The sequence below is a fragment of the Gossypium arboreum genome, chromosome 10 (genome assembly GCF_025698485.1).
Source record: "Gossypium arboreum isolate Shixiya-1 chromosome 10, ASM2569848v2, whole genome shotgun sequence".
Classification (NCBI taxonomy): Eukaryota; Viridiplantae; Streptophyta; class Magnoliopsida; order Malvales; family Malvaceae; genus Gossypium; species Gossypium arboreum.
Genome location: NC_069079.1, coordinates 103,180,777 through 103,252,865, shown reverse-complemented (window position 1 = coordinate 103,252,865; position 72,089 = coordinate 103,180,777). Strand labels below are relative to the sequence as shown.

The 72,089-nt window shown below is 37.0% G+C and overlaps 1 protein-coding gene and 1 long non-coding RNA gene across 3 annotated transcripts; one reads left to right on the top strand and one right to left on the bottom strand.

Annotated features, from left to right (window-relative positions):
* The first annotated feature begins 26,228 nt into the window (after positions 1 to 26,228).
* On the top strand, positions 26,229 to 27,301 carry LOC128282410 (uncharacterized). 2 transcript variants are annotated; one of them, XR_008272680.1, is made up of 2 exons: positions 26,229 to 26,566; positions 26,749 to 27,301. It is a non-coding gene; the product is annotated as an uncharacterized LOC128282410 (long non-coding RNA). The 2 variants fall into 2 exon arrangements; XR_008272681.1 differs by having other exon boundaries at positions 26,229 to 26,655.
* An 18,548-nt stretch (positions 27,302 to 45,849) lies between these two features.
* On the bottom strand, positions 45,850 to 49,381 carry LOC108488546 (probable serine/threonine-protein kinase PBL2). The gene is made up of 8 exons (XM_053020622.1): positions 49,188 to 49,381; positions 48,075 to 48,522; positions 47,759 to 47,991; positions 47,286 to 47,412; positions 47,141 to 47,212; positions 46,874 to 47,057; positions 46,647 to 46,782; positions 45,850 to 46,334 (listed from the first exon to the last, which is right to left on the bottom strand). The coding sequence occupies exons 2-8, from the start codon at positions 48,220 to 48,222 to the stop codon at positions 46,083 to 46,085; spliced, it is 1,152 nt and encodes a 383-aa protein (XP_052876582.1). The 5' UTR covers positions 48,223 to 48,522; positions 49,188 to 49,381; the 3' UTR covers positions 45,850 to 46,082.
* Between the last annotated feature and the right edge of the window lie 22,708 nt (positions 49,382 to 72,089).

Genomic DNA, 72,089 nt, shown 5'->3' with positions numbered 1-72,089 from the left:
AGATGACAGCCAAACACCTTACCTCGGTTACTTAGCCCAACATATTCCTAAAAAAAATTATTTAATTCCTGTTAGCGGAGTTACCTAACACGTCACATAACCTTTTGATGCAAAATAGGGTGACAACCCAAGCACCCTACCCCAGTTACTTAGTCAGTCACGTTTTAAGCTGTACTCATAACCACAGAAGCATCACAATTTATTATAATGAAACAAAATTTTAATTTGGAGGACTAGGTAAAAACAATCAAGTGTCAAAAATAAGTTTCGGCAATTACCTAACAGTCATGAACAAAAATTTAGAATGCAATTTTCATTAAGTGTCCTCTTTACATTTAGACTTAATCAATTTTACTATAAGCAGGATAGAGTTAACTCTATTAATCATAATTATTTAGCCTAAAAGAAATAAAAAAGTGGAGATGAAATTAAACAAGCAAAATCATAACTAACTCAGTAGACAAGAATCATGCATGTAAGTCAAACAGTGGGCAAGTCCTGGTCAAATTCTTGGGCATGAAAAAAGACAGAATATTCTTAAAAATAAATATAAGTAGAAATGAGTGTAAGGCAGCAACAACAGTAACACAACAGTAAAAGCAGCAGATAAAACGCCCAGAATAATAAGGAATGCCTCCCCTACTTAAAACACATTGTCCTCGATGTGAAAGTAAAAGGAAAACAAATATGTGAAAGAAAAAATGTTTTAGGAAAACTCCCCATGTAGTCACTGTCGTTCATGCATAGCTAGAAGGAGGAGAAGGCTAGACGTTGCTTGGAGAAGAGGAAGGAGGGAAAGACGTTCCCGGCTAAGTTGACATGTTGGGGTGCCGAGAATCGACGTCTGCAGTTGTTGATGGTGAAGGGTGGTTCCACTGTGGGTCCATACCATGGTGCTTGAAAAATCAGTGATGGGTGGGGTGAGGAAGAAGGTGCGGCGGCTAGTAGGGGTTTTTGTGAAAAATGGGATAAATTGTTAGGGTTTGGAGGTGTATAGGAGGGATGTTTGGCTGAAGGGTTAGTTGTTTGGCTACAGGTTTTGGGTAGTCATGGGCAGGGATGCTATATTCCTGGTTGAAATAGGGATAGGATAAGGGCTGTTCCATACCAATTTTTTGTTCTTTTTCCCTTTTCTTCCTATTTTCGCCTCGGTTTACCTAGACAAAAAAAGAGAAATTTATTAATATCCAAATAAAATAAAGTAATAAATAAAAATAAATAATAAAATAAAAATAAAAAGAAGAAAAAAATAAAATAAAATAAAAATTGGGTTGCCTCCCAACAAGCGCTTGTTTAACGTCGTTAGCTTGATGCCCTAACTAGTATTAGGGCTATTTCAACTAAATTCTTTTGTTCGTATGGTCTTGAAAATTCTCCATTTTTATCATATCCACTATATTTAGGTTGAATCGTCCTTGCGCCTCTTTCTTTGGTTTCGTATTTTTCTCTAAGAAGATTTTATGTGTGTCTATCAGGGGGTTAATCCTTTTAAGTCGGTAGTGGTCTCATCATTCTCCAAAAATGCGTGCTTGAGATGCTCAAGAAGTGGTTTTAATTTCAGATCTGGTGCCTGCGCAATAGAAGGTAGAAGTTTAGTATCCATAGGAGTTAATAATTCATTAACAGATTCAAAATAATCAAGCATCATTTTAGATTATCTCCATAAGATGACTCAAAAGTTTCTTCTATTAATGAGTCAATTATGTCGACACGGTTTACGTCCAAGATTTCACTAGGATGACTAATAGCGCCATAAACGTTAAACTTCATAATTTCCCCTTCAAACTCTATTGTAAGGGTTCCGCTTCTTACGTTAATCTTAGTATTTGTGGTATTAAGGAAAGGTCGCGCTAACAAGATGTCTGAAGATCCACGAGTGCTATCCTCCTCTATTTTTATCACATAAAAATCTGCAGGAAAAACAAGTTCGCTAACTCCTTCGGGATGCACAATAGTCTTATCTGCTAATTGAATTATAACACCTATTTTCATCAAAAAACTCGCGTTAAGTGATTCATAAATAGAAAAAGGCATGACATTTATGGAGGCCCCTAAATCACATATAACTTTTTAATTCCTAAGTGACCTATTTTGCATGGTATTGCAAACATGCCCCTGTCTTTGCATTTTGCTGGCATCCTCCACTGTAACACTACAGACACATTCTCACCAACGCTTATGCTTTCATTACCAGTTAATTTTCACTTGTTGGTGTAGAGCTTTTTAAGAAACTTGGCATATTTCGGAATTTAGTTAATGGCATCCAACAGTGGTATGTTGATCTAGACATTTCTGAATGTTTCGAGGATCTCCTTGTCCTCTTTACCTTTACGACACTAGTATAACCTTCCTGGAAATGGAGGTTGAATTTTAGGCAATGGAGGTTTTGTTCGAAACTGTTCATCGTTCTCGGGCTTTTCTTGGGCAGAATTTTGGCCAAGATTTCTGTCAGGAATTGGTTCCAATACCTTTCCACTTTGAAATGTCACTGCATTTGTGTGTTGTCTTGGATTAGGTTCTGTTTGTGACGGCAGCTTCCCTTGAGAGTTCAATTTCACAATTGATGTGGTCAACTCTCTTATCGACGCCTCGATTTTCTGTTGAAAATCTTTTGTTTCCTTTTGGAAATCAAGAGTTTGTTGTAGTATTTGCTGTTGGAAATCAATAATTTCTTGTTGTATCTGCTATTGGAAATCAAACATATTAGCTGCTAATTTATTGACCATGGTTTCTAGAGAATTACCTGAATCTCGTGGTTGTTGTGGAACCTTATTTTGGTATGGTTGGTTATATCGTGGATTGGCGCCATAACTCAAGTTAGGGTGATCCTCCATCCTAGGTTGTAGGTATTAGCGTAAGGGTCGTATCGCCTTTGTGGTGGCCTAAGGAAATTTCCCACAATATCTAAATGAGCCATAGTATCATCATACAAACTGGGACATGCATCAGTTGTATGTTCAGGTGTAGCACATATTCCACATACTCGGGCTAGTTTTGCTTTTTTTACAACAAGAGAATTCACAATATTAGTAAGTCTATCAACTTTATCTTCTAAGGTTGAATTATTTAGCTGGTGAACTCTTTTAGGGGGTTCAGGATTGACTCGAAATTGCTGAGTATTTGTAGCCATCGTGGAGATCAAGTCTCTTGCTTGTTGGGGAGTCATGTTGACCAACGCTCCTCCACTAGCTGCGTCTACCATATTCATCTCCATAGGTTTTAGACCTTCATAAAAATATTGGAAAAGAGATTGTTCTATTATACCGTGTTGTGGGCAACTTGCACACAACTTCTTAAATTGCTCCCAATAGTCGTATAGAGACTCTATTTTTTCTGTCTTATTCTAATGATCTCTCTTCTTAACTCAACTGCACATGATGCTAGAAAAAACCTGTTAAGAAACAATCGAGAAAGATTAGCCCAAGTTCTAATAGATCCAGAAGGTAAATAAAATGGTCATTCCCTAGCTAAATCTGCTAAGAAAAAGGGAAAGCACGCAATTTAATTTGATCCTTAGTTACCCCTTGAGGTTTCCTATTAAGACAAACCATATGAAACTCTTTCAGATGTTTGTGGGGATTTTCGTTTTGTAACCCAAAAAAAGTTGCAGTAGCTGGATTAAACCTGGATTTAGTTCAAAATCAGTATCCATAGTAGGATATGCGATGCACAATGGCGGTTGTTCTACCGGAGCTTCGGCTAGTTGCTTAAGCACTTCTTCTGGGGTATCGACTTCTACTTTTTCACTGTAAAATATTTGAGTAGAGTTTTCGTTAACCCTAGACTCTACTTCGTCGTCGATTCGATTTCTGGTGGTGGGTTACTCTGAGTCCCAACCACTCCTGACTGCTTTTTTCGTAACTTTGTCTCCTTGCGATTAACTTTTACAGTCTTCTCTATTTTTGAATCAAATGCAAGAGTACCTAGAGCAAATCTGGTCATAAGAAACAAAGAACAAGATTAGAACGTTATCGATCCCCGGCCGACGCCAAAGTTTGATGCGGTCTTTGAGAGCACAAAAAATATCCTACCCCTATAAAATAATAAAAATAATAGTATAAGGGAAGTAGGGTCAAATCCTCAGGGACCAGATTTACACAATTTCTTGTTCTTCGAAATCCTGGACAAAATCGTACCCAATAAAACCTGCGTATCGAGAAAAGAAAAAACAAAAATAGAATTAAAAGTTTTGATAAAATAAAAATAGAATTAAAAGTTTTGATTGAAATTTTGAAAATTAAAATAATAGAGATAAATAGAGTTGAGGAAAAAATTCTTATAGAGAGATTCCAGCCTCCAGTTGTCTCAATTAGCCCTGGGTTCAATCCTCGGCTTTTAGGTGATTCTTCTCAAACAGAATAAGCCAGTTATAGTGGAAGAGGATGCCTATGACCACCACCTCCAAGAATTTAGACTTACGATTTAGCGGAACCTGACTCTAGCCAACAATCGCTTTGTGGGATAATCTTATGCTAGATCATCACTTCTCAATGGCGAATCCCACGCCATTTTGTCTTTTGGGCTTGCCAACCTCTGACGCAGTAAGCTAACGAACCGATAATGCAACCTTCCCAAAACATACAAAATGACCGTTCCTTACACACGTTGAAAAGATAACTTTTTAAGGGATATGGGCAGAAGCGTCAGCCCCGTAATGCGGAGAAACAATGAATACTCATTGCGAAGGCTAAGTACGGATTCTAAGCCTTATGAACCCTGTAACACCCCTAACCCGTAACTGACATCAGATTAGGGTTACGAAGCATTACCAGACAAACAGAACATTTCGGACCAATTCAGAATCACAGATGTCATATATTATTAAAACAGAAGCATTCATCCCCAATTTATTCATCAATTTGGTCTACGAGACCTAAAACATACATTTAAGAAAAGATCGAAACTAAACCAAACCTATTCAAAATTTTTAGAACTTAACCAATTCTTTCAAACTGTTAAAGTCACACACCCGTGAACCAGCCGTGCCAAAAATAGGTCCTATATTGACTTTTTCACATGGCCAATAGGCACGCCCGTGTACTATGGTCGTGTGATACTTAGCTAGCTACTGACTTTAGCCCACGGCCATATGACATGCCCGTGTGTCAAGACCGTATGATTCTTAGGAGAATACTGCTTTTCTTACACGACCACAAGGCACATCCATGTCCCCTGACCGTGTGGCACAAAGCAGACTTGGTTTAAGCCAACTTACCACCATTATATAGGTCTTTCCTACTAGCAATGTTAAACAACATTCATACCACAATTATCAACCAATTCCTTGCTCAAAACATGCTTCATTACAACTAAAGCATCATCAATCAATAACCATGTCAAAACTTAACACAATCATACCATTTGCTAGCCAACTTTCATGGCATAACATATATATATACAAACCAAAACTTAATACATAAACCTTCTAGCCTATACATGCCATACTTAGAAATATTTACACATTCAAAAGTACCAAAATGAGATCGATAGTGTGGTGATGATCCTCGACTATTCCCGAGCCTTCAGTAGCTATGATAACTGTAACACCCCTAACTCGTGACCGACGCCGGTGTCGGACACGAGGGGTTAACGGCCAAATCCTCTCAAGATACCAACCAATTTGACATTACCAGTTAGGCTAGAAAACTGCGTCACCGTTGCCTTAAAAATCATATCTCGAGTTTCAAAACTCGGAAACTGGTTTTGTAAATTTTCCCTGAATTTAGACTCACATACCCATCCATGGATTTATTTTTAGAATTTTTGGTCGGGCCAATTGGTACAGTTTATTAGTTAAAGTCACCCATGTTACAGGGATCGACTGCTCTGACCTTCGCGCATTACAACTTGAATATCTCTCTGTACAGGGCTTTAATACTGGTTCCATTTGTTTCTAATGAAACTAGACTCAAAATGGAATCTGTACATATAAGGCATGACTCCTAATTCTTTCTGGATAATTTATGGTAAATTTTCAAAGTCGCGACAGGGGACCCAGAAACTGTTCTGGCCCTGTCTCACGAGAACTTTAATATTTCTCAGTATACTGCTCATATGGTCGTTTCGTTTCGTCCATATAAAAATAGATTCATCAAGGTTCAATTCCATAATTTACTCACTATTTAATTCTACTTCTACTATTTTTAGTGATTTTTCAATCTCATCTTACTGCTGCTGTCCGCAACAGTTACTGCAGTAGACTATGCCAATTTCATGAATCTTTCCTTGGCCTTAATCATCCATCATACATGACACAAATTATGGCCACCTTATCAAAATTAGAGTTTCTAAGACTCGTGGCTATAGGTTCTAGCATCCCACTCGACGACCACATAGGCCATTTTCACATGGCTTAAAGTTTACAACCCACAATTCGACAAAATATAATAGCCTATACATGCCAAATGTTCTTCAACAACAAAAACAATACCACAAGATTTCAGCCGGTGTGATGACTTCAACGACGGTCCCGATCACGCAAACAATACGAGTCCGAGAGACCTAAAATGGGTGACAAGAAAACACCGAGTGAGTTTACAACTCAGTAAGTCATAAGCATTCATCAATCCAATCGATAAAGTTACTACAACATGTACAACAAACGAGGCTAGGTACTCATCCATATCGAATCTATACCATAATACCTCGGACCTTTCGGTCCAATCTCGCACCAAGTCATACATCCACATTTCATATTTTACTCAACAAGATAATCAAGCATTTTTACACATTAACTCATTTTCCAGCACAACCATACAATTTCAATCATCACATAGATTTAAGGCTTATCAAATTCAACCCCAAGCATGAACGTATTCTCTATTCGTCATGAGCTCGAGGTACTTACCCGATCCGCTGTCCATACTCAATTCAATGGAGACACACCTCCATATATATAGAGTACGCACACACAGTGCTTACTACTCGATTTCGCACACTTAGTGCCACGTAATTTAAGCCCGCACACACAAGGCCATACCCTCCGAGCTCGCACACCCAAAGGTCAGTATTTTTCCAAATTGCACACATAGTGTCATATTTTTCCAGCATGCACACTTAGTGCCTTATATTTCCAGCACGCACACTTAGTGCCATATATTTCTTGCACGCACACTTAGTGCCGATCTCGCACCGTACACACGTATTGCCCAAGACACTTAGTGCCGAAAGCAAACTTTCTACACATTTCACTATTTCTTTTACATTCAACAAATGTCATCACTCCATACACATACATTTTCATTTATATATATATATCATCCCATTAAACACAATTGCATAAATTTTACAATCATTTAAGCAATATCAAATACGTGCTTAATGACTTACCTTGTGTTCGTAATTAATTCCAAGTCGGCTACTCGATGATCTTCGATTTCCCCTTGTTGGACGCCTCTCCTTTAGGATCTTGAGCTTAAACAAATAAATTAGCTCATTCAACCGCTTTGGTACATATATTGGTATCCACATTTTAATGATCTTATGACATACGGAACGACATGGTAAAATTTTTATCTTACTACCTTACGTTTTAGCTATTCGGCTAATAGCCTTATGCAATTACCATACTATCAATAATCCAATCATATTCATTACTCAAGTATAGTATTTTCACATTCGGCAATAGTATTACATACAATAGCCGATTCTTCTTACTTTGTATTTATGCATCTATTTGATCATTAGTTTAGTTCAAACACCCATACACCAAGATTTATCAAGTTTAGCATGAAACATAACCTTAATCCTCAATGACCACTATGGCTGAAAATCCTAGTCAACCCAAAATCACAATTTCTAACACATAATTGTTCATAACACAATTAAAGCATCCTCTCCATTCCAACACTTCAAGACACATACATTTCCCACAAATCTCCAACTTTACATTCGGCCTTAGTGTACATACACAAGCCGATTTTTTTTTCTTCCTATCATCCAACCTAACTATATGAATATTTAACTAGCTTACACTTCACCCATCCACAATCACTCATTTAACACAAAGAAAATAATCAACTCCCTTCACTATCTACCATGGCGAATACTTCATGCACCACCCAAATCCAAAATTTTAACATGGGCTAGTTAAAGAACTTAGTAATCAACTTACATTAAGCTGAAATTTCAAAATCTAACATGAATTACTAACCTTGTTTTGAGCTTAAAGTTGACCGAAATCTCCTCCCCTTTCTTTCTTCAATTCGCTAAGAGAGAACCAAAGGAAATGAAGCTCTTTTTTTTTTTCTTTCTTTGCTCCATTCACGGCAAGGGGGGGCAACCACACACACACACATTTTTTTTTTGTTTCTCTTCCTACAACCTTAATATTTTATCAATTTTGACATCAACCATTAACAAAACATGTTTATGACATGTTTTCTTTTGCCCATCATCCTTGTCATGGCCGGCCACTAGGCTATCTTTAGGAAATTTGACATGCAAATCCTCATTTTCACAACATGCATTATTAGGCCACTTTGCATTTGCCTAGCACATTTCTAAATTTTCTCACACAAGTCCTTTCTAGTGAAATTCACCTTTATAACACTAAATCAAATCATCAAAATGTCACACACAATTTAACACATATCATAGGCATCACAATAAATTTTAAATTATTTTTATGCCTCGGTTTTGTGGTCCCAAAACCACATCCCGTCTAGGGTCAATTTTGGGCTGTCACAACTCTCCCCACTTAAGAAATTTTCGTCCCGAAAATCTTACCAAGAATAGGCTCGGTATCGCTCTTTCATAGAGTCCTCAAGTTCCCAAGTGGCTTCTTCAATTCCGTGTTTATGCCACAACACCTTCACTAACGGGATTTTCTTATTACGCAACTCTTTTACTTCACGCATCATAATGCGAACCGTTCCTCTTCATAGCTCAAATTAGGTGAATCTCAATCTCGGATGGAGCAATTACGTGTGATGGATCGACCTATATCGTCAAGCATCGAGACATGAAAAACATTGTGAATCTTTTCGAGCTCGAGAGGGCAAAATCAAACGATATGCGATCGACCGACTCGTTCGGATATCTCATATGGCCCGATGAACCTCGGCTCAATTTGCCCTTACGGCCAAATCTAAGCACTTTCTTCCGTGGTGAGACTTTGAGAAATACCTTGTCTCCAACCCGATATTCAATATCTTTTCTTTTCAAATCCGATACGACTTTTGGCGATCCGGCGACTTTCAAACTTTCACGAATTACTCGAACTTTTGCTCGGCATCCTTAACCAAATCAACCTCAAGATTTTTCCTTCACTAAGTTCACCAGAATAATAGGGTACGGCATTTACGATCGTATAAAGCCTCGTAAGGCGCCATCTTGATACTTGATTGAAAGCTATTGTTGTGTTTAATTCAACCAAAGGTAAATACCGCTCCCATGCACCACTAAACTCAAGGATGCAACATCTCAACATATCCTCGAGTATTTGAATTATCCGTTCGGATTGACCATCGGTTTGGGGGTGAAAAGTGCTAAAATGCAGCTTGGTACCCAAAGCCTCTTGCAATTTCTTCCAAAATCGCGATGTAAATCTTGGGTCTCTATCCGACACGATAGAAATTGGCACCCCATGCAATCGAATAATTTGGGAGACGATAATTCGCCAATTTATCAAGCGAAAAATCATGCGACAGAATAAAATGAGCGGACTTGGTCATCTATCAACAATGACCCAGATCGCATCCTTCTTACTCACGACAATGGCGGTCAGATACAAAGTCCATGGTGACTCGATCCCATTTCCACTCGGGTATCGTGATCGACTGAAGTAATCCCGATGGCACTTGATGTTCCGCTTTCACTTGTTGACATATCAGACACCTTGAAACAAATTTAGAAATGTCTCGTTTCATACCGGGCCACCAAAATTGGCGTTTCAAATCGTTGTACATCTTCGTACTCCCCGGGTGGATTGCCATTCGGCTACAATGGGCTTCATTTAGAATTATCGAAATAAGTTCCGAATTCTTTGGAACACACAGACGACTTCTGAACCTCAAACAATCGTCATCATCAATTTGAAACTCTGATTCCTTGTTCAGAACACACTCAAATTTCGCTTTTGCAAGCAACTCCCCATCAACTTTCTCGAGCTTCCCGAATTTGATGAGCCAACAATGGTTTGGCCTTTAATTCGCTACTAACACATTGTCGGGTAGAATAGACAAGTGTACATTCATCGCTCAGAAAGCAAACAAAGGATTTTCGACTTAAGGCATCCGCACCACATTAGCCTTTCCCGGTGATAATCAATGACGAGTTCATAATCTTTTAACAACTCGAGCCATCGTCTTTGTCGCAGATTTAAGTCTCTCTGAGTCATCAAATATTTGAGACTTTTGTGATCCGAATACACATGGCACTTCTCACCAAATAAGTAATGTCGCCATATCTTTAAGGCGAATACGATGGCGACCAATTCGAGATCATGGGTTGGATAATTTTTCTCATGTGGCTTTAATTGTCTCGACGATAGGCCACAACTCGACCTTCTTGCATCAATACGCAACCTAACCCAAGTAGGGAGGCATCACTATAGATGACAAACTCTTTGCCAAATTCGGCCGTACTAGAACCGAGCTTTCGTCAAATGGGTTTTCAATTGGTCGAAACTTTTCGACACTTTTCCGTCCATTCAAATTTGACATCTTTCAAGCGCTTTTGTCATGGGTGTGGCTATCATCGAGAATCCTTTTACAAACCGTCGGTAGTAACCGCAAGCCCAAAACCTCCTAACTTCGGTAACATTCCTTGGAGGTTTCCAATTGACTATGGTCGAAATTTTGTTCGGGTCCACCTCGACACCGATGCGGACACCACGTGCCCCAAAAGCTAACCTCTTTCAACCAAAATTCACATTTATCAACTTTATGTATAATCGCTTATCTCGTAAGATTTGCAACACTAGCCTTAGGTGTTCAACATGTTCGGCCATCTCTCGAATAGACCAAAATGTCATCGATAAATACAATTACGAACCGATCCAAGTATGGCTGAAAATTCTATTCATTAAATCCAGTAACAGTCTTGTTAACGGACTTACCCCAACATTCACCTAGGTGTCGTCTTCCACATTGGGGACATTCAGGTCTCTCTTGACGATTATTGCCCACACTAGCTACCGATGTAGCTCGGGAGTCCGTCAATGGTCGGGCTCTAATGGAAATTCCCGCATGCCTCGACTTCTTGGTGTCCTCCCTGAACCTCTTTACAGTCGAGAACGGAGCTTTACTCGTTGATCTTTTACGGTAATCTCTTGCTTCAAATTCAGCCTTCTTCTTCTCCTTCCCAAGTTCTTCCGCCTTGCAGGCTCGTTCGACTAGTGTCACGAACTCCTTTATCTCCAAAATTCCCACTAGTAACTTTAATCGCTCATTCAACCCTTCTTCAAATCTTTTGCACATAGCAACCTCATCACCACACACTCCGAGCATACCGACTAAGTCTTACGAACTCATGTTCAGATTCAGACATCTGATCATACGGCCTTGCTTGAGTTCTAGGAACTCCTTACGCTTCGATCGATGAACCGTTGACTAATATATTTCTTCCAAATTCGTTTGAAAGAAATCCCAAGTAACTTGTTCCTTTGGGACTATGGAAATCAAGGTCCTCCACCAATAGTAGGTGAGTCTCGCAACAAAGATATAGCACACTTAAGACATTCATCGGTGTGCATGATAGTTCATCAAACACTCTAATAGTGTTATCAAGCGAACTTCGGCCCTTTCGGCATCGCTTCGGTAACTATGGCCTTAAACTCCTCGCCCCACGCTTCCTAATCAAGTCCACGTGGTTTACTCAGCCTCACGGGATCAAGAATCGATGGCATCACGGGCTCTTGGGTGGATTATTTAAATTCGGAATGGTTGGACACCGGATTGGTTCGGGCATATTATGCGACCCACTCATTCATCATGGTGAAGAAGGCTTGTTTCGCCCCTTCATTTTGATTATTCGCGGATGACTGAGGCTCAACAGCGGTGTCCCTTGCGCAGGGCAGCCGCTACACTTTCAACGTCATCCGCCAAGGGTCTCTATCCCGGTTCCATCGCTAATCAAAACAAAAATTTCAACCGTCAAGTCATCACATTATTAAGCACTAACAATTTGGCATGTATAGCTAGACTCACACGCCTATGGTAGTCCTAGAACCGACTAAACCATAGCTCTAATACCAATAAAATTGTAACACCCCTAACTCGTGACCGACGCCGGTGTCGGACACGAGGGGTTAACGGCCAAATCCTCTCAAGATACCAACCAATTTGACATTACCAGTCAGGCAGGAAAACTGCATCACCGTCGCCTTAAAAATCATATCTCGAGTTTCAAAACTCGGAAACTGGTTTCGTAAATTTTCCATGAATTTAGACTCACATACCCATCCATGGATTTATTTTTAGAATTTTTGGTCAGGCCAATTGGTACAGTTTATTAGTTAAATTCACCCATGTTACAGGGATCGACTGCTCTGACCTTCGCGTGTTACAACTTGAATATCTCTCTGTACAGGGCTTTAATACTGGTGCCGTTTGTTTCTAATGAAACTAGACTCAAAATGGAATCTGTACATATAAGGTATGACTCCTAATTCTTTCTGGATAATTTATGGTAAATTTTAAAAGTCGCGACAGGGGACCCAGAAACCGTTCTGGCCCTGTCTCACGAGAACTTTAATATTTCTCAGTATACTGCTCATATGGTCGTTTCGTTTTGTCCATATAAAAATAGATTCATCAAGGTTCAATTCCATAATTTACTCACTATTTAATTCTACTTCTACTATTTTTAGTGATTTTTCAATCTCATCTCACTGCTGCTGTCCGCAACAGTTACTGCAGTAGACTATGCCAATTTCATGAATCTTTCCTTGGCCTTAATCATCCATCATACATGACACAAATTATGGCCACCTTATCAAAATTAGAGTTTCTAAGACTCGTGGCTATAGGTTCTAGCATCCCACTCGACGACCACATAGGCCATTTTCACATGGCTTAAAGTTTACAACCCACAATTCGACAAAATATAATAGCCTATACATGCCAAATGTTCTTCAACAACAAAAACAATACCACAAGATTTCAGCCGGTGTGATGACTTCAACGACGGTCCCGATCACGCAAACAATACGAGTCCGAGAGACCTAAAATGGGTGACAAGAAAACACCGAGTGAGTTTACAACTCAGTAAGTCATAAGCATTCATCAATCCACTGATAAAGTTACTACAACATGTACAACAAACGAGGCTAGGTACTCATCTATATCGAATCTATACCATAATACCTCGGACCTTTCGGTCCAATCTCGTACCAAGTCATACATCCACATTTCATATTTTACACAACAAGATAATCGAAGCATTTTTACACATTAACTCATTTTCCAGCACAACCATACAATTTCAATCATCACATAGATTTAAGGCTTATCAAATTCAACCCCAAGCATGAACGTATTCTCTATTCGTCATGAGCTCGAGGTACTTACCCGATCTGCTGTCCATACTCAATTCAATGGAGACACACCCTCCATATATATAGAGTACGCACACACAGTGCTTACTACTCGATTTCGCACACTTAGTGCCACGTAATTTAAGCCCGCACACATAGTGCCATACCCTCCGAGCTCGCACACCCAGTGCCATATTTTTCCAGCTTGCACACATAGTGTCATATTTTTCCAGCATGCACACTTAGTGCCTTATATTTCCAGCACGCACACTTAGTGCCATATATTTCCAGCACGCACACTTAGTGCCGATCTGCCACCATACACACGTATTGCCCAACACTTAGTGCCGAAAGCAAACTTTCTACACATTTCACTATTTCTTTTACATTCAACAAATGTCATCACTCCATACACATACATTTTCATTTATATATATATATCATCCCATTAAACACAATTGCATAAATTTTACAATCATTTAAGCAATATCAAATACGTGCTTAATGACTTACCTTGTGTTCGTAATTAATTCCAAGTCGGCTACTCGATGATCTTCGATTTCCCCTTGTTGGACGCCTCTCCTTTAGGATCTTGAGCTTAAACAAATAAATTAGCTCATTCAACCGCTTTGGTACATATATTGGTATCCACATTTTAATGATCTTATGACATACGGAACGACATGGTAAAATTTTTATCTTACTACCTTACGTTCTTAGCTATTCGCTAATAGCCTTACGCAATTACCATACTATCAATAATCCAATCATATTCATTACTCAAGTATAGTATTTTCACATTCGGCAATAGTATTACATACAATAGCCGATTCTTCTTACTTTGTATTTATGCATCTATTTGATCATTAGTTTAGTTCAAACACCCATACACCAAGATTTATCAAGTTTAGCATGAAACATAACCTTAATCCTCAATGACCACTATGGCGAAAATCCTAGTCAACCCAAAATCACAATTTCTAACACATAATTGTTCATAACACAATTAAAGCATCCTCTCCATTCCAACACTTCAAGACACATACATTTCCCACAAATCTCCAACTTTACATTCGCCTTAGTGTACATACACAAGCCGATTTTTTTTCTTCCTATCATCCAACCTAACTATATGAATATTTAACTAGCTCACACTTCACCCATCCACAATCACTCATTTAACACAAAGAAAATAATCAACTCCCTTCACTATCTACCATGGCGAATACTTCATGCACCACCCAAATCCAAAATTTTAACATGGGCTAGTTAAAGAACTTAGTAATCAACTTACATTAAGCTGAAATTTCAAAATCTAACATGAATTACTAACCTTGTTTTGAGCTTAAAGTTGACCAAATCTCCCTCCCCTTTCTTTCTCCAATTCGCTAAGAGAGAACCAAAGGAAATGAAGCTCTTTTTTTTTTTTCTTTCTTTGCTCCATTCACGGCAAGGGGGGCAACCACACACACACACATTTTTTTTTGTTTCTCTTCCTACAACCTTAATATTTTATCAATTTTGACATCAACCATTAACAAAACATGTTTATGACATGTTTTCTTTTGCCCATCATCCTTGTCATGGCCGGCCACTAGGCTATCTTTAGGGAAATTTGACATGCAAATCCCTCATTTTCACAACATGCATTATTAGGCCACTTTGCATTTGCCTAGCACATTTCTAAATTTTCTCACACAAGTCCTTTCTAGTGAAATTCACCTTTATAACACTAAATCAAATCATCAAAAATGTCACACACAATTTAACACATATCATAGGCATCACAATAAATTTTAAATTATTTTTATGCCTCGGTTTTATGGTCCCGAAACCACATCCCGTCTAGGGTCAATTTTGGGCTGTCACAATAACTGTAAAACAGACAGTAAACACACAGAGTAAGCTACAAAGAGCTTAGTAAGCCAAATACAATTGGTTTAACTACTAAAGCATATAAGTACAATTCAACCATATAAATTCATAACCATTTCATAGAATACTTCATAACTTAACCATGCTCATTTGTTTGCATATATGCCATGCTTTATTTCTATACATATTTCACAGAGACGGAGTTTTTCATATTCAAAAATTTAGTACGATACAAACATACCTGCATAAATTATACATTTCATATACCCAATCTCATATTTCATACGCCATCATCAGACGGGTCAGAAACGATTACAGATGCTCATAAACAAGTACAATGCCGACGTCCCGGACGTGGTCTTACATGTAATAAAATATCGATGCCTCTGTCTTAGACAGGGTTTTACACTTAATCAGATACGATCCGATGTCCCAGACATGGTCTTATACGTAAATCTCAATCGAAGCTTGTGTCCCAGACACGATCTTACACGATGTCTGAGACAGATGTCAACTTTGCTTAGGAACATACAAAGTTTTCAGATATTAACATATTATCATACTTTACTTCAAAGATATACATTAGGCACTCGAGGCCATCCAATACAAATTACAGTTTATATGTGCAGAATTTATTTTAATTAACACGTAATTGTAATTTGACTTACCTCGGACAGATTTCGGACAAAACGAGTCAACTATTCAACTATTTTGGACTTCCCTCAATCTAAGTCTGATTTTCTTTGTTCTTGTTCTATTCAATACAAATTCAACCATTCAATCATTCATTTCATTCAATTTAATCCATATACAAATATTTAGGGCACTTTACATTTTAGCCTTTATATTTTCACACTTTGACAATTTAGTCCATTTTTCACAAAATCACCAATATGCAAAATTCACCAAGACTATATCTTGGCCGAATATACATGGCTTCCATAAAAGCCCAAATAACATATTTAATTCACAATTTAGTCCTTCAAAACCTCATTTTCACAATTTAGCTCAATTAGCTCTATTTCATCAAAATTCAAAGATAAAGCTTAAAAATCTCACACATATGTTTCATAATCCATATAAAAACATCACAAAGCTCATATATTCAATGGCACATTTCATAATCTTCAACAAAAATAGAAATTCAGACATGGGTTTTGAAGAACACGAAGCAATGATCATAGAAACGTAGAAATTATCAAAAACCGATCAAAATAGACTAACCTATTCACTCATGCAATGGCCGAATACTTTGAAGCTTCAATGGTTTCTTCTTTCTCTTAATTTTCGGCTGAACAAGGTGATAATATGGCCACTTTCTTGTTTTCTTTTTATTATTATAACTTTAATAATCATTTTTCCTGTTTTTCCCTTTGTTATAAAATTATCCATTCACCTAACACATGTCCAACATTGTCCACTTACTATATCAATGGTATATTTGACATGCAAGGACCCTTATTTTAAAAGCCAAGCCAAATAGGTACTTTAACATCTAGCACTCAACTTTTACATTTTACGCGATTTAATCCTTTTTCATAATTAAGCACAGAAACAGACAAATTAAATCACAGAAATTTCACAGATGTAAATTCACATATCACAGACACAGAAAATAATATTAAAATATTTTTTAGATTTAGATTTGTGGTCCCAAAACCACTATTCCGACTAGGGTCAAATCGGACTGTTACAATTCTCCCCCCTTAGATATTTTCTTCCCCGAAAATCTTACCATTAAACAGATTCGGATATTGTTGTCTTATTGTATCCTCGGGCTCCCATGTAGCCTCTTCTACACCGTGACGATGCCACATCACTTTAACTAGAGGAATTTTCTTATTACGTAATTCTTTAATCTCACAGGATAAAATACGGATCGACTTTTCTTCATAAGTCAAATCAGACTGGATTTCAATTTCAAAAGGGGATATCACATGAGACGGATCAGATCTATACCGTCGAAGCATCGATATGTGAAATACATTATGTATCTTTTCTAACTTAGATGGTAGCCTCAATCTATAAGCAACCGGCCCAACTCGCTCGGTGATTTCATACGGTCCGATGAATCTCGGACTCAGTTTGCCTTTTCTACTAAATTGGAACAGTTTCTTCCACAAAGATACTTTCAGAAACAATTTATCACCGACCTCAAATTCAATATCTTTTCATTTTAAATCCACATAAGATTTCTGACGATCAGAGGCAGCTTTCAAACTATCTTGGATTACTTTCACTTTCCATTCTGCTTTTTTTATTAAATCAATACTGTAAATCTTATTCTCACAGAGCTCAGACCAGTATAACAGAGTTCTACACTTTCTACCGTATAAAGCTTCGTACGGTGCCATTTTGATGCTCGACTGAAAACTATTATTATAAGCAAATTCAATCAAGGGTAGATACTGTTCCCACGTACCTTCAAACTCGAGAATGAAACATCTCAACATATCCTCAAGTATCTAAATAATCCATTCAGATTGACCATCTGTTTACGGATGAAAAGCTGTGCTAAAATGCAATTTAGTTCCCAGAGCATCTTGTAATTTCTTCCAGAATCGCGATGTAAATCTCAGGTCTCTATCAAACATTATTGACAATGGCACACCATGCAATCTCACAATATTAGAAATATAAAACTCATCTAGCTTATCAAGCGAATAATCAAACTGGATTGGAATAAAATGAGCTAATTTAGTCAAACGATCAATTACGACCCAAATTGCGTCTTTTTTTTTCGGAGACAGAGGCAAACCCGAAACAAAATCCATGGTCATTCGATCTCATTTCCACTCCGGAATCATAATCGGTTGTAATAACCCAGATGGCACCTGATGCTCAGCTTTAACTTGTTGATAGATTAAACATCTCGAAACAAAGTCAGAAATATCTCTTTTCATTCCCGACCATCGATATAGTTGTTTTAAATCGTTATACATTTTCGTACTCCCCAGATGTACAGAAAATCTACTACTGTGAGCTTCACTTAAAATCATCCGAATCAACTCTGGATTTCTCAGAACACAAAGTCTATTTTTGAACCTTAGACAATCATCAACATATATCCAGAATTCAGAATCAGAATCAGAATTACACTGAGTTCGTTTAGCCATAATCTCATTATCAACCTTCTGAGCTTTGATAATCTGTTGTAAAAACAAGGGTTTTGCTTTCAATTCAGCACAAACCAATGTATCATCAGACAGTGCTAAATGAGCATTCATAGCATGCAACGCAGACAATGATTTCCTACTCAGAGCATCAGCAACAACATTAGCTTTTCCCAGATGATAATCAATCACAATTTCGTAGTCTTTTAGCAGTTCTAACCATCTTCTCTGTAGCAAATTCAAATCTTTTTGCGTCATTAAATAATTCAGACTTTTTTTTATCAGAAAACATATGACATTTCTCACCAAACAGATAGTGATGCCAGATTTTCAAGGCAAACACAATGGCAGCTAACTCAAGGTCGTGTGCCAGATAGTTCTTCTCATGTGGCTTCAACTGTCTCGAAGCATAAGCAAGAACTTTTCCTTCTTGCGTTAAAACACAACCGAGTCCATTCAACGAAGCATCGTTGTAAACAACGAATTCTTTACCTGACTCAGGTTGTACCAACACTGGAGCTTCAGTTAACAAAGCTTTTAACCGATCAAAACTTTTTTGACATTGCTCAGACCATTCAAATTTCACATCTTTTTGAAGCAATTTTGTCAACAGAGTTGCTATCATAGAGAAATCTTTTACAAATCGTCTGTAGTAACCGGCAAGTCCCAAAAAACTGCGGACTTCAGATACATTCCTCAGAGGCTTCCAATCCAGAATAGCTGAAATCTTACTCGGATCAACTCGGATACCAGAAGTTGATACAATATGACCTAGAAAACCAACTTCTCGCAACCAGAATTCACATTTACTAAACTTTGCATACAACTATTTATCTCGTAGAGTCTGTAGTACTATTCTTAAATGCTTGGCATGTTCAGTTTCATCTCGTGAATAAATCAATATGTCATCAATGAATACAACCACAAATTGATCTAAATACAGTCTAAAAATTCTATTCATCAAATCAATAAAAATAGCAGGTGCATTCGTTAAACCAAAAGGCATAACTAAAAATTCATAATGCCCGTACCTCGTTCTAAAAGCAGTTTTCAGAATATTAGAATCCTTTACTCGTAACTGGTAGTAACCCTATCTCAGGTCTATCTTAGAAAACACAGTAGCACCTTTCAACTGATTGAATAAATCATCAATTCTAGGCAGAGCGTATTTGTTCTTTACAGTCACTTTATTAAGTTGACGGTAATCAATACACATTCTTATTGTGCCATATTTCTTTTTCACAAACAGAACAGGAGCACCCCAAGGTGAGAAACTCGGTCTAGCAAACCCTCGATCGGTTAATCCTTGCAACTGAAATTTCAATTCCTTTAATTCGGTCGGAGCCATTCTATACGGAGCTATTGAAATCGGAGTAATACCAGGTACTAATTCAATGCCAAACTTGACTTCTCGAATCGGAGGCAAATCAGGTAGTTTTTCAAGAAACACATCAGAGAATTCACAAACAATAGGCACTGATTCAACTTTCTTATCATTCACTTTCAGATCTAACATATAAGCTAAGTAGGCTTCACAACCTTTCTTCATATATTTTCGTATTTTCATTGCAGATATCATAGCTGGTAGTCCATTCAGATCATTAGACTCAATTTGGACTATTTCATCATTCTCACACCTTAAATCAATGACTTTTCGTTTGCAATTCACAATAGCATCATGCAGAGTTAACCAATCCATTCCCAGAATTATGTCAAATTCATCGAAAGGTAAAAGCATCATATCAACAGGAAAACAGATATCTCGAATCATTAACGGGAAATTATTGCAGACTTTATCAACCAAGACACTTTTGCTTAAGGGGTTCGATACTCTAATTACTAATTCAGTAGACTCTACAGACAAAGTCTTACTATGCACTAAATTCATACATATATAAGAATGCATTGATCCATGGTCTGTCAATGCAATCACAGAAGTATCATAGAGAGTAAAACTACCAATAATCACGTCTGGAGACGAAGCTTCCTCACGAGCTTGGATAGTATAGGCTCTGGCAGGTGCTCTAGCCTCAGATCTAACAGCAGTATCCCTAGTAGCTCTTTGACAACCGCTAACATTTCCCGTATTTCTGGAGGGTCTACCTTTAGCTGAGGTGTTGTTGGGTTTCAGATTCTGTACATTCTCTTACTCAGCAGGTTTAGAACAATCTCTTACAAAATGGTCCAGAGATCCACTTCGGAAACATGATCGGTCATTCAATCTACAATTTCTCGGATGTCTTTTACCACAGTGTTTACATCAGGTCTCTCAGATCGGACATTCCTGACACTTGCAACAGAAGTTACAGGGACTCTGAAATTTAAATATGATCTAGCTCGATCTCGGTTTGAATGTCCCACATTAGCATTTGAACGGATTTGATCATCTCGAAATTTCTTTGGCACAGACTGAAATGATCCACTAGAAAATCTCTTTCTAACATCTCTGGCTTCAAAATCAGCTTTTCTTTTCTCTTTACTTAATTCTTCAGCTTTACAAGCTCGCTCAACGAGCACAACCATTTCTTTAATCTCCAAAATCCCAACTAACAGACGGATATCTTCGTTTAGTCTATCTTCAAACCTTTTATACATTATTGCATCATTCGATACACATTCACGGGCATACTGCTCAATCTAACAAATTCACATTCATATTCAGTAACAGACATACGACCTTGTTTAAGCTCAAGAAACTCTTTGCGTTTCTGATCAATGAATCTCTGACTGATATATTTCTTTCGGAATTTAGATTGGAAGAAATCTCAAGTAACCGGTTCACTCGGGACTACAGATATTAAAGTCTTCCACCAATGGTACGTCGTATCTCTCAGAAGTGAAACAACACATTTGGCACATTTCTCAGGATTCAGAGACATTTCATCAAACACTCGTATTGTATTCTCTAACCAGAATTCGGCTCTTTCAGCATCATCATTCGTTGTAGCTCAAAATTCTTCAACCCCATACTTTCTAATCTTATCAACCGGTAGTCTAATCAACTGAACCGGACTCACCGAGAGCATAACAGGAATTTGAGAAGGATTAACTAGGGGTGAAGGTTGTTGTACAGTCAGATTGGTTCTAATATAATGAGTGAACCAATCGTTCATCATCTGATAGAAGGCTTGCTTAGCCTCACTATCACGGCTACCATAATCAGTCATAAATCATCTTGCACTATCCCTTGCGCAAGAGCAGGCGCATTGCTTTCAACATCGTCAGCTACAGCTCTATCGGGATCCATTTGCTATATAAAAGCACATTTCAATGTCAGGAGTCATCACACTATCACAGATTCAGATATATGGCATGTATAGCTAGACTCACATACGCTATGGTAGACCTAGAACTGACTAAATTATAGCTCTGATACCAATAAAATGTAACACCCCTAACCCATAACCGACATCAGATTAGGGTTATGAGGTATTACCAGACAAACAGAATATTTTGGACCAATTCAGAATTATAGATATCATATATTATTAATACAGAAGCATTCATCGCCAATTTATTCATCAATGTGGTCTACGAGACCTAAAACATACATTTAAGAAAAGATCGGAACTAAAACGAACCTATTCAAAATTTTTAGAACTTAACCAATTCTTTCAAACTGTTAAAGTCACACGCTCGTGTGACTAGACCGTGTGTCACTCACGGGCACTAAACACGCCCATGTGAACCAGCCGTGCCAAAAATAGGTCCTATACTGACTTTTTCACACGGCCAATAGGGACGCCCGTGTACTATGGCAGTGTGATACTTAGCTAGCTATTGGCTTTATCCCACGGCCATATGACACGGCCGTGTGTCAAGACCGTGTGATTCTTAGGAGAATACTGTTTTTCTTACAAGGCCACAAGGCACACCCGTGTCCCTTGACTGTGTGGCACAAAGTAGGCTTGGTTTAAGCCAACTTACCACCCTTATATAGGTCTTTCCTACTAGCAATGTTAAACAACATTCATACCACAATTATCAACCAATTCCTTGCTCAAAACATGCTTTATTACAACTAAAGCATCATCAATCAATAACCATGTCAAAACTTAACACAATCATACCATTTGCTAACCAATTTTCATGGCATAACATATATATATACAAACCAAAACTTAATACATAAACCTTCTAGCCTATAATGTCATACTTAGAAATATTTACACTTTCAAAAGTACTAAAATGAGATCAATAGTGCGATGATGATCCTCGACTATTCCCGAGCCTTCAGTAGCTACGATAATTGTAAAACAGACAGTAAACACATAGAGTAAGCTACAAAGAGCTTAGTAAGCCAAATACAATTGGTCTAACTACTAAAGCATATAAGTACAATTCAACCATATAAATTCATAACCATTTCATAGAATAATTCATAACTTAACCATGCTCCTTTGTTTACATATATGCCATGCTTTATTTCTATACATATTTCACAAAGACGGAGTTTTTCATATTTAGAAATTTAGTACGATACAAACGTACCTACATAAATTATACATTTCATATACTCAATCTCAGATTTCATACGCCATCATCAGACGGGTCAGAAACGATTACAGATGCTCATAAACAAGTACAATGCCGACGTCCCGGACGTGGTCTTACATGTAATCAAATATCGATGCCTCTGTCCCAAACAGGGTCTTACACGAAATCAGATACGATGTCGATGTCCCAAACATGGTCTTATACGTAAATATCAATCGAGGCCTGTGTCCCACACACGGTCTTACACGATGTCTCAGACAGATGTCAACTTTGCTTAGGAACATACCAAGTTTTTTAGATATTAACATATTATCATACTTTACTTCAAAGATATACATTAGACACTCCAGGCCATCCAATACAGATTACAGTTTATATGTGCAGAATTTATTTCAATTAACACGTAATTGTAATTTAACTTACCTAAAACAGATTTCGGACAAAACGAGTCGACTATTCAACTATTTTGGACTTCCCCCGATCTAAGTTCGATTTTCTTTATTCTTGATCTTTTCAATACAAATTCAACCATTCAATCATTCATTTCATTCAATTTAATCCATATACACATATTTTGGGCACTTTACATTTTAGCCCTTATATTTTCACACTTTGACAATTTAGTCCATTTTTCACAAAATCACCAATATGCAAAATTCACCAAGACTATAGCTTGGCCAAATATACATGGCTTCCATACAAGCCCAAATAACATATTTAATTCACAATTTAGACCTTCAAAACCTTATTTTCACAATTTAGCTCAATTAGCTCTATTTCATCAAAATTCAAAGACAAAGCTTAAAAATCTCACACACATCTTTCATAATCCATATAAAAACATCACAAAGCTCATATAATCATCAATGACACATTTCAGAATCTTCAACAAAAACAAAAATTCAGACATGGGTTTTGAAGAACACGAAGCAACGATCACAGAAACATAGAAATTATTAAAAACCGAGCAAAATGGACTAATTATTCACTCATGCAATGGTCGAATAATTTGAAGCTTCAATGGCTTCTTCTTTCTCTTAATTTTCAGCTGAACAAGGTGATAATATGGCCACTTTCATGTTTTCTTTTTATTATTATAACTTTAATAATTATTTTTCCCATTTTGCCCTTTGTTATAAAATTATTCATTCACCTAACACATGTCCAACATTGTCCACTTACTATATCAATGGTATATTTGACATGCAAGGACCCTTATTTTAAAAGCCAAGCCAAATAGGTGCTTTAACATCTAGCACTCAACTTTTACACTTTACGCGATTTAATCCTTTTTCATAATTAAGCGTAAATGCATAAATTAAATCACAGAAATTTCACAGATGTAAATTCACATATCACAGACACAAAAAATAATATTAAAATATTTTTTAGACTCGAATTTGTGGTCCCGAAACTACTATTCTGACTAGGGTTAAACCGAACTGTTACAAACCCTTTTGGTGATTTTCGACAACCTTTGGCTAGATAAGTTTAGTGGCTCATGATTTTTGGGAAAAGAGAAATAAATATAATGGAATTAGAATTTTCATTGAAAAATATAGAAAGAACAAAAGACTAAACTTTATAGGGGAGAGAGTGTTTACAGAAAAAGAAATGTCAAATTTGTGTCACTCCATCCCGTATTTATAATACTAAGAAACCTAGTCTATTTCTAATTAAATTCGAAAAGATGAATACAAATAAATAAAGATAATTAAAGATAAATAAAGATGAATGTTAAATCTAAATCTAAATCTAAATCTAAATAATAATCTTTAATACTTATCCTAATATAATTAAAAATTAAATAGAGTCTTGTGCTATAAAATCTCTTCTTTTGCATTTTTGCTCCCAAAATCTTCCACACTTTGCATTTTTGGCACCACTTCTCTCCTATTTCGCATGTTGGCCCAATTTAACTTTAAATTGATGCTTTTAGCCGTTGAATTTCCTTTTGTCTTCAATTTAGTTCCTGTAAGATAAAAAGCCATAAAAAGCTCAAATTAGTATGATCATACTCAAAATAAATATATAATTAATACATAAAAATATGTCATTCTAGAGTATTATCATTATTTCACTCTAAAAATACTTTTCCCAAACATAAAAACTAGAAAAAAAAAGTGATTTTGCGTTTGGATTTTGTTAGCTAGAACTGTTGCTAAGAACCAAGTTAAATGTGTTACTCCTTCACCATTAAGTGGAAAAAGAGTAAACAAATAAAATACAAAGGAGTTGTTTATGCAATTCAGTTTTCTCACGTCTGCGAAGTCTAGCTCGGTGAGAAATATCTACTATCTTCAACACTTACAACAAGTTATCTTAGTCTATCATACCCTCATGACAATTTTCACCTTTGTACCTTGAAGAATGATACTTTCACAATTAAATTCATCCCTTATGAGTTCAACAAGTAAAACTACAACACCCAATGTTTAAGTATTAAAATGCACTCATATAATAAGGTTCCTCTCAAGGACAAATAAAGTGCTTAATTCTCCCTGTATAATAACTTATATAAATCTCTCAATTATATAAAATATTTCAAGACTTGCTAACATAAGAAGATCTATATCAACCCCTATTAAACAACAATAGAATAAGCTAAATACAATACAATAACAAGGTACAAGGTAAATAGAGACTCTTGGCAGCTAAGGAATCAGAATTTCAATCTAATATTCACGATCTAAGGGATCAAACAGGGGTGCTCCGATCCGATCCAATGTCCAAAAAATGTTTCCACAATTGATATGATCTTCATTGATAGGCTAAATACTATCCATATACTCAGCAAAACTCATAAATATCATTCAATAAATATCTAACATCTCAAATATGAAAATTGTCTAAAACAACCCCAATTGTAAGGGATGGGGACTCCCTTAACACTCAATTAATAATTTTATATTTTTGATATATTTAAAAACACTTCGACTCAAAAATTATCTCTTTAATATTATTTATGGCTCTAAAATTTTATTTTAACATATAAATAATATTAAAGAAAATTGAGATTTTTTTATTAATCTATAAGGTCATTGTTAAGTGCTAAATTAAAACTTAAAAATATTATTTGATCAATTAAACATTTAATTTGTTGAGAAAAGATAAATAAGCATATTTTGATAAATTTATACCAAAAGCTTAAAAGCTTAAAAGCTTAAAAGCAAAAGCAAAAGCTTTTTAATTTTTAATTTTTATTTATTTTTTGAACTTTTGAGTTTAAGTCTAAAAGTTTGAAAAGCATTTCTAATTTCAAACTCATTGAGTTCTTTGCTTATGATGCTAAATATACTTTTGGATGTTAATTTGAAACACAATGGAAAATTGGGACTTATTCTAAATTAGTCAAAACAATTAAATTAACTGACTCAATTAATGATTTTAACTTTGACACAGTTGAATAAAGAGAAGTTTTCTGAATTAAAAGTGATATAGAAATGTGATCTAATTAAATAAATTTTCCATCCCAAAGTCATACAACTGTATGTCATTTTTTCCCCGTCCAATGAATGTATCATACAGACAATAGTGTTGGGTATTGTTAGGAGCCTTGGGAACATAGCAAGTCGTCAATTAAAGCAGATTGGTGGTACAAATGGTTAAGTTCTGTTATCTCAGTACTCTTTTAACTGCTGCTTTGTCTTTGCTCTTCAGCTTGTGAATCTTTCAGTGGCTTTTATGATCTGGGTATTGATTTGATTGTACAGTAATGTTGTTGCTAAAATCTTGGGTGGTCTTATTTTTGGGTTTTAACGAGTCATTTTTGGTTTGTTTCAACAGGCTGAGAGCAGTGCCCACCTTGTGTTTGATGGAATTTCTCCTTGCATTTGGTATAGGGATTTGTGATAGCAATGGTCAGGTTTGTTTTCACAATGTTGAAAGTAGTTTATCTGTGATCAGTAATTTTACTTTGCTTGAAAATGATAATGGAAAAGAAAAGAATTTTAGTAGGGTAATGTAAAATCTTAATGGACCCGTGTTTCCCTGAATCCTCGCGGATCTTCGTTGGACAAAGAGGGGACAATCTAACTTGTGGGTGGGCCAATAGCTAGCGATCGTTTGTTGTTATATTTGGTTCTGTGTGATTCCTGTTTCAGATAGTCCACTAGTATTGATGATAGGAAGAGAGAGGGAAACTGAACTTGCTGAGGAGAAAAACAGCAGCAAGTACAATTTGATAAGCGATCCGGGATATTGATGTTCGAAGTCGGAATAGAAATTAAAACCGAATTAATATGTGATTGTAAAACTCTGCCAATGCAGTGATTATGTAATGTGATAATCTAGTTTATGGTCTAAGATGAAGAATCAACAGTTTCATGTTTTGGCTGAAGTTCGAGAGTCTTGGCAGCATCCTGTTTTTTAGTTTTATCTATCTAAAAGTTATAAATTGCATTTATGCTCAAATATCATCGTACCAGATCGAAACTTTTCTTCATTTGCAGTCTATTACTGTTCATTTACCTTCTTTTTCCTTTTACTCATAGAAAAAGCATCTTTTCTTCTTTCATCTCAGACTGTAATTGATCGGTGATGTAGTTTACAAAGATTCTCTACCCGATTCATTTCTCGAGTCATTTCAAAATTATCACCTGAAGTAGATTTGAAGGATCCACGCACATGGTCCCCATGTTTAAATATGAAATGAAAGGTGAGAGGGGAAGGTTTGTCATAATCTTTGCCTTTCCCATCTCTATCCACTGCATTGATTTGATCTACTAGAACCCAAAATTACTTTTAGCATTGTGAGACAGGCAGGGCCATGTAAGCACCATTTACTTAACTTTTATTTGCTAGTATCCCCTTTGGAGTAGACCTTTCTGACTGAAGGAAGTTAATATTCTTCTTGAGACACTAATCATAATGTCCTAAATTGCGATTTTGTGAGAGAAAATTGTCTTTTCTAAGAAATTGATGTACTTATTTTTGGTATATGGAATGCACAGCTTTGAAAAATGTATAGCAAAGAGGAAACCATTTACCAGTATGCATGATTTAATGGTTTCATATCCAAGTTATTGAGAGTTTATAGTCTCTTTTTAGGAACTTTGACCTTTCTGATCAGCATCTTAATATTCATAAGTACACCAACAGGTTTACATACTTCTTGGACTGTATAGTGTGGCACTGTTTATATTTTATGTTCAGGGAGCTTAATTACCTGCTGTTGTCTCAGTGCTTCTTTACTGGCATCTAGAGCAAGGAGAACTGTTGCAAATGTACTATAGCCAGGAGCTTTCGGGATCATCTATGCTCAAAATAAATACCAAGCTGACCAAGTGGTTGAGACATTAGAATGAGAGGTGTCAATCTAGAGTACGGAATCTATCCTTTCAAATACCAAGCATGCATTTGAATCATCTGATGTGTTCCTTAATATCATCATTGATTATGATAATTGTACAAGCCCAATTTTTGGGCCCAAAACCCATTACAACCCAAAATAATGTGGCCCAAAGCAAAATAACAAAAGTTTCAAACCCTAGGTGCGCCGCACCTAGGTCTCCTAACTCCAACCATCGCCTCATGCTAGTGGCACTACCACCGCCGTTTGTCTGCCATACAAAGAAGAAAAAAAAATGGTAAATAAACATGTAAATGGCTATAAAAGAGGAAAATCAAAACCTTTGTAAGGGGGGACGTTCGGATTCTTTTAGAAATAAAAGCAAACAATATTCGATTTCAAAAAAAATAGAGACTTTAGCAACATCAAAAGCAGGGAATACCCTCATATCAAAGATCGGAGAACCAAAAACAGCAAGCCTAAGGTCTATTTTCTTTTTTTCTTTTCGAATTTATTTACATATATTATCCCCATTTTTAACAAAACAACACATATATTCAATAAATAAAAAATACAAAAAAAAAGAGAGAGGGAAAAATCTACCTACGGGCGATTTCCGCCCACTGTGTCAAGGGTCGGAGTGACGGGCCACGGCGGCTGGCACTGCACCTCACCCCAGGCCTTCGGGCCTACAGACCGAGAGAGGGGAGAGGATTTGGTTTTTTTAGGAGAAGAGAGGAGAAATGAAAAATAAAAAAAATAAATGAGATAGGGTAAGAAAGCGGTGCGTTTTGCTTACCATTTTAAACCTGTAACGGCGCCATTTAGGCGCGACCCGAAGACCCGACCCGTCCTACCCTGGGATCCGCGTGTTTTTGTTCTGATGGTCTAATTACGCGCGCGGTCCTTCCGCTTTTCACACGTTTTGCAATCAAGTTTTCATTTCTTTTAAATTAGCCCTGAAGTTTATCGCGCTTTGCGATTTGGTCCTCCCTTCAGTGACGCCGTTTTAAGGACTTGGGAAAATTTCCCTTTTGGCCCTCTGTAGTCGCACGCGTATTCAAATAGGTCCCCTCTTTTATATTTCCTTTCAATTAAGCCCAAAACTCGTTTTAGTTTGGATTTGATCCTTTTTAGATTTAATCTAATTTTTATATTATTTTTACCTTATTTTCTCTTTCGTAGCATTATTTATTATTATATTAATTGTTATTATTATTATTATTATTATTATTATATATATACATGCCTTTTATTATTATTCATATACATATATTTTAAATATTATTACCATTATTATTATTATCACTTACATGGTTATTATTATTCTATTAATATATATACTTTATTGCATGTGTACGTATATACATTTCTTTATGTGTATAGTATTATTTTAATTACTTATTTACTATCATATTATATTTACTTTTTCTATTTTAACATTATTATTATTACATTTTTTCTTTTGCAATCACTTATATGCTACTATTTTAATTTAGTATATACACATATATGTATATTTTGACGCACCTATTTTGCTTATATATACCATTACTCTTATTATTATTATCATTTCATCACCTATTTATTTGCATCTTTTATAAATTATTTCAAACTTTGAATCATCCATTATTTGTATTATCATTATTATCACTAACGCATATATATATATATATATATATATATATATATACTATATAATTTTATTATGTATACATTTTTATATACTACATACGTATCCTTTAATATTATATCATTATTATTATGTATGTATTTCTTTTATATATTTCTTATTACTTCTATTATTATGTATGTACCTAAATACATATATGTATATACTTTTTATCATTATTATCATTACCATTGTCATTTCATTTTACCATTTTTACATTTGTTTATTTATTTATTCGCTTATGTGTTCGATTATTTCATTTTTCCTCACGTATGTGTTTACATTTACATATTTCTAAGCTTCACTATGGTTTCATCTTTTATAATTGTTTTTTTGACGCTATTACACCTAGCATTATGTCGTTATACATATTAATACCATAGCATTTATGTTTTATTATAAATCACATTTTTTACTCAATATATTAAAATAATTCTTTCATAAAAGCGATTTTCGGTATTAGGTAATTCGAGATAATCGTGCTCTAACTTACTAGGTTTCGATTTTTCTCATTTAACCTAAATAACGGAATATTCTTTTAAATTACGATGCGAGTCTGAAAAATGCTTATTCTCGAAGATGCGAAGTGTTGTGCCCTAACTTACTGGGTATGACATTCTGTCACCTCGAAATAAGAATTTGTTTTAAATAAAGGCGATATTCGGCATTTGAGAATTCGTGAAAACGTACCCTAACTTACTGGGTTTCGATTTCTCTCGTTTATTCTAAATAATCGAATACTCTTTTAATAAAGTAAAATACGCAAATTTTATATAAAAGGCAAGCTCGCTTTCAAAAATTCAAGATGTCGTGTCCTAACTTACTAGATGTGACATTTCATATCTTGAGACGAGAAGGTCTTTAACACTTGAGCCCTTTTTTATAAAGAAGGATCGTATTTCAAAATTGTTTCAAGTTTTTAAATTTTCGGCACTAAGACACTAATTAATCAACTAGGTACCAATTTTGGGCGTATCGAGGGTGCTAATCCTTCCTCGTGCGTAACCGACTCCCGGACTCATTTTTTTGATTTTCGCAGACCAAAAATCATCGTTTTAGTAAATCTTAAACTTTATTAAAATGATTAATCAAAGGTGACCCGATCACACCTCATCAAAAAAAATCGGTGGCGACTCCAGTTTTTTTTGTTTTCATTCTCAAAATCCAAGTCGATTCCCGTTTTCCAACAAATGGTTATGACAGCTTGGCGACTCCACTAGGGACACGAATGAGAGAGTCAAGCCACAAGTTGATTAACTCTTGTCTTTTTATCGAAAATTGAAAATTTGGTTTTGAAATACGATCCTTTCATTGCATTTCATCAGCTATTTTTGTGGTCTAAATAATACCTGCTATGTTGGTCCGATTCTTTAAATGGTGTTGCATATTGCATTGCATGACCGCTGTGGTCACACCCTCTTAAGTGGGAGCGCGAAACTATTCCTTCGTGAGGTTTTCACCTCCGTGCAGGATAGTGGATTGCTTTCGGGATACATCCGTACCTATGTCTTCGTGAGATTTTCATCTCCGTGCAGCCATAGGGAAATGTATTCCCCTGAACTGAACTCGGTCTATATGAGCCTATAATGGGTGAAGATCGAGGAATCTGCTGGTTCAGGTACCCTTATTCTAGAATCAAACCCCATGTAGCGAGCCTTAAGAACCCACCCTAGGTAGAGCCACTCCGAAACCTTAGTGATTACCTAAGCAAGTGCTATATTTATTATCCTTTGTTTGCTTTGAACTGCGTGTAAATTACTGACTTGCTTTGTTTGTATTTGCATGGCATTCTCATCATAAAAGGTGTTGATTCGTATTCGGTTCCTAAATAGATAGCTTATCATGGAAAAGGGGTTTTTTGATAAAGTAGAAGATAACGCGGCTGTCCGGATATGGGCTGAGACAACACAACAAGAGAAAGGTGACAGTCTTACCAAGGGGTATGTGTCAGAGCTATGAAATTTCACTCGGATCAGCGTAACTCAGAATAATCTCCAAGAGTTGAAAGAAATATGGAACCAGTGGGACGAAGGGGTCAAACAGCTATTCTATTGTCATTACGGTGATTTACCTTATCTGCTTGATGTCAAGATAGACGAGCACTGTTTGAGCCCTTTCCCAATATTGAAATTTCGCTACGCTTGCTTCACTTTCGGGAAGGTAGATTTGGTACCTACTATAGAAGAATACACGACCTTGCTCCATTGCCCAAAGATTCAGGTAGACAGAATTTATACCAGACCTGCTAACGTCCCAGCATTTTCAAAAAAACTGATGAACATCACAGGGATGAGCGAACAGTGGGTGACAACCCGGATCAAACAAAAAGGAGATTGTAAATGCATCCCATGGAGGAACCTGAGGGATCTAATCTTAGCGCACCCTGACGTGAAGAAAAGGGTAGATGTCTTCGCCTTGAGCATCTATGGACTGGTCATCTTCCCCAAGGCTTTGAGGCATGTAGACGAGGCTATTGTCGACCTTTTTGATAGGCTTGGTAAAGGAACCACACCTGTACCCACAATCTTAGCGGAAACTTTCAGATATTTAAATGCCTGTAGAAGAGCGGGTGAAGGAAGATTTATTGGATGTGCATAGCTCTTGCTATCCTGGTTCCACAGCCATTTTTGGAAAGTGGAAAAGGTCTCGTATCGTATCTTCTCTGAAAATTACTCTCCACTGAAAGAGTTAGTGGCTACACCGAGGCGAGATGATGTAACAGAAGAAAATTGGATGACGGTTCTCCAAAATCTGCAAGAAGAAGATGTTGAATGGAGAGCCCCGTGGATGGTCCCTGATGAAATATTATATCGATGCGGAGATTTTGATTGGGTTCCCTTGTTAGGAGTATGGGGAGCCGTCGGATATGCTCCTCTGCTTGCATTGCGACAATACAGATCCGGACAGTTTACACCACCAACATACGGGTTAGCCCAGTGCGAGTTCACGTTCACAGGGAATAATTACAAAAAGAAAGTTCGCGAGATATCAAATGCTTGGAACCAGACTCGTAAAATGAAGAAGTTTGCTGCCAATCCCATGACTACTCCTGAGTGCGACCGATGGTGGAATCAGAGGATTAACGATAACATCCCTACATCAGATCAAGGAAATCCTCAGTCGATAGAAGAGCACTTGAAAGTAATCCCATCTGAGCTGGAAATCATCAGGCAAGATTTCGAGAGAAAGAGTCTGGAGCTAGAAAAAAGGATCGAGCATTTGGAAGAAGAAAAGATGTAGTTAGGGTTAGACGTCGATGCCCAGAAACTAGAAGTCGAAAGACTCGAAAAAGGGAAAACAAGGTCAAGAGGACTTAGACAGGTTTGAAAACGGACTATAAGAAGTTGCGCAGATTAATGAGAACCATTGGGTTAGGAAAACGTCCGAACAATGGCGACATGAAGTTAAAGAAGAACAAAGCAAAGCCAACCATGGGAGGAAAGATTTCGCGATGCTCAAGCTCGAGAAGGTGCTCTGAAAAGAAGTTTGGTAGAAAGTCAGAATGAGAAAGAAGGGTTAAAGATCCGGATATCAGAGTTAGAGAGGTTATTGTACCAGTATCACTCACGTAACTCTGCGATCGAGTTGAAAGCTAGTCGAACAGAATCGAAGAATTAAAAAAGAATATAGAAGAACTCAAAACAATACGCAAAATCGTGAACTTCAGATAGAACTCCTCGAGGTAAATAACGAGCAATGGAAGGAGCAACTTCATCAATCCCAAGACCAAGTCAGGAGCAGGGACTACATCATGGGCGAGGCTTTGACTCAAGTACGAGAAGTGGCTGACCACTTGCAAACGTTAGCAGTACAAGCTGATGTGCTGAGTTTAAAATACGAGTCGGAGTCGGACCGAGGCCAAAAGCTAGTTTGGCTTCTTAGACAGGTCAAGGCTTTAAGTATCAGGGCCAAGCCTTATATGTAATCTATTTTATGTAAAAAAACTTGTTTTCTAGAAAAATTACTCTAATGAAATCGAATTGGAATCAACGCCTTTTTGCATTCATCGCATTCATTGCATTCATGCATCAGCATTGCATCATACGCACTAAAAACTCACAAGAAACCCTAAAAATCATGGCAGTTACCCTGGAACATCGTTACGGTACAAGAGGGAAAACAAAAGCAATGGACCAAAGGTTAGAGAGATTGGAACAAATGCAAAAGAGATGCAGGATCAACTACAAACACGTATGCAAGAACGGTGGCCAAAATCCAAAGAAGATGTAAGGGACCGGATGTTGGAGTCCCAAAGAAGTATGATGGATCAATTAACGCGTCTATTGGCTGGTGGATTAGAAAAAGGAAAAGCCCCATAACCAATAATGGAGATGACAACGAAGATCCCGTCTACCTCCCGGTTTGTCCCAATGAACGTTCAGACACAACCCGATGTGTACCCAAGAAGGCCATCATCACAATCGGGCCTCAACCATTTCAAGCCGGTGTCTCGGCACAGATGAATTATCAGACTGGTTCGGGCTCTAATCCGGGGGACAATCCGACCAACCCTGTGGTCCTCAATCTTGATGAAGTAATAGAAGCAGAAAAGGCAAGGGTAGAATTCCCGAGAGAGCTTGAAGAAAGATGTAGATGGTTGGAAGAAAAATTTAAAGAAATGGAAAACACCGACTATCGTGGTGGAATCGACGCTAAGGAATTAAGTTTGGTTCTAGACCTGGTACTCTCTCCCAAGTTCAAGACCCCAGAATTTGAGAAATACAACGGGACTAGCTGTCCCGAGGCTCACATCACTATGTTCTGCAGGCGAATGGCAGACTATGTCAATAATGACCAACTATTGATCCATTGTTTCCAGGAAAGTCTGGTTGGGGCCGCTTCTAGATGGTACAACCAACTGAGTCGTAACCAGATCAGTTCATGGAAGGATTTAGCACAGGCTTTCATGAAACAGTACAGTCACGTGACAGACATGGCTCCTGATAGAGTCACGTTACAGAACATGGAGAAGAAACAAAATGAGAGTTTCAGGCAATACGCCCAAAGATGGAGAGAGGTAGCAACGCAAGTTCAACCACCTCTTCTGGAGAAAGAAACGACCATGCTCTTTATCAATACGCTGAAGACTCTATTCATTAACCACATGCTAGGGAGCATTACTAAAAGCTTCTCAGACATAGTAATGTCTGGAGAAATGATAGAGAACGCGATAAGATGTGGAAGGATTGAAGCAGGGGAAAGTGCTAAGAGATCAACCCCGAGAAGGAAAGAGAATAATGTAAACAACATGAGTATGTATAATAAGCCAGTCACTATGAGCCAACCAAAGGTGGTGACTACCAGCCATCAGGGCTCCGCAAGACGGGACTTCAACCCAAGGCCTAACACGGAAAGAGTCCAGTTTACTCCTATCCCGATGGCCTACAAGGAATTGTACCAGAGCTTATTCGATGCCCATGTAGTGTCGCCCTTCTATCTAAAGCCAATGCAACCCCCATTCCCCAAATGGTATGACGCAAACGCCCAATGCGAATACCATGCAGGAGCCACAGGGCACTCAATAGAAAACTGCACCACTTTCAAGAAGTTGGTTGAAAGACTCATCAACATGGGCATCGTGAAATTTGATGATACACCTAGTGCAGAAAACCCATTACCTAATCATGGGGATAAGGGTATAAATGCCATAATCGAGGGTTCAAGGAAGGAAATTAAGATGAATGTTGCAGAAGTGAATACCCCGTTGAAAGAAGTGTGGAAGAAAATGGTGGAAAGAGGTTTGATGGTGTAGAATTCGGGGGTTAGGCCTCGAGAAGCGAAGAATTATTGTGAGTTCCACGATCAAGAGGACCATGAGATTCAGAAATGCAGCCAATTCAGGGCTTTAGTACAAGGATTGATGGATAATAAGGAGTTGGAATTCTTCGAATATGTCAGGAACCAGGAAGAAGCAGATGTGTGTGCCTCCAAAGAAGGGTCGACGAGAAACGCTTGCAAAATCAACCACCCATTGGTTATCATATCACGCTTAAGAACTAATGAAGATGGGACACAAGTCGCACCTAAAGTCGTGATCCAGAAGCCCGTTGCTTTCCCTTATAAAGATAGCAAGAGGATACCATGGAATTACAGCTGCAATATGACGATCCTAGGAAAGAAGAGCCCGGCCAGTGCTTCACAAGAAAACCAAGATGTAGGTTTTTTTACACGCAGTGGGAGACGTTATGTTCCCGAGGGTACAGGAACCAAAATTGCCAAAGAAAGAATCCCGACAGTAGAGCAAAGGAAAGAAAAGACGGTCGAGTTCGAATCGCCAGTCAATGAGTCAGTAACCGAGAATGAAGCCAGGGAATTCTTAAAATTTTTAAAACATAGTGAGTACAGCGTCGTTGAACAGCTACATAAGCAACCGGCTCGTATTTCGGTGCTAGCTTTACTTTTGAGCTCAGAAACTCATCGGAGCGCGTTAATGAAAGTGCTGAACGAGACATACGTCGCGCATGACATCTCTGTCAACAAACTAGACTGCCTGGTCAACAATATCGGTACGACAATTTTATTTTCTTTAACGACGACGAAATACCACTAGGAGGCATGGGGTCCACAAAGGCCTCAGACATTACCACGCGTTGCAAGGGATACACATTACGGGGTATTGATCGATAATGGATCAAGATTAAACGTCTTACCCTATCCACACCGAATAGGTTGCCCGTGGATAGTTCCCATATGAAAACATGCCAAAATATAGTAAGGGCGTTTGACTAAGATCTGAAAGGAAAGTAATAGGGAGGATTGAATTACCCCTTCAAATCGGTCCTAGCACGTACGAGGTAGACTTCTTAGTAATGGACATCAAACCCTCTTACAATTGCCTATTGGGAAGACCGTGGATCCACTCGGCGAGGCGATCTGTCATCATTACATCAAAAGCTCAAACTTATAACGGAGGGTCGATTGGTGACTATAAATGCGGAGGAAGACATTATTGCATCTGTTACCAAGAATGCACCATATGTGAGGATAGATGATGAAGCCATAGAATGTTCTTTTCGATCGTTGGAATTTGTAAATGCGACCTTTGTTGTCGAAGGAAATAAAGTCCCGACACCCAGACTTTTCAAAACCACAAGAATGGGACTACAACTGATGGTTGGGAAGGGAGCCTTGCCAGGGAAAGGACTTGGAAGAAGCCTACAAGGAAGGGTCGAAGTACCTATGCCCACAGACAAACGGGACCGCTTTGGCTTAGGATTCAAGCCAGATGCAAGACAAAAGAAAAAGGAACTTGAGAAGAAGCAAGAAAGAAGGAGAGCGCGATCGAGCGGGGGAGAAATCGAATGGGAACCAATGATCTTCCCCCATATATCGAAGACTTTTGTATCTGGAGGGTTCATTCACTCCAAGTAGAAGACGTCGGGAAAGGAAATCTTGGAAGGAATGATAGAGAGTTTAGACATCAACGCCACATATGAAGAAGGAACTGGGGTAGAGAATTTGTCGGGCATTCGCCCCTATGAGCCGGGAAGCATTCTGAATAATTGGACTGTGGAAGAGATTCCTATAGTCTTTAGAACTAACTCAGAGTAATGTCCAAAACACACTTATTGCTCTAGGCCTAGGAGTAAGAAGTGTCATTTTGTGAAATAGGCTTATGTTCGAAGTCGTTATTTCAATAAAATGCATCCTTTAGACTTATTCCATGCAAATATTTTTCGTTCATCATACCATGCACATCTTTGTTCTTAGATTTTCTTGTTCTTTGTATCTTCCTTCGTACATACAACAGGTCTTCAGATATCAATGATGTGAGTGATGTTGCTACTCATTCAGAGTCTCATTTTGAGCGGGATATGTGTCTAGAAGGATCTCAGAACTTTGAAGATGACGGAGACTGTAACTTGTCCCCTGACTTGTTAAGAATGGTGGAACACGAGGAGAAACAAATTTTACCCCACAAAGAGACCGTAGAGGTCGTGAACTTGGGAGATGAACTAGAAAGGAGAGAAGTAAAGATCGGAGCTTGCATCACCACAGAGATAAAGCAGGACCTTATTGAGTTACTCCAAGAGTTCAAGGATGTCTTTGCATGGTCATATCAGGATATGCCCGGCTAAATCGACCTTGTGGTACATGTGCTCCCCATCAAAGAAGAATGCAAGCCGTTCAAAGAAAAGCTTCAAGGATGCGGCCCGATGTTCGTTGAAAATAAAAGAGGAGGTCAAGAAGCAATTTGATGCTGGTTTCTTACAAGTAGTTAAGTACTCGAGTGGGTAGCCAACATCGTCCCCGTCCCTAAAAAAGATGGGAAAGTACGGATGTGTGTAGACTACAGAGACTTAAACAAGGCCACCCGAAAGATAATTTCCCATTGCCTCATATCGACACCTTAGTGGACAACACAAGAAAGTTACTCACTTTTCTCCTTCATGGATGGTTTCTCGGTACAATCGGATCAAAATGCATCCGAAGACATGAATAAAACCATATTTGTGACCATGTGGGGAACCTTTTGCTATAAAGTAATGCCGTTCGGATTGAAAAATGCGGGAGCAACATATCAGAGAGCCATGGTAACCCTATTTCATGATATGATGCATAAAGAAATTGAAGTCTATGTTGACGACATGATCGCCAAATCTCGGACTGAAGAGGAGCATGTGCAAGTCTTGAGGAAATTATTTTTGAGGTTGAGAAAATTTCAGCTGAAACTCAATCCAGCGAAGTGTACCTTTGGAGCCAGGTCTGGAAAACTACTTGGATTCGTAGTCAGTGAAAAAGGGATTGAGATTGACCCAGATAAAGTCAAAGCCATACAAGAGTTACCTCCACCACGTACTCAAAAGGAAGTTCGAGGATTCCTAGGAAGATTAAATTACATCGCTCGGTTTATTTCACAACTAACTGAGAAATGTGACCCCATATTCCGTCTCCTTAAGAAACACAACCCTGGTGGTTGGGACGAGGAATGCCAGAAGACTTTCGATAAAGTTAAGCAATATTTGTCTAATGCCCGGTGTTGACACCACCTAATCCAGATAAGCCATTGATATCAGATTTGATGGTATTTGAAAATTCTATGGGATGCGTACTTGGCCAACACGATGAATCGGGAAGGAAAGAAAAAGCGATATATTACCTCAGTAAAAAGTTTACTGAGTGTGAGACGAGATACTTGTTCATCGAAAAGTTGTGCTGTGCTTTGATTTGGACAACCCGAAGACTGAGACAATACATGTTGTACCATACCACTTGGCTGATCTCTAAAATGGATCCCCTGAAATACTTGATGGAGTCGACGGCCTTGAATGGGAGAATGGCCCGATGGCAAATTCTACTTTCTGAGTTCGATATAGTCTATGTGAACCAGAAGGCCGTAAAAGGGAGTGCGATAGCAGATTTCCTAGCCAGCAGGGCCCTAGAGAACTACGAGCCTCTGAACTTTGATTTCCCAAATGAAGATCTAATGTGCATAGCAACCACCGAAGAAGACCCTCAAGAAGGTCATCCTTGGAAGCTAAACTTTGACGGGGCATCAAATGCTGTGGGTAACGGAATCGGGGCAGTTCTGGTGTCCCCAAACGGAGATCATTATCCATTCACTAGTAAATTGGATTTTGACTGCACGAACAATATGGCAGAATATGAAGCATGCATCATGGGAATACGTGCGGCCATAGAACGTAAAATCAAGGTGTTAGAGGTATATGGAGATTCTGCCCTGGTGATTTATCAACTCAAAGGTGAATGGGAGACAAGAGACCCCAAATTGATCAATTACCGGAGGTTAATCCTTGAGTTAATTAAAGAGTTCGATGATATTGTCTTCTACTACCTCCCACGAGAAGAAAATCATATGGCTGACGCCCTAGCAACTTTGGCTTCTATGATCAAGGTGAACCAACCAGAAGATGTGAAACCGATCCAAATGAGCATTTACGAGGCCCCGGCTCATTGTTACAACCTTGAAGAAGAAGAGGAAAATGATGATTACCCTTGGTACCACGACATCCTATGATATGTGAAGAATCGTGAGTACCCTAACCAAGCTACTGAGAATGACAAGAGAACGTTGAGAAGACTGGCCAGTGATTATGTCTTAGATGGGGAGATCCTATACAAAAGAAGGAAGGATCAGGTACTATTAAGATGTGTAGACGCCATTGAGGCTAGGAAAATCTTGGAAGAAGTCCACGAGGGCATCTGCGGGACACATGCTAATGGTTTTACAATGGCCAGACAAATTATGAGGTTCGGTTATTATTGGTCCACCATGGAAGGAGACTGTATTAACTACGCCAAAAGATGTCATAAGTGCCAAATCTATGGAGACAAGATTAATGTACCTCCCTCACCTCTGCATGTCATAACCTCGCCATGGCCTTTCTCGATGTGGGGCATGGATGTGATTGGGCCAATTTTGCCAAAAGCTTCAAATGGGCATCGTTTCATCTTTGTGGTCATCGATTATTTCACCAAATGGGTGGAGGCCGCTTCATATGCCAATGTCACTAAATCAGCAGTTAGCAAGTTCTTGAAAAAGGAAATCATCTGTCGATATGGAATGCCGGAAAGGATCATATCTGACAACGTATTGAATTTGAACAACAAAGATGATAGCGGATGTCTGCGCATCGGTTCAAGATCGACACCACAACTCGTCACCGACGCTCAAGATGAACGGTGCGATCGAAGCGACCAATAAGAACATCAAGAAGATTGTAGGAAAGATGACGAAACTTATAAAGATTGGCATGAGAAGCTACCATTCGCCTCTATGCTTATCGAACGTCTATCGAACTTCTACTTTGGGCAACGCCTTTCTCATTAGTCTATGGAATGGAGGCGCTTTACCTATCGAGGTTGAGATCCCTTCCTTAGAGTTTTGTCGAGGTAAAGTTGAACGAAGCGAATGGATCCGATCCGATCGATCGGTTGAATTTGATTGAAGAAAAGAGGCTACGGGCTATTCGCCATGGTCAGATATACCAAAAGCGAATGATGCGAGCTTACGACAAAAAGGTTCGTCCCAGAATGTTCCATGAGGGAGACCTAGTACTGAAAAAGATCCTGCCCATATAAAAAGACTTCAGAGGAAAATGGATGCCGAATTGGGAAGGGCCTTATGTGGTGAAGAAAGCCTTTTCTGGTGGAGCATTGATATTGGCTGAAATGGATGGCAAGACCTTATCCAATCCCGTGAATTCGGATTCGGTTAAGAAATACTTCGCCTAAAAAAAAAAAAATGGGGGAGAGGCCAGGGTGAAAATTCGCAAAGAGCATCTTGAGACCGAAGGGATTTTGAATTGAAAACCCGTAAAGGGCAATTCAAATTTTGATCAAAGGTGGGGCATGCGATGGTCTTATGGTACCTAAATTAACAAGGATAAGAGATGTTACATCTTGGGGCATCTGCAAGAGTACTCTAAATCCCCTAACCACATATTGGGCAAAAAAGGAGTCCTCAAAAAGTCAGTACAGAGAAATTCACGCTGCGATATCTGGTGCACCTATTCCCTTTTATCTATTTTGTATTCCAGCAATGTTTGTTGACTGTGATTAATATATTCCCTTCAAATGTTGTTTCTGATAAATTTCAGTTTTGTCGTTGTTATAATCTTTTTCAAGCATTTTGCATTGAAATGATGATTAATGGACTAAAACCATTTTTGCAAAAAGAGTTCTGCACATTACTCCGAAAGTTTCTAAATAGTACAGGAACCTGAAATAGGTCTATTATTTAGAACTAACCAAACTCAAAGATTGGAAGCATCTGAGAAGAAAAAGTTTAAATTGGGACTACCTCTTCGGGTTTTCCGTTCAAAATTTGAGCTGAACAAGAAGACAGGGTACCATTTCAGTGAAAGAACCTTGATGAACAAAGGCAATGGCAACCTAAACAGGGATTCACGCTCACAACATGCTGCGCTCATACATTCATAGATCATTCATAAGTGCATTTAATTAGGAACATTTGATTCATTTTGATCATAACATCCCAATTCTTTGACATAAGCATAAATACATGGAACTGATTCTAAATGTCATGTCCCTAGAATCAGTGAATTTGTAGATCTCATCACCCTAAGCAGTAGGGAAACAGATCAAAGAAGATGGGCCTTAACCCCCTAAGCAGTAGGGTAATAGGCTGAAAATCACAGATCTCACCTCTCTGAAGTTGCAGTGGAGCAGATCAAATACATCGAATCATGCCTCCTCGAATGCAGTGAAGCAAGATTCAAACCACCAAGCTTTAACCCCCTAAGCAGTAGGGTAACAAGCTGATGTTCATAAGATCTTAAACCCCTAAGAAGTAGGGTAACAGACCAAATTGCAGATCTTAATCCCCTAAGTAGTAGGGAAATAGATCGAAGATGATGGGCTTTAACCCCTAGCGATGAGGGTAACAAGCCAAATTTACAAGCCTTAACCCCTAGCGGTAGGGTAACAGTGAAGATTTACTGATCTTAACCCTCTAGCAGAGGGAAACAGATCAAAGATGATGGGCTTTAACCCCCTAAGCAGTAGGGTAACAAGCTAAATTTACAAGCCTTAAACCCCTAAGCGGTAAGAGGGTAACAGTGAAGATTTACGATCTTAACCCCTAGCAAGAGTGGAGCAGATCGAAGACGAAGAACCTTAAACCCCTAAGCGGTAGGGTAACAGTTGAATTGCAGATCTTATCTCCCTAAGCAAGAGTGGAGCAGATCAAGACGAAGAACCTTAAACCCCTAGCGGAAGGTAACAGGTTGAGTTTACAGATCTAAAACCCTAAGCAGTAGGGAAATAGATCAAAGACGACAAGCCTTAACAGGCTGAAAATCAAATATCTTCTCCCTGAAATAGTGTTGGAGCAGCTAAAAGCCACAACAAATCTCCTTGAAGTTTCAACGGAATTGATTGAAGTCACATGTCTTATCTCCATAGAGTTGCAGTAGGGCAGATTAAAACAAACCTTGCCTTCTTGAAGTTGCAGTGGAACAGTGAAACGAAGCGAAGCAACAAGAGTGGAATAAAGCTACCGGAAAAAGGGGCGCTAAACAAGTCTAGACACGATGAGACCGGGCAAAAATTGGTCTTTCTTAAGTCTTTGCTCTGTTCTCGTTACACGACAACAAGCAAAGAGGGGCAGCTGTACAAGCCCAATTTTTGGGCCCAAAACCCATTACAACCCAAAATAATGTGGCCCAAAGCAAAATAACAAAAGTTTCAAACCCTAGGTGCGCCGCACCTAGGGTCTCCTGGCTCCAACCACTGCCTCATGCTAGTGGCACTACCACCGCCGTTTGTCTGCCATACAAAGAAGAAAAAAAATGGTAAATAAACATGTAAATGGCTATAAAAGAGGAAAATCAAAACCTTTGTAAGGGGGGACATTCGGATTCTTTTAGAAATAAAAGCAAACAATATTCGATTTCAAAAAAAATAGAGACTTTAGCAACATCAAAAGCAGGGAATACCCTCATATCAAAGATCGGAGAACCAAAAACAGCAAGCCTAAGGTCTATTTTCTTTTTTTCTTTTCGAATTTATTTACATATATTATCCCCATTTTTAACAAAACAACACATATATTTAATAAATAAAAAATACAAAAAAAAAGAGAGAGGGAAAAATCTACCTACGGGCGATTTCCGGCCACCGGAGCGACGGGGCCACGGCGGCGCTCGGCCTGCACCTCACCGGCTTCTGGGCCGGCAGACTGAGAGAGGGGGAGAGGATTTGGTTTTTTTTAGGAGAAGAGAGGAGAAATGAAAAAATAAAAAAATAAATGTCTTATATAGGCCGGCAAAACGGTGCGTTTTGCCCGGCCATTTTAAAACCCAGAAACGGCGCCGTTTAGGCGCGACCCGAAGACCCGACCCGTCCTACCCTGGGATCCGCGTGTTTTTGTTCTGATGGTCTAATTACGCGCGCGGTCCTTCCGCTTTTCACACGTTTTGCAATCAAGTTTTCATTTCTTTTAAATTAGCCTCAAAGTTTATCGCTTTTTGATTTGGTCCTCCTTCAAGGACGCTGCTTTAAGGACTTGGGAAAATTTCCTTTTGGCCTCTCTGTAGTCGCACGCGTATTCAAATAGGTCCCCTCTTTTATATTTCCTTTCAATTAAGCCCAAAACTCTGTTTTAGTTTGGATTTGATCCTTTTTAGATTTAATCTAATTTTTATATTATTTTTACCTTATTTTCTCTTTCGTAGCATTATTTATTATTATATTAATTGTTATTATTATTATTATTATTATATATATACATGCCTTTTATTATTATTCATATACATATATTTTAAATATTATTACCATTATTATTATTATCACTTACATGATTATTATTATTCTATTAATATATATACTTTATTGCATGTGTACGTATATACATTTCTTTATGTGTATAGTATTATTTTAATTACTTATTTACTATCATATTATATTTACTTTTTCTATTTTAACATTATTATTATTACATTTTTTCTTTTGCAATCACTTATATGCTACTATTTTAATTTAGTATATACACATATATGTATATTTTGACGCACCTATTTTGCTTATATATACCATTACTCTTATTATTATTATCATTTCATCACCTATTTATTTGCATCTTTTATAAATTATTTCAAACTTTGAATCATCCATTATTTGTATTATCATTATTATCACTAACGCATATATATATATATACTATATAATTTTATTATGTATACATTTTTATATACTACGATACGTATCCTTTAATATTATATCATTATTATTATGTATGTATTTCTTTTATATATTTCTTATTACTTCTATTATTATGTATGTACCTAAATACATATATGTATATACTTTTTATCATTATTATCATTACCATTGTCATTTCATTTTACCATTTTTACATTTGCTTATTTATTTATTCGCTATGTGTTCGATTATTTCATTTTTCCTCACGTATGTGTTTACATTTACATATTTCTAAGCTTCACTATGGTTTCATCTTTTATAATTGTTTTTTGACGCTATTACACCTAGCATTATGTTGTTATACATATTAATACCATAGCATTTATGTTTTATTATAAATCACATTTTTACTCAATATATTAAAATAATTCTTTCATAAAAGCGATTTCGGTATTAGGTAATTCGAGATAATCGTGCTCTAACTTCTGGGTTTCGATTTTTCTCATTTAACCTAAATAATGGAATATTCTTTTAAATTACGATGCGAGTCGAAAAATGCTTATTCTCAAGACGCCAAGTGTTGTGCCCTAACTTCATGGGTATGACATTCACACCTCGAAATAAGAATTTGTTTTAAATAAAGGCGATATTCGGCATTTGAGAATTGAGAAAACGTACCTAACTTCATCGGATTTCGATTTCTCTCGTTTATTCTAAATAATCGAATACTCTTTTAATAAAGTAAAATACGCAAATTTTATATAAAAGGCAAGCTCGCTTTCAAAAATTCAAGATGTCGTGTCCTAACTTACTAGATGTGACATTTCATATCTTGAGACGAGAAGGTCTTTAACACTTGAGCTTTTTTTTTTAAAAAAGAAGGATCGTATTTCAAAATTGTTTCAAGTTTTTAAATTTTCGACACTAAGACACTAATTAATCAACTAGGTACCAATTTTGGGCGTATCGAGGGTGCTAATCCTTCCTCGTGCGTAACCGACTCCCGAACTCATTTTTTTTGATTTTCGCAGACCAAAAATCATCGTTTTAGTAAATCTTAAACTTTATTAAAATGATTAATCAAAGGTGACCCGATCACACATCATCAAAAAAAATCGGTAGCGACTCCAGTTTTTTTTGTTTTCATTCTCAAAATCCAAGTCGATTCCCGTTTTCCAACAAATGGTTACGACAATAATTATGCAGAACTTCCTATGTAAATTTGCTATGGAATCTATCTGTTTGTCTTATCGTTTCAATGTTTTCAGCTTACAATCATTGAGCAGTATAAAGTTCACAATTTCTTTAGATATCAATATCACCGATAATATTATGCATCATTTGAAAAATCAAATCCATAATTTACAGTCCTATTCCTTTGCAGGAACTTGACTACCCATACCCATACCTGGCTACCCCTATTCTCTTTCTCTCATCCATGTAAACAGTTTGATGTTATTTTCAAGAAAAAAAAAATTATTCTGTTAGTCTAAGCTTGACCATAGCTTGACAAGCTCCATTGGAAGCCTATCTTTATTTTGAAGCAAATAGCTCACTGCCTAGAGCAATTTTTGATGTACCTTCACCTCTGACTGTTGTCAGTTCCATCTCTTTTTCATGGATCCTTTCTAGCTCAACCACAACCATATTCATATTCAGTCTCCATTTTCCAGGAAAACACATGCATTTTAGTGTCAGCTTGATCAAATCCCTAATGCCATCCATAGTAAAGGTTCCACCTAGTCTGTAGTCCACAAGTTCATTGGAACTCAGCCGTGATTGTACCTTCAATGAGTTGGTGAAAACAATTGAACATAATTGAGATGAATAATTCTTAAAGAGTGGGAAAAGCAAAAACAAATCAGTAGGATAGAGTTTGAAATATTCTTCATTTATTACTTAACAGATGATAAACGCTAATCTATCATTTGTAGTACTAGAAAACAGTTTCCTCAAATTCATAACTTGGAAAATTGAAAATTAATTTAAACCTTTCTCTTTAGATTCATAAGCCTTGATCTTAGCATTAGCAGAAACTTATAATGTATATAATAGTTTAGTGATTCTCCTAGTAAAACGAGGTACTAGTCTGCTTACCAATTGAATTAAGCTCTCATTGGATCTTAGGTAATCGATATGCATGGCCTCCTCCCGTCCAGTTATGAGCTCCAAAAGAAACACTCCAAAGCTGTATACATCACTCATTTCGGTGAAGCTCCCCAATGCATCCACCCTGACATCGATGCATGGGATCAAGTAAGTATAGGTGAAGGTTTTCTTTCCACAACAGTAACACAAATTGCTTAAAGAAGAAATCAATTTACTCTGGATCTTGGAAAACATTGATGCTAGAACTGTGAGATGAACCTGCTTCTTCTATCCTTTCAAGTAACATTGCTATCCCTGCATCTGCAACCTTAGCAGTGAAGTTCTCATCAACCAAGACATTGGCTGTTTTGAAGTTCTTATGCATTAATGGGGGTTGCAGGCTATGCAAATGGCATAAACCTGCAATGAAAAAACATGATTTCTTCAGCTTGAAACTAGTAATAAATTTAATATTCCTTCATTATTTTGACCCTCATATTTACCTCTAGCAGCCCCCAGAGCTATTGATAACCTCTGCTTGAACTCTAGTCTAGTTGGAGCCTCTCGTCCGGTATCTGCCAAAACCCGGATGAATGTAATGTCTTGCTTCGATGATCATGAAAAATCTATGCTGTTAATGAGTCATACCATAAAGATGATTGCAGATGCTTCCATTAGGTATACATTCATATATCAACATTTGAGATCCACTTTCTTGACAGTAGCCTAGAAGAGTAACCAAATTCCGATGTCGAATCTCTGACAGATACTTTACCTGTTCGAGACTCTAATATGTCAATTTCTATATGAATTGCCTGAGATTGGAGCCATTAGAGGCATAATTTTGAGATTCTTTATTGTACAGTCAGATGTTTCAAGTGGGAAAAAGGTAAAAGAAGCATTGACAGTCAAAATTATCTTCAGGAAGTGTCTGCAAGTAACATATTCATAAATACCAACCAACTTACATTTTTACCTGGAAAATGACTTTTTGGAGCTAATTGTTGACATAAAGAAAAAGTTAAAGCATTTCATAGAGGTGAGGGATTTCCGAGTTGTAATGTACTTGACATAGATATCTATCAGATATGAGCTATATAAGTTAGAAGAACTGGTTATACCCCTGCAATGAACTCCTCTCGAGGAGCCCCTGGATGTCTTTTGATAGCCACAACAATGCCATGAAGCCAACCTTTATAGACCGGACCGAAACTTCCAAATCCAATAAGATTACCATCTGAGAAATGCTTGGTAGCTTGGTCCAACTCTTCTAGTCTGAATTGCCTTGCTCCTTGAGGTTCAAATAAAGACTGGCTAGCTGATGAACTGGGCCCAGCTCCTTTATTCCACTCCACTGCAGTGTTGGAGCCATAGTTAGTAAAAATATCAAGCATTAAACACTATGGTTTCTGCAAGTTTGTTGCAGTGAACCCTTACTTAATGCAGAAGGATCTGAGGAGCCAGTCTCTGAACTTCTTTTTGAAAAGTTCTTACATGATTTGTAAAACCAAATGAATCCCATGATTACAATGACGAATACAAGAGCCCCCGCAGCTACAATAATTATCACTGCAATCTTTGACATCTTCCTTACTTATCATTGAATTTGTGATACTTAAGAACCATAAAATTATCAGTTGAATCTGTGATATTTAAGAACAATAGAATTGTGAAATTGAAGAGTTTCAAAATTAAGAATTCAACATTCATTACCTGCTGCAGGAACCAGAGACCAAGTGGTCCTTATGACTGAACTTCCTTTATTGATGTAGGCAATTGAGCAATGGCGATAGTACATTCGGTAGCGACAAGCATTCAGAAAGCAAATTGGATGATCTTAAGTAACAAAACTTGGGAAACTAATGTTTGGTGAGATTCAATGCTGCTGAAAATTGAATAAGAGATCATTAGACAACTCATTTGCTTTCAAAGTACCCACATTTGATTTCAATGTTAAGCAGCTCATCAAAGTGACAATGGAAAAGGCATGTCACTGAAGATCATCCTGTCCTTAACAACCCTTTCTTTTTTTTTTGCCTAAACCTTTTTGGTTTTGTGGGAGTGGAGGATGATCCACAAAAACAAATATAAAAATCTCGAAACCAGAAGTTATTGCCCTATAGACTTATTGCTGATGGGATTATTGTTGTTATATATTTGGCATTGATTCTCATAACACTCAAAACTCTGCAACTCAAACAAAAAGCTGAAACAAGAGGTTTAATCTATGGCAAGAACTTGCTGTCAACCAAAAGAGACGGTGGACATCAATGGACCCCAGAAGTAAAAATGTAAGCATATATGGGAACTGTTAATATGCAAACTGTAAATATTTTGATTTTACAGAGTGGATGTTTACAGATAAGAAAGTGACTTTATTAGACAGGTACTGGAAGACATAATTATTGAAGGGGGATGAAAAAAAAAGGTTAGTTATCACTTATATCATATCAGTGTATCAAATACAAGTCTCTTCAGTGATTTAACTATTTAAACCTTCTTTTTTGCCTCTTTTTTCTATCTGATCTGGAAAGGACAAGAGGGGGATACCTATTTTAGTAGAGAGAGATTGAAGAGTCTTCCATTGATGGGGTCATTGACAGCTGCACAAACAAGACATTGCCCCAGCGAAAAAGTATAACTGGCTCCTCAGTTTCCATGCCTGGATATTCTCTTTGATTTTTTTTTTCTTGAAATGCTGCATATTTATATTAACAGCTCTGCCAAAACCAGTTATGTTGATTATCTCCTTTTATACTTGCCTGCTTTTGTATGTATTTATTGCTTTTGCATATTGTTGAGCTGTGATCAATGGTGGGGATGCGTTTTGAGCTGTATATATATGTTTTTTTCTCTCTTATTTATTTATTTTGTTCTTTTTCATGTATTTGTTGTGTTTTGTATTGGGTTTGAAGGCCTATGGAGATTGGTTGAATGAAATTGTCTGTTTTCTGCAGGTTTTTGGTATGCTGAGTACAAATAGGCCAATGTCAGATAATAGACTGTGGACAAAGAGTTCTTTTTTGTTAGACATTGCTATAGATTTCTCACTACAAAGATATTGTTTCAATTTGTTGTCTCAGACATTGGCCTTTAGCAAGCTTTTTGATATAAGTGTATTGCCTTTATGCAATGGTTCTTATCCTATGTTACTCGGATTCTTAGTGTGAACGTCTTATCCGTTCCCAAAATGGTAACGTTCGTTCATCGTTGTCTGATATTTTTCTTACCATATGAGGGGGGACGTTACAAAAATGAAGGATCCGAGCAATATGGACCAATTTGGACCCGAATAGGTTCCTTTTAAAACTACTTCGTTAATCTGGACCCGTTATCAGGTTTTCCGTCTAAATGTCGGTTCTGGTTTAACAGAGGGAGAGATTTGCATGATGATTACATGTGAGCCATGGATTGGCAATAAGATCTGCTACAAGGGACCATTTTAGGTATGGTTCTTTAATATATAATTATATGATGAAACAAGTCAGTACCTGGTGATACAATTATATGAAACAAGTCAGTACCTGGTGATACAATTATACTTCTTGTGGTCCTTAAAATATCATGGTAAACAGTTTTAAGACTCAACTGTTCTTGGGTTGCTTTGATTCAGATTTATTTTCTTCTATAAAACAAGTCTCTGTCTGCAAATAAAAGAACAGATTGCATATGGGTAGAAGTACTGTGGAGATTACTGTACAAAGAATTGGATTATATTTTGTCATTTCTACTAAAAAATTGGCAAATTAATTCTTATACATTAGATTAAAGAATCTCTAAATCTATTGGATATCACTTTTTTTTTTTAATAATTTATTAATAACAATGCTCATACTAATTAAGTTAAGACTTAATCAGCGAATATCACATTTTAGAAGTGAATGTATGGAACAATTAAAATCTAAATATAAATTAAATAAAAATTTGTATTTGAACTCTTCAATCCTATAAATTCAAACTTTTTAGCTATGATAAAGAACACATATAATTTATCTCTTCATTTCTTTTTTTTTTTTTTTTTACAGATTGAACAAAATTTTCTCAATCCAAACAGCAAGAAAAGGAAACACCCAGTGAACAAGAAAATGACAAATGTAAAAGTAATCATGTCAGAAAAAAAGTTGTGGGGGAGTTTCAGAAATTTTCAGAAAAAAGTTAGTTAATTTGTAACCTTAAACATAAATCATTACAAACGAAAAACAAATCATGTTGGTATTAAAAAGCTTCATGTCTTATGTTTTGCAAGACTTCTTTCCCGTTCATAAATGGAAAAAAAGGAAGAAAAATATCTTCTGCTATTAAATTGAAAAGAAGAAAAAAAAACCCAACCAAAGTCGAAAATAGAAATTTGCTTCATGAATTGGGAATGGTAAATGCAACATTTTTGTCCATAATTGATCAATTATCTTAAAAAGGATAAATTGATAAAAATCAGTTCATTTTCAATAGATTTCTTATTATATAACATTAAAAATTAACAAACACAATTGTTAGTTTCTGGGCTAGTTACCGTTTGCCTTTATTTCCTACTCATCAACCATTTTTTTTTCTTCTTTTCATCCACTCAATGAGTTTTCTCTCTTTTCAGTTTGCAGATCTATTTTGTGAGTGTCTTTATTGTCTTTATAACTCGTGATGGACAGATATTGGTGCCTATCATCGTTGAAATACCACCGACCACCGATAGTTTCTTTTAAAAAGTGAGCAGCTCTTCGTTGTCTTCTTAATTTGTTTCTATTTTAAAAGTTTCAGAATAATAAATGATTTCATAACTTGATTTAGACTCGTATTGTTTTAAGTTTTATATATATTTTGTTTGTTTTTCCATTATTTAATGAGTTTACTTTTAGAAATTTTTATCTATTCTTGTAGTACACTTTTTAGTTTTGCTTATGCACATAGTCTTGCTTTTGTGAGTAATTTTAAGATTGGTTTTGTCGTTATCTCCTCTGGTTTGGTAGATGCTCGCCTATTGTTTTGGACTATCTGAGGCTGATTTTTTTATTGTATTAAGTGCTTGCAATCATTCCTAGTATGTTGTGCTTGAGTTGTGACAGAGCCAATTGTCAATGTACCATAATGTTCTATTGATGCTGAAGTTAAAGCTTTTGTTGTGTTAATAGAGCTTGCCCTTTAGCGCATACAATGAGTATTTGTTATTTCCCTCAATTGTATGGTCTCATTCCTTAATAAATTAATAAATTTTTCTTAAAAAAAAAAAAAGTTAACAAACACAATTTAATGGATAATAAAATATTGGATGAAAAAATATGTATTAAAATGAAATGTGAGATATGATGGGAGTTATAGTCCTAAAACCTTAATAAATTAAAAACCAAATATTATACTTAGATATCGAAAAATAGAAAGAAAGAGGGTTTGTTTCTATTGTTGAATGAAGACAACTGGAAGTTATATTTCAAGGTCCAAAAGTTCATAAATGTTTTGTATCATGTAAAAGGCTTTTTATGCAGCTACCATTTTAAGGTATATGCTGATATATGTTTTATGAGTTTGTGTAATTTCTTTTCATATTTAAAAATTATATTTATATTTATATTCCAACGTAAATATATATTAAATATTAAATATGCATATTTAAAAAATAAAATATGAATAAGATACTTAATACTTCTTTTATCCTCCTGTAGTCAAGGGTAAAGTCAAAAATATTTTAGAGGCCAAAATTAAATTATAATTTTCATGATAATAAAATATAATTTTATTATTTTAATAATTTATATTTTTATAAATTTTAAAAGATCAAATCAAATTTTTATTATTTATAAAATAATTAAAATATAATTTTACTTTTATTAATTTAAAATTTTAAAAATATAAATAAAAAATTCATTTTAGAAAATATGGAAAGGATGGAAACCCCAAACTAGCCCTCTACCTTTAGGCTATTGAAATGATATTATATATATATATTGAATTGTCTGCATAAAAATCAAGGGGACTGAGATTTGGCTTTAAAGGGTGTAGCTTTCAATCCACCTAAGCTTGAAATGCATCTTACCCCGTCCCTTTTTTTTTATTTAAATATTTGATTGCTGCGATTCACATCATTTATTCTCAAACATACATATTTTACCGAACAAAAATTCTGTTTTATTTAATAAATAGTTGTTTTATAATTAATTAAAATTTCGAAATTTTATTTTAAAATTTTACTTTTATTTATTTATTTATTTTGTATGAAGTAATAAAATAATTACGACACTGTTATTAATTTTTTAAAATTTTACAAACTTGATATTCCCCGTGCTTGGATGCCTCCCACATCTAAACACCTTGTGGTATAAAGAGTGTATTGCCACAATGCAATCAAGGACAACTGTCACATGAGTTCTTATTTTATTAATGTTTCCAATTTTCCAAGCTTATCAACCTTGAAGATGGTCACAACACGGTACATGCATGCTATACTCTAATCCAGGTCTAAATTGGAAATTATTAAGGAGGTTACCACTATACGAGGAACCTAGTCTAAGTTCTCATTCTTTTATAAATACCCTTTTTTGTGAAATTGAGAAGAACATGATGGGGATAGATTCGTATAAACAATAAAAAAGAATAGAGAAAATTGGTCAAACAAATTTATGTGAAAAAACTCCTCCAATCAAGAGGATAAAAAATCATGGGCAAATGAGACTTCTCTAATGAGAAAATAATCAAAGAGTACATGATTGGAGAAATTCAAAACAAACCCTAACCTTGAAAGCAAAGATCTCTGGCTAAACCACAAAATTCCCTTAAAGCTCTCTCAAAACTCTCTCTTAATCTTCTCTCAAAATATGATGTTATGAATATGTTTATTCTTGGGTTACTAATGCCCTTTTTATAGGCTAATATTAGAGTTCTAATCATACTAAAATATCTCTAGTATAATTAGAATTTAACTGGGAAAAGTAGCCCTATGAGAGTTTAATTACGTGGCTGCTTTAAGTTAGAATTCGTCACATCATCACGATATCCCAAGCTCCTAGTCGCGACGTCGTCTCTACTTTGCTCTGTTTTGAACGTTTTCGCGATGTTGCATGATTCCTTGTTGCGACGCCACCCCTAGTTTGACTCTAGTTTAACCAAAAAATGTAAGACACACACCACAAATCTCCCCCTTGACTTGTATTTTAACATGCCTCATTTGCCAAGCCCCGTCATGGGCCTAACTCGATCTTTGCAAGATACTAACCAAGTCCAAACTGTGCTTGAACTTGGAAACTAGAAGACTCTTTTTCAAAACGGTCATACTTTTTTTGCTCATATGAACAAGTCGCATATGCGACAACTAAGTTGACTCCAATTCCGTAATAAACAAGGAAATTGTTGCTACACTAATATTGTTGAACCTACAAAATATATAGACTACCGATTTTCTGAACTTTCATCAAAACAAGATCTCCACGAGATACCTTAATATTGCTTGACTTGATGGTGATTATACAATTGTCTAACTTACCCAGGGAAATGAGGTTTTTCTCTAAATCAAGCACATGCCTGACACCTGACAGTGTCTTGATAATTCCATCGTGCATCTTGATCTGAACTATAATGCCCCAAAAATTAGAGTTTTGATGTTAAGTTGTGTCTATGGATATGTGTCTGATTTTGTGGTTGTGTTTTTTGTTTACTTACTTGTGATCTGAGGTTCGAGTTGCGTTAATTTTGGAATTTTTAAATTTTTTATCGGAACCTTAGCCTAGGTTCCTTCCTTAAGTTTAATTTTGAGCCTTTTGTGTTAAGAATGAGCCTGTTGGTTCACTGGTTAAGCATCTACCTATTCTTTGGTCCCGAGTTCGAATCTTCGCATAAGCGAAGTGGGAATATGTTTTTGTTATTTTGCGGGATTAGTTAGTTGACTTTTGAAATAATCTTTTTTATTTTTTTATGTGAATGTAACTTTGCCCTTCTCTCATTATTTTCTTTGTTTTTCTTTTATTTTTCTTCTTCTCAATTTCTTCGTTCAATTCTCAAATTTCGCCTGTCAAATTTTTTTGCTGTAGTTGTAAGAGTTTCGTTTTTGTTGTTCTTCCACTAGAAGTCAATTTGTTAAGTTTCGGTGTTAAATTCTACTAACATTTGTTGTCATTTATTTTTTGTCAACGTTGGTTTCCTGAGTACACTGCTCGATTTCTTTGTCTAAATGTTCAATTGATGTTCGTTAGAAGAAGGTTTCGAGGAAAACTGTTCCCCAAACGCCTTAGGTTCTTGAATTTGCTGTATCGAGAGAAGGTAATGGTTGTTTTAATTTGGGGTTTGTGTTGAGATTTTGACTAGTTTGGTTGATTGTTTAATTGGTCTTGTAAGTTCGATTAAGTTGTGTAACTAAACCATTGTTCACAGTTTTTTAAGGTTTTGGTGCGTCTTTGTTGCTTCTACATTCAATCTTCATCAGGTGGGTACCGAAAACCCTCTATTTTTGCATTTTTTCTTTGCTAGAATCGAGACTAATGATTGCACATGGATGGCCACACGGGCATGTATGCTGGTTGTGTGAGCCACACGTCTACGTGGGAGGCCGTGTGGCAGGTTCTGTACCTCCCTCACTTCAAATTTGTGGACATAAGGGCAAACAACACAAGCGTGGGAGAGGCCATGTGTGGGAAATGAGATATAAGGGTCACACAGATGAGACACACGAGCATGTGTCTAGGTCATGTAACTCACTGAGTTCATATTAGAGTCACACGGGTGAGACACACGGGCGTCTGTCCAAGCCGTGTAACTCACCAGGTTCATATTAGAGTCACATGGGTGAGACACACGGGCATGTGTCCAGGCCGTAACTTACTGAGTTCATATTAGAGTCACACAGGTGAGATATAGATGCGTGTGTCTAGGCTGTGTGACTCACTGAGTTTATATTTGAGACAAACGGGTAAGGCACACGGTGTGTGCCAGGCCGTGTGGACGTGTGCCTGAATTTTGAATCCCTGTCAGTATGGTAATTCACGTGCAAGGCAGGGTAAGCCATCGTATGAATTGAACTGAGTTGTATGATCATGAATGTTATTTGATCCTGGACATTGCAATGAGATAGATATTACTGATATGGGCATTTTCTTATATTAAAATTTGCAATCATTTTTGCAACTGTGTTATATATATGTGACTGATAACTGTTTCGAAATTGCATGTGAGAAGGTTATGAAGTTAAGTAAGTGTTCTGTATTAAATCGATGGTCAAACCACCTACATATTATATTAATCTAGCAGTGAGATTGTAAACACTGCAACATGTCATATCGACACTATGAGGTGTGTAGGTGTAACACCCTTTACCCGTATTCAACGCTGAAACAGGGTACTAGGCATTACCGGACTTAAACACAAGCAAACATACATTTCCTAGTCGTAAATTTTTGTCCAAATTAAAATTTTTTTGCATTTAATCATAAAGTCCCTAATACAAGCCTACGAGGCCCAAAACATGTTTTGGAAATGGTTCGGGACTAAACCGAGATCTTTAGAAAATTTTGCAACACTTAGAATTTTTTTCACTAAACAGGGTTCACACGCACGTGTGGTTATAGGGCACGCCCGTGTGGGTATGGGGCACGCCATGTGGTCACACACGCCCGTGTCCTTAACCTGTGTAACTCACTATTTGTCACCCAAGAACAAATTGAAGACATACGGCCAGGTCACACGCCCATGTGCTAGGCCGTGTGGTCGATTTAAAATTTATGATTTTTCATTAAATAGGTGCAGACTTCACACGCCCAGGACACACGCTCGTGCCTGAGGCCGTGTCATCCACACGGCTGAGACACACGCCCGTGTCTCCCCCCGTATGCTCAATTTTGAGCATTCTGTTTCTCAAAATTAAGGTGCAGGGGACACACGGCCTAAACACATGCCCGTGGGGCAAATCGTGTGTCACACATGGCCTAGACACATGCATGTGTGCCTACCTGTATGGACAAAAATAAGGCTATTTACCAAGCCATTTTGCCACCCTTTGTTGCACACACCTACACAATACAACATAGCACCAATCCAAACATCTACATACAACCAAATCAGCCACAACCAAGACATCAACACATCATTCATATGCTACCATCTGTCATGCACAAACATTATATACTTATCAACTCAATCAAGTAAATTCCCATATCCATGAAAAACATCATCATATAAATTGATTATACCAATAGTAGCCAATTTCAAATGGCCTTATACAAAATGAGCTTTCAGCCAATATAAGCCAACATATTTGGCTAAGTCAATTATGAGACATAACAAAATAACCAAGTCCCCTATATATGCCATAACTCAAAATGTTGAAATCATTGGTACCAAAATAATTGTTGATAGTGTGAGTGGATCTCCGACGATCTCCGATCCCCGAGCTAGCTTGGTGACACTATAAGATGAGGGAAAGGAAGGAGAGTAAGCTATATAGCTTAGTAAGTTCCTATTTAAATAATAAACATCATAAACACACATTTAACATACAATTAACTTAATAAAAATTGGCATGAATATTATTAATATCTTATAATCATAACTTACTCAATCACAACCTTACCAAGGGTTCATTACATATCGAGCTCATTACGTATGAGTTTTACGTACATACCTATACCAACTCGTAATATAACCATAGTCTTTCAAAACTTTGACATTCCCGTTGAACACTCGAAATATTAACGGATACTCAAAAATCTTACACATAAATGCCATATATGTAGCCGAAGCTACCTAATATCTCATTATACATAGGGGCTCGTTTTCAAGCTATTCACAGGCCTGCTCACACAAGCTGTCAGTTAGGACATAGCTACACAGTGCTGCTCACACAAGCTGTTAGTTATCCGCAACTCATGCCAGACTACCCAACCATTGGTAGAACGTATGAGACCAGCACTCGGATCATATAAACATATGGGTTCCTAGTGACATGTCACTTGTATCTTATTCTATTCCTAAGGCTCAACTGGGAATTCTCACTTGTCGAAATTTTGTCGAATACGTTCAAAGAGTCAATCACAATTCATATAATATTAAAACATTTAAAACATAAATATAACAATGCATTGTTTGCATACGAACTTACCTCGATACAAAAATTAGTAGAATTTGACCTAATCGTCAAACACTTTGTTTTTACCCTGATATAGGTCCGAACCTCATTTTTCTTGATCTATAATGAAAAATTTAACTCATTTAATATTCACATTGTTCAATTCAGTCTAAAAGTCATATTATGGAAAAATTACATTTTTGCCCCTAACTTTTCAACTTTTTACACTTTAGTCCCTAGGCTCGTAAATTGAAAGCTATTTAATTTCTTCAAAACCCAAGTCTAGCTGAACCATTTTCATACTCATACCAGCCCACATTTTTCATTTAATGACATTTTTACGACTCATTTTTGTAACTTTTACAAATAGGTCCTTTTTGACATTTCCACCAAGAATCACCTAGCAAAAGTTGTTTATCTTACATCTAACATACATTTTCTACCATTAGGTATCAATATACACAATTATATATCATGGGTAAAAATTTGGACTTAGATTATTTCTTAAATTAGTGGTAGAAATAGATAGATCGGGTTACAACGACTTTGAAAATGTAAAGAGCATTAAAAACGGGGCAAGAACAGACTTACAATCGAGCTTGGAAGATGAAAAAACCCTAGCTATGTATTTCTTAGGGATATTCGGCCAAAGGAGAAGAAGATGGACAAGATTTTGGCTTGATTTTTGCTTCATTTAATTACTAAATGACCAAATTGCCCTTTTCTTAAAACACTAAAATTTCTCTTCGTGTCCATTTTTGTCCACTAATTTAACAAATGATCTAATTACCATCTAGGGACCTCTAATTTAAAATCTCATAGCATATGAACGCCTTTAGCATATAGAACTCAAGTTTTGCACTTTTTGCAATTTAGTCCTTTTTGATAGATTGAGTGCTCAAACGTCAAAATTTTCAAACGAAATTTTCACAGAATCATTCCATAAAACTGTAGACCATAAAAATATAAGAAAAATAAATTTTTATGCATCAGATTTGTGGTCCCGAAACCACTATTCTGACTAGACCCAAAATCGAGCTGTTGCAACTCTCCCCCTTTAGGGATTTTCGTCCCCGAAAATCTTACTAGAAAATAGGTTTGGGTACTGTTTTCTCATAGCTTCCTCAGGTTCCCATGCAACCTTTTCAACCCCATGTCGTTGCCACAAAACTTTCACTAGGGTTATGCTTTTATTTCTTAATTGTTTAACTTCCTGAGCTAAGATCTTGATTCTTCACCATACGTCATATCTGGTTGAATCTCAATCTCTATTGGAGAAATCACATGTGAAGGATCAGAATGATATCATCGCAACATCGACATATGAAACATATTATGAATCCTTTCCAACTCTGTCGGTAAATCTAACTGATACGCTACCGGCCCTATTATTTCAGTAATCTCATACGGCCCAATGAAACGTGGACTTAACTTGCCTTTACGGCCAAATCTCAGAATCTTCTTCCATGGAGATACTTTCAGAAATTGTTTATCACCAATCTGAAACTCAATCTCTTTGCTTTTTAAATCTGCGTACGACTTTTGTTTATCTAAAGCAGCTTTCAAGCAATCACGGGTTACCTTTACTCTTTCTTCTGTTTCTCTAACCAAATCAACCCCGCGAATCTGTCTCTCACTAAGCTCTGTCCAATACAACAGAGTTCGACACTTGCGGCCATACAATGCCTCATACGGTGCCATCTTTATACTCGACTGAAAAATATTGTTATAAGCAAATTCGACCAAAGATTGATATCTTTCCTAACTACCTTCGAATTCTAAAACACAATATTGGAGCATATCTTCAAGAATCTAAATTACTCTTTCGAATTGACCATCGGTTGCGGATGAAAAGTGGTACTAAAATTTAACTTCGTACCCAAAGCCTCTTGTAATTTCTTCCAAGATCTCAAAGTAAACCTCGGATCTCTATCCAAAATAATAGAAATAGGCACTTCTTGCAATCTCACAATCTCAGAAATGTACAATTCAGCTAACTTATCAAGTGAGTAGTCAGTACGTACCGGGATAAAATGAGCCAATTTTTTCAATTTATCAACAACAACCCAGATGACATCTTTCTTTTTCGAAGTCAAAGGCAAACCCATTACGAAGTCCATCGTAATCATATCCCATTTCCACTCGGGTACCATCATTGGCTGAAGTAAACCCGAAGACACCTAGTGCTCGACTTTTACTTGTTGACATATCAAACATCTCGATACAAAATCAGAAATATCTCTTTTCATACCTGACCACTAATACAATTTCTTCAAATCATTATACATTTTCGCACTACATGGATGAATTGATAAACAACCACTGTGTGCCTCATGTAAAATTTTCTGAATAAGTTCATCATTTTTTGGTACACATACTCTATCTTGGAACATCAAACAATAATCTGAACCGATCTAAAAGTCTGTATCACTACCCGATTCATACTGAGCTCTTTTAGCTTGCAAATCACTATCATTTTTCTGAGCTTCACAAATTTGCTGAATAAATGCCGGTCTAGCTCTCAACTCAGCCAAAATTGAACCATCATTAGACAAGGTCAATCTCGTATTCATAGCTCTCAAAGCAAACAAGGACTTCCTGCTCAAAGCATTTGCGACTACATTCACCTTTCCCGGATGATAGTCAATCACTAGTTCATAATCCTTTAGTAACTTGAGCCATCTTCGTTGTTGTAAGTTCAAATATTTTTGAGTCATCAAGTATTTTAAACTTTTATGATCAGTAAAGATATGGCATTTCTCACTGTACAAATGATGACGCCAAATTTTTAAAGAAAAAATGATGGTGGCTAATTCCAAATCGTGCGTCGGATAATTCTTCTCTTGCGGTTTCAACTGTCTCGAGGCATAAGCTACTACTTTTCCCTCTTGCATCAACACACAACCCAAACCATTCAATGAAGAGTCACTATAAATTATAAATTCTTTTCCCATTTCAGGTTGTAATAAAATCGGTGGCTCAGTCAACAATGCCTTCAACTGTTCAAAGCTCTTTTGACATTTCTCAGACCATTCAAACTTAACATCTTTTTGCAACAACTTGGTCATAGGAGTAGCAATCATCAAAACTCCTTTGCGAAAGCGTCGATAATAACCGACCAAACCCTAAAAGCTTCTAACTTTAGAAACATTCCTTAGTAGTTTTCAATCAACAATTGCCGAAATCTTACTTGGTTCAACCTGAATACCATCACCTGAAACAATATGTCCCAAAAATCTGACTTCTCAGAGCCAAAACTTACTTTTACTGAATTTAGCAAACAATTTCTTGTCTTTCAACGTATGTAATGCAGTTTTCAAGTGCTCGGCATGTTCGGACTCGTCTCGAGAATAAACCAGGATGTCTTTGATGAACACAACCACAAACTTATCTAAATATGGTTAGAAAATTCTATTCATCAAGTCCATAAAAACAGTAGGTGCATTAGTTAGTCCGAAAGGCATAACAAGAAAGCAGTTTTCGGCACATCCGACCCTTTAACTCTCAACTGATAGTAGCCAGATCTCAAATCAATCTTTGAGAATACCGTTGCTCCTTTCAACTGATCAAACAAGTTATCAACCTCAGTAAAGGATACTTGTTCTTTATAATCACCTTATTGAGCTGTCAGTAATCGATACAAAGCCTCATAGATCCGTCTTTCTTCTTTACAAATAACACTGGAGCACCCTAAGGAGAAAAGCTCAATCTCACAAAACCTTTATCCATCAATTCTTGCAACTAAGCTTTCAATTCTTTCAATTCAGTCAGAGCCATCCTATACGGAGCAATTGATATCGGTGAAGTCCCAGCTACCAAATCAATAGCAAACTCTACTTCTCTGACTAGTGGTAACCCTGACAACTCTTCTGGGGACACATCCGAATATTCACAAATTATCGACACTGATTCACTTTTCAATTCAAACATCTTCGTGTTCAACACATAAGCAAGATAAGCTTCACAACCTTTCTTTACGTATCTCTGAGCAGACATAGACGAAATCACAATAGACAATTCACTTGATTCATCGGTTTCAACCCAAAGAACCTCACCATTTTCGCATTTCAATTCAATACTTTTCTGTCTACAATTTACTATGGCATCATGCAATCTCAACCAATCCATACCCAAAATAACATCGAATTCATCAAATGGCAACAATATTAAGTTAGCCAGAAAACAGTGACCACGAATCATCAAAGGACAATTCTTGCAAACTTTATCAACTAACACATATTTTCCTATGGGTTTTGACACTTTAATCACAAATTCAGTAGACTCAACAGGCAAACTCTTACTAGATACCAAATTCACACAAACATAAGAATGAGTCGATCCAAGATCAATCAATGCAATAACATTAATATCATAAAAAGAAAATGTACGAGTAATCATATCGGGAGATGACGCATACTCATGAGCACTAATGGCATAAGCTCTAGCAGCTATTCTATACTTAGATCTCACGGCTGTATCTTTTTTCACACCTTTACTGCTAGTTCTATTCCCAGTATTTCTCAGCGACCTACCCCTATTAGTAGTATTACTCGGCCTTGTACTCTGAAATTGTTATTTCTCAACCATCTCAGGGCAATCTCGATTAAAATGCTCTTGGGAACCACATTTGAAACAAGCTAGGTCATTCATTCTACACTCACCGGGATGTCGTCTTACACAATGCAGACATTTGGGTCTGTTAGACCTAACATTACCCACACTTGCCATTGAAGTAGCTTGAGATTTAAAACTTGAATATTGCTTCCCGCAGTCTCTATGTGAATACCCAGCTGATACATTTGAACGAGAATTCATTTTTCCAGATTTCTTTGATTGAGATTGAAATGACTTTTACTCATTGGCCTTTTTCTTGCATCTCTAGCCTTATTCTTGGTTTTTTTTTCTCTTTGCTTAGCACTTCGGCTTTGCAAGCTCGTTCAACCAATACAACAAATTATTTTAGTTCCAAGATTCCAATTAACAGTCAGATGCCCTCATTCAGCCCATCTTTGAACCTTTTACACATCATAATAGCCTCAGAAGAAACACACTCTTGGTCGTACTTACTAAGCCTGACAAATTTTCAATCATACTCTATTAGTGACATTCGGCCCTGTTTCAGCTCAAGAAATTCTTTACGTTTCTGATCGATAAACCACTGACTGATATATTTCTTTCAAAATTCCTCTTGAAAGAATTCTCATGTAACCTTCTCTCTCGGTACCATAGATACTAGTGTCTTTCACCAGTGATATGCTGTGTCTCTCAATAATGATATAGCACATTTCAAGCATTCTTCAGGTGTACATGATAACTCATCAAATATCCTGATAGTATTCTCAAGCCAGAACTCGACTCTCTCGGGGTCATCATCTATATTTGCTCTAAATTCCTCAGCCCTTTACTTTCGAATCTTATCAACCGGGGGCTTATTCTGTCTTACAAAATCCATGCCTTGAGGAACTACTGGAATCGTTGGGGGATAAGGAAGGGGTGGAGGATGTTGAGCATTCAGATTTGTTCGAACAAACTCTGAATACCACTCATTCATCATGTGGAGGAAGGCTTCCCTAGCCCTTACTCCTTGACTGACCATAGGAGGTCTATTTTTAGATGATGCTGCCCCTTGAACGGGAGCCGACACATTACTTTCTACATCATTAGCTACTGCTCGGTCGGGATCCATTTACTATATGAAAACACATTTAAAATTGTCAAGAGTCACCACACTATCACGTTCATATATGACATGTATAGCTAGACTCCTACACATGCTACGTTAGTCCGAGAATCGACTAAACCGTAGCTTTGATACCATTAAATGTAACACCCCTTACTTGTATTCAACGCCGGAATAGGGTACGAGGTATTACCGGACTTAAACACAAGCAAACATACATTTCCAAGTCGTAAATTTTCATCCAAATTAAAAGTTTTTTTGCATTTAATTATAAAGCCCCTAATACGAGCCTATGAGGCTCAAAACATGCTTTGAAAATAGTTCGGGACTAAATCGAGAACTTTAGAAAATTTTGCAACACTTAGAAATTTTTTTCACTAAACAGGGGTCACATGCCCATGTGGGTATGGGGCGCGCCCGTGTGGTCACACATGCTTGTGTCCTTAACCCGTGTAACTCGCTGTTTGTCACCCAAGAACAAATTGAAGACACACGACCAGGTCACATGCCCGTGTGCTAGGCCGTGTGGTCGATTTAAAATTTATGATTTTTCATTAAATAGGTGCAGACTTCACACGCCCAGGACACACGCCCGTGTCTCTGCCTGTGTGCTCAATTCTGAGCATTTTATTTCTCAAAATTAAGGTGCAGGGGACACACGGCCTAAACACATGTTCGTGGGGCAAGCCATGTGTCGCACACGGCCTAGACATATACCCTTGTGCCTACCCGTGTAGACAAAAATAAGGCTATTTACTAAGCTATCTTGCCACCCTTTGTTGCACACACCTACCCAATACAACATAGCACCAATTCAAACATCTACATACAACCAACTCAGCCACAACCAAGACATCAACACATCATTCATATGCTACCATCTGTCATGCACAAACATTATATACTTATCAACTCAATCAAGTAAATTCCCATATCCATGAAAAACATCATCATATTAATTGATTATACCAATAGTAGCCAATTTCAAATGGCCTTATACAAAATGAGCTTTCAGCCAATATAAGCCAACATATTTGGCTAAGTCAATTATGACACATAACAAAATAACCAAGTCCCCTATATATGCCATAACTCAAAATGTTGAAATCATTGGTACCAAAATAATTGTTGATAGTGTGAGTGGATCTCCGAAAATCTCCAATCCTCGAGCTAGCTTGGTGACACTATAAGACAAGGGAAAGGAAGGGGAGTAAGCTATATAGCTTAGTAAGTTCCTATGCAAATAATAAGCATCATAACCACACATTTAACATACAATTAACTTAATGAAAATTGGCATGAATATTATTAAGATTTGATAATCATAACTTTCTCAATCACAACCTTACCAAGGGTTCATTCCATATCGAGCTCATTACGTATGAGTTTTATGTACATACCTGTCCTAACTCGCAATATAACCATAGTCTTTCAAAACTTTAACATTCTTGTTTAACACTCGGAATATTAACGGATACTCAGAAATCTTGCACATAAATGCCATATATCTAGCCGAAGCTACCTAATATCTCATTATACATATGGGCTCATTTTCGAGCTATTCATGGGCATGCTCACACAAGCTGTCAGTGAGGACGTAGCTACACAGTGCTACTCATACAAGCTTTCAGGTATCCGGAACTCATGCCGGACTACCTAGTGATTGGTAGGACATACAAGACCAGCACTCGGATCACATAAACACATGGGTTTCTAGTGACATGTCACCGTATCCTATTCTATTTCTGAGGCTCAACAAGGAATTCTCGCTTGTCGAAACTTTGCCGAATACGTCCAAAGAGTCAATTTAATATTCACATTGTTCAATTTAGTCCAAAAATTATATTTTTGGTTTATAATGACAAACTTAACTCATTTAATATTCACATTGTTCAATTCAGTCCAAAAATATATTGTGGAAAAATTATATTTTTGCCCCTAACTTTTCAACTTTTTACACTTTAGTCCCTAGGCTCGTAAATTGAAAGCTATTCAATTTCTTCAAAACCCAAGCCTAGTCGAACCATTTTCATACTCATACCAGCCCACATTTTTCATTTAATCACACTTTTACTACTCATTTTTTTAACTTTTTTGAATAGGTCCTTTTTGACATTTCCACCAAAAATCTCCTAGCAAAAGTTGTTTATCCTACATTTAACATACATTTTCTACCATTAGGCATCAAAATACAGAATTATTTATCATGGGTAAAAATTTATACTTTGATTATTTCTTAAATTAGTGGTAGAAATAGATAGATTGTGTTGCAACGACTTCGAAAAAGTAAAGAGTATTAAAAATGGGGTAAGAACGGACTTACAATCGAGCTTGAGAGATGAACAAACCCTAGCTTTGTCTTCCTTAGGTATATTCAGCCATAGGAGAAGAATATGGACAAGATTTTGGCTTGATTTTTTCTTTTTAATTCATTTAATTACCGAATGACCAAATTGCCCTTTTCTTAAAACACTAAAATTTCTCTTCCTTCATGTCTATTTTTGTCCGCTAGCTTAACAAATGGTCTAATTACCAACTAAAGACCTTTAGTTTAAAATCTCATAGAAAATAAACACCTTTAGCATATAGAACTCAAGTTTTGCACTTTTTGCAATTTAGTATTTTTTGCTAAATTGAGTGCTCAAATGTCAAAATTTTCAAACGAAATTTTCATAAAATCATTCCATAAAACTATAGACCATAAAAATAGAAGAAAAATAAATTTTTCTGCGTCAGATTTATGGTCCCGAAACTACTGTTCCAACTAGAGCCAAAATCGAGATGTTATAGTAGGGATGGACGGGTATTATATACCTATTAGTGTGTAGGAGGGAAGGAAGATGGTGATGGTGTGCGATTGGACTAGGGAATTTGCATCTATATCTGTATCAACATGATATCTATATCTGCTAATGTGTTTGTGTTATATGTGCGTTTGTAACTGATTTGTTATATTTCTGAACTATCTTGTGTCTGAATTTGTTTTAGGTCATCACTTGAATGATGATACCGAATTGTATCTAGACACTCAATATTATCCGAGTACTTATACATAGAATAGTTCAATTATGTTTCATTCTATATTGCAACACTCTAACTATTTGTATGAATTTTAGGGAAGTTACAAGAGTAATCGGTCGACAGACAAGGGGCCTAGTCATCTGTAGGACTTACTATAAGTATATGTTTATGAATCTATAACTTTGAATTCGTATTTCAAAATTTTTAGGATTTGACTATGTATTGGATATTGAATGTTTTGTAACCTAACTATAGTGAATGATTTGATTTAAGTATAATAGTGATCTGGTGAGACATTGTGACATTCTAAACTTAGTCTTTTTGTCTAAATCGGGTTTAGGGTTTTACAATTAGTGGTATTAGAGCCTGGTTAATCAACACTCGGATTTTGTGATTGGGCCTCTATGTAATACAAGGTGTTTAAAACTAAAGTATTTTATGGCATGAGATAAATAACTAAGCTTAGTAAATGACTGAGTCTCCGACAGTGCCTGTAAGTATTCTTTCTGATGTGTTGCATACATGTTGTACAATGATAACTAATTCTATTAGTTAAATTCTGCATTCTGAAATAAATTGTTATGGGAATATGGAATTGAACTGTGCATTTCTAACATTGTAGACACTGAAAAGTATGAGTTCACGAGGAAGTCGTGGACGAGTTTCACGTGGGTGATGAGGGCGTTGTGGTGGAGCTTGAGTTGAGTCATCCTCCATGGGTAGTATACCCTTTTTGGAGACTAGCGAGACCATTGGTACTCCTATTACTGAGAGAGGGTCTCAAACTACACCAATTGAGGACGACCTTCTATCCCAAGCAATGTTGCGAGTTTTGGAGAGGGTCAATTGGACCCCGTACTGTGCCAGGAGTTTGAGGGTCAGTTACTGAACAGCTCCAATTAAACGACACTGAATTGTTCAGGGGTGTTATTGGAGTCACTCCTATAGTGGTTGAGTACTAGCTTGATGCTACTGAGTGCATCATGAATGACATCGACTGTACACCTACACAAAAACTGAGAGGTATAGTATCTCTTCTCCAAACAAAATGTACCAGTGGTGGTTAACAGTTGAGGAGGGAACCTAGTATGAACTGAATACCTAGGACTAATTTAAGAGTTCCTTTCAGGGTAAGCATGTGGGCGCTAGTTACATTAAGGCTCGCAGCACGAGTTTATGACTTTGGTTCAGGGAGAGAGGTGAGTACAAGGTAGAGTTTCTGAGATTGAGCAGCTATGCTCGAGCACTGGTTGCGGTTGAGTATGATAAGTGTGTGCGGTTTGAGGATGGACCTGCATTATGTCCTACTTGTCCTGATAGCTCTTTAGAGGGAGTGAGTATCTGCAGTTTTAGTGGATAAGGCTAAAATTGTGAAGGAAGTCAAGCGTACTGAGCACGAAAGGAAAAAGCATGAGAGAACTCATACGATGTAAAGAAAGATTCAAGTCCTTCTGGTTCTATTCAGTACCCCAAGAAATGGGCTAGAGTTTATGGGCCTTCTAGGAACGAGGCGTCAATCGCCTCTAGGGTGATTCCGCGATGTGCTGATTGTGAGAGATGCCATCCGGATGAGTGTTGGATGAAGTCGGGGGATTTTCTTCATTGTGTGTCAATGGAACATCGGGTTCAGGATTGCCCTCACTGACCTGATCAGGTGTTAATTTTGGCACCAATTACAACTGCAAGTATTGTTCAGCCTTTGAGGGGAACTCTACAACCACCTATAGGTCGGGGTAATGGTAGGGGTGGCAGTAGTTCTGGTAGGGGTCAGCGAGCACCGGATAGAGGTGCGACTCCGACTAAGGCTAGGCAGCCTGTACTTGTCTATGCGACTAGACACCGTGAGGACAAGGACGGCGTTGATATGATCGCGGGTACCTTTTTCATTTACTCAGTACCCTACTTTGCTTTAATTGGTATAGGTTCTACGCATTCTTACATAGCTAGTACTATATCTGTGAAATGAAATATGATTGCTGAGCATATTATTAGCAAGGTTTCTGTAGTTAGCCCTCTAGGTTAGTTTGTCGGGGTGGACAAGGTTTATCGACGTGTACTGTTAGAAATTCAAGGAGTAGTATTTTCATCTAATTTGATGGAGCTACCTTTTGGGGAGTTCGATTTGATTTTGGGCATGGATTGGCTCGTTGAACACTGAGTCAATTTCGATTGTGCTTCCAAGAAAGTTACTTTGAGAACAGAAGAGAACTGTGATGTAATTATGATAGGGGAATAGCGAGATTATCTTACCAACTGGTTAGCTATTTATCGTGACAGTAATAATGTGCAAACGTACCCTGTCATGCAAGTATAGTAGACAAATATTAGTCTGTCAGATATTGATCCCACAGGGATGTGTGTCTTTTGTCTATTAATGTCGGTGTAACAATTAGATATAAAAGAGATAAATTGTGAGGATAATTGTCAATGCAATAACTTAAAAACAATAAAATAAAATATAATAATGATAAATTGGGATCCCCAATAGGAATCTTCAGTAGAATACTAAGTGTTTACAAGGTAAAAAAGTATATGTGATTGTCGAGGCAATAAAATTCAAAGCATATCTTACCCAGCGTCACTCCTCTATTTAATTTGACACTTAAACATGCACATTAACCCCGCCTTCCAGTGATGGCAACATGGCACTATTAAGAACAAGTGGACTAGATTCCTCTAATCCTTACTCAACTTCCGTGTTAATAACTGCAATAACATTTCTGTGTTAAGAAACATTCAAACCCCAAAATTAAACAATAAAAGCAAGATTGAATAAGATAACATTTAATCAAGAATTCATATGTACTTCCATACAAATAGAAAACAGAGAATAATCACCACCATTTAGAAGGAAATAAGAAAAAATCAAGTAGAGAATACTATTTCTAGACAACTCGACTGAATCTCTCTATTCCCTCTTGTCTCGCACTTAGGTCTCATCGTCAGAAGCTAGTCTGAATCAATTTTCACTTCAACTCACCCGAGAGAGGCTTAAGTTGCTATAACCACAAGCTTCAAGGTAGGATGAAGAAGATGATGATTAAGAGAAAAGAACTCTCTTTTCTTCGCACGTCAACCTTTTATGTCCTCTCCAGTAGTACAGTTGTCATTTCCTCAGAATTATTCTGTCTTTGTACGTAAAGGTTGGTTATACTAGACTGGACAACTCATGCAATTTTAGTTATTATCTGGATAGCTGTTAGGTGTGGCGACAATTCTAAACGCAATCTGGAATTAACTCATGCAACTACTTTAATGCAAAAAGATAGGAAAATTAAGGATAAAATAGGCTAAGATTCACTGAGTTATAAAATGCAATTTACTAAATTGAAAATGCTAAAATATATGCTAAGGATAACTAAATGGGAACAATTTAACCAATAAGTAAGGGGGAAAACTAATGTTCTTTCTAGTGCTATCACACCCCCAAACTTGAGTTTTTACTTGTCCTCAAGTAAAACAGAAACTAGCAAGACTACAAAAATTTTACTATGGCAAATGATCATTCTAGCAACCTGAACCCTCTAAATGCCCAATAAATGAATCACATTCAGATGAAAGAATATTGCATCGACAATTCATAAGCATGAATGAATAAGGTTGCAACTTCATCAATGCTAGCATCATGCTTCAAACCCTAAGTTCTATCTACCATTACAACATTTATTATAAAATACTAAGTATTTATATATTATATATTTTTATATTTTATTTTTTTTGGAATAGGGATATCATTGCATTACTATACCCTTGTTCTTGAGAAGTAACAATGGAGTGCAACAAACCCCCAGGGAGTACATAATTGTGTCGACATACACTCATGTAGCGACAGCCGTTGGCCAGATTGATTTTTCTAATGCTTGTATTGGAGTGTTCCCTCTTTACCATTCCATACTACACTCACTTTGGAGTGTCTTTATAGCTATATATACATATATAAGTAGCTGTAAAAAGTAGATTCATTCAAGATTTAAGGAATGATAACAGTCATCCATTACTAATGCTACATAATCCATTCATCAAAGAATTGAAGCTACAACATTCTGTCAAATTTATCCAACTCATTCATTGATAATTCACATGATTCAAGAATTAAGCATCGAATGTAACAAAATTTTTTGAACAATTTTCATTAACTATAATTAAACCTTGCATGCTTCATTACCGAAAGAAAAATTTTGAAATGTGGGTGCATTTCCAAGCCCCATGTGCGTTCCCTCAAACTTAAAGTTTGCATTGCTCCCAATGCACTAACATGAATATGTAATGACAATAAAAAATTGCAATGACAATGTATACTTATCAAAATAAAACTTATAGCTCTATGCAATGCATGAATACTACAGCTAAAACTTAAAATAAACTAACTCAGTTATCCTTAACCATCATTGTGGCTGCACGATGTTTATTTCTCCTCATTTTCTTCTCATTTTTCTTTCGTTTTTTATCCTTGGAGTGCTTCCTATTCTTTTCTTTGGGCTTCGCGTGGTCCTCAAATTGCTCCTAAGTTTTTGGCGCTTCCCGGACATCATCTGTTACTTCTTGTGTAGGAGAGGCTACCTGGAGTGGTCTAATGTAGACCACTATTGCCAATGAATTGCATTGATCCTCACTGGTTACCTCAGCAACTTCCACCAGTCTTGCTCTTTCTGGTTCCAAAGTATTAATAGTTGCACTTACAGACCGGGCGTGGTGACAATGTTCACAACAGATTCTACTTCTTCTTTTTCTTTCTCATTTTTAGCAACTTCTTATTCTTTAGCAACAATTTCCTCTCCTGTAGAAAAAACTTCCTCTCCTACAGTAGCAACTTCCTTCTCAACAACAGTGTCCTCTTGATCAACAAAAATACCATTCTCGAACAAGCTATCAATCTTTTGCAGGCATTCTTCAATGTCTCTGGATTCCTCTTCTTTCTCATTATCAGATACTTGCACAATGGGTGGGGATGCCATTGATTTGTCTCGGTCTTCTAAGTCATCATTCGTAGAAGAGAGGTCATAATTCTGAATGATTGGTGGAAACACTAGGAATTCCAATAGTCGGGATGGGCTCAGTTGGCCTAATATGGCTTCAATAGAACTGTTCCAGGCTTTGGTATAAGCATAAAACAAATTTTGGGATTTCTCCATATCCTCTACTATAGTGACAAGCCTGATTTTCCTATTGTTGATTGAATAGACCATTTTTTTGACATTCTTCAATTTGTGCCATAATGATGCCTCTACATTCAAGTTTGTTCCTTTGCTGTCGGCTTTTGTTTTGCCTTTCCCTGTCTTGCTAGTTTCTGCCTCCTTCAGTATCGGCGTGTCCTTGCCTTGAGTCATTTTTCCTATAGAGGCTTCATTGATTGGCCCATTATTTTCCAAGACTTCCTCACCAGCACAGGGCACGATTCCTCTTTGCTGGCACAATAACATCACCAATGATGGGAAAACCAAGATTCCAGTTTGCCTTGTAGCGCAATCAGCAATTTCCTGGTGAAGTATTATGTCTACATTAATATTTCTGCTTTTAACGATGGAATATATTAGACACATTGTATTAAGGGCGACTGTGGTGCTGTGGGTTGAGGGATTTAGCCTGTAATTGAAAAAATGAAACTAGATTTTTCCTTGTAGCGTCAAGAAGCGACGGTGCATCGTATAATTCTTTTTATGGGAACTCATCCACAATGCTCCCTCGACACATAAGTCTTTCACCAACATGTCTCATT

Bases quoted from the DNA above. Each gene is read 5' to 3' on its own strand.
- LOC108488546 (XM_053020622.1), bottom strand. From the start codon at position 48,222: ATGTCAAAGATTGCAGTGATAATTATTGTAGCTGCGGGGGCTCTTGTA. The intron at 47,058-47,140 runs GTAAATATGAGG...TTTTCATTGCAG, and splicing joins AGCTCTGGGGGCTGCTAGAG to GTTTATGCCATTTGCATAGC. The intron at 46,783-46,873 runs GTAAATTGATTT...CATCGATGTCAG, and splicing joins AATGTTTTCCAAGATCCAGA to GGTGGATGCATTGGGGAGCT.